Source organism: Chroicocephalus ridibundus, chromosome 2 (genome assembly GCF_963924245.1).
Source record: "Chroicocephalus ridibundus chromosome 2, bChrRid1.1, whole genome shotgun sequence".
In the NCBI taxonomy this organism is placed as follows: domain Eukaryota; kingdom Metazoa; phylum Chordata; class Aves; order Charadriiformes; family Laridae; genus Chroicocephalus; species Chroicocephalus ridibundus.
This window is the reverse complement of record NC_086285.1, coordinates 35955120-36027208: the sequence shown is the minus strand read 5'-3', so window position 1 is coordinate 36027208 and position 72089 is coordinate 35955120. Positions and strand designations below refer to the sequence as shown.

Genomic DNA, 72089 nt, shown 5'->3' with positions numbered 1-72089 from the left:
TGAGCTTGAGTTACCAAAAAAAGAAAGCAGTGAAATGGCTGTCAGGGCACATTCGCAGACCACGGTTACAAAGCAGGTAGGACAGGCGTGCTCATCCTGCAGGGAGGGGGAAAGGAGGGCCTTGATTGCAGTTTGGCTTTCAAAACAGAAATACCCATTCTAAATGCTAGTTCAGAAAGAGTCAGCGCATCAATCCCACCCCAGGGACTTCTCCAGGTGACATGGAATCCTAAGCAATTCCAGGTCCAAATATAGATTTGGGCTCAATTATTTTGTCTGGGTCCTAATTTTTTTTTTCCCCAAATCTTTGAAATCAACTAGACCCAAGAAAGCGTTACAAATGATGGTTCAGCTACAGCCGTGACCCAAAACTACACCACCCCTCTCAGACTCAGCAAGAGAGAACCAGGAAAACCTGAAACAAAGGCAAGGAAGGATGTTTACCTGCCATCTTGTATCCTATCTACTGCTCTCTCCTCTCTCTGCTGTCTGACTTCCATCTTGCCCCATTGCCTTGAGCATCCATCCCGTTTGTCCTTCACTTTCCAGCATCCTTAAGCAGCAGAGGCTGCAAAAGTGCACCAGAAAGAATGATCATGAAATGCATCCACCAGCAGAAAAGGAACAGGGCAAAAATCACTATCTGCAGCCCCTGCCAGGAGGAAGCAAAACCCTGGAGAGATGAGCCAAAGCCTCACAGAGAGAGACTTTTAAAGCTCAGCCTTCAGGGCGGCCTGGCCAAATGCTCTGGAAGGCAGATCTCTAAATATTACACCTGTGCATGAAGATAAGCGCTAGGGCCCACCCAGGCAAGCACTATTTCCACGGCAATGATGAGGCTGCTCACAGTCCTAAGGACTACAGTTATTCACACTGTGGCTGGCCACCTTCCCGTGCCTTCCCAGCTCCAAAGGGTGGAGCTATGGTCTCCTCCAGGTATTCATTCATCCCTGCTGCTCCGATTATGTCACTGTAAGGCATAAAAATCAGCACTATTTTTAACCATTGCAATACAAAAGGGATCTGCAAGTGAGCAGTACAGATACCACCTGCAGGACACGGCTACTTTAATGCAATACGCAAACTGCAGGAACAGCAACGTGCCTTCTGTCAGGAACGGAGCTGCTGCCACTGCCTGCGCTAGCACAGGGATGCAGGCCGGAGCACACATCCATTGGATACTGTTGATGCTTGTACGAGACAGACCCTGACTCTCTGCATTACGCACTGCTCTGGAGGACTCATCTTCTCCCGAGCGCTCCTCTTCTGTTTGTGCCCAACGACAGGCTGGTTCGCTCTGGCTCTAGTGACACACAAGACCCATTGCACGTGAACAGCCTCTGAAGCGGGAAGAGCATGATGCTGTCTGGGGTTAGGAAATTACGTACCAAAGCACTGTTGCTATGTAGGCTCCTGCCCTTGTGTGTACTTGTCTTCACAGGCCAACAAGAGAGAATATGAAAATCCATAAAACATCAGCAGAGAGCAATCGGAAAACATGAGATCATAAAACAGCAAAGTGCTGCAAAATCATTATATGCTTAACTTTGACACACAGACTGTATGGCTCCAGCTTTGGAAAACAAAACACAACTATTGCAGCACCCAATAAAAGTAAAACAAGCAGCAAAACTTCAGCTCTGTAACTATCCCATACAGCCCCACCCCCCTCAAAATCCTTTAATAAGCATTTATTAGTTTCTCACCCCAAATTCAGATTTACAAGAGTAGACTATTTTCTCTCAGGAGTCCTTTGCAGCACACTTCATTCACCCCCAACAGCTACCGGTCTGTAACAGCAGCTGCTCTGTACACCAGCCTGTTACGCAGGTAAGCTGAACAAAAACCATCTCCTGGAGTGTTGCAGATTTAATGAGCTGGGATCTCTTAACTGAAGTAAATTTACAAATTTTATATTTATTAGAGCTCTCAATACAAGCAACTGAAATGCACGGACCATTAGTTAAGCTGCTTTTCTCGTTGATTACTCTACGTTATCAGAACTCCCTATGGTGATCTGACTATGTATTACCCTATGTTCAATGGCAGTAGGTGTTGCTGTACCTGATCTGACAATCATAGAGCTTTACAGTTTCTCTTCTAAGAAAAAATATCTCCAGAAAAAGTGACCCTGTGGTCCTTTCAATGAATCGAAAGACAAACAGCACACCGAGCTCTTCTCAGCAGCACCAGTCTCCTCTGTTATTAACTTCCCACTCAGTCCACTTAATGCATGCCCCATTGACACTGGACCTAGCAGCTTGTTTCTTACAAGCGCTTTAACAAAGTCCTACCAATTCATCTCTGTTCCCATTGCTATTTTTTTTCCATTTCATTAACTGCTTAGGTCTGGTTTTTCCCCTCATTTATGTTATCACGGCGGTAGTTTTCATACACCTCAAGCCACCTCCTGTTCAATAATCACCAAGGTCTCAATGCTGTTACTGGCTCCATGTTGACTCACTCCTGCTGAGACAGTCCAGGATTGGGGCCTGCTCGCGCTACGGCCTGGACGTCTGCTGCCATCGACTTAGAATGGGAAAAGCATTTGTACAGCAGGTAAAAAACCTACCATCTCTACTTCGCACTTTTGAAATCAATAAGAGCTCTCGCTTAGATCTGACCTTTAATTAAGCAACACAGGACAACAACAACGAAAAAAAAAAAAGCCCAAGGCCCTAAGATTACTAACAAGCAGCGCTAGTAAATCTCAGAAGCCTAAGAGACACTCTTTGGAAAACAACAGAAAACGTGGAGGGTAGACCTTACCTAAGTATTTGGTACCACTGTAACACTGCGCTGCAAGCTTAGCAGAGCAGACTTTCTTATTTGTGGATGACATATCGTAAGTAAGTCTTCTGCCACTTAAGCTCTACCCACTTCAAGAAAGTGGTTGAAGCTGGAAACCTGAGATGAAAGGAAGAAGGCTCATGAGTTTTTCTTGGAAAATAAAAATTGTGTTTGATTCTACCTCATATTAGTCACTTCTTCAGCACCTGGGAACAAATCCTGTCCTTCCGAAGTCATGTCAAGGGTTTTACTGTCAAGCACCAGAAAGATGGCATTCACACGACTGTCTTCACACGCATGCCTTCCAGTTTGAAATTTCTCCTCTTCTCTCTATTCTGCATTCAGTTCAGCTTCACTTCGCATGGCAAAAGTGACCACAACACTTCAGACACACCAGTGGTCTTCCTGAAATCAATCTTTGCCCACAGCACGTGCCTCTGCTCCTGTTTTTCTGGTGCTTCACGTGATGTCCAGGACACTGCAGACCCTCAGCATTGTCTCTCTCTGCTGATTCTACCCATACATGACCAGTGCCCGCTGCCCCCTCTTTCAGAGCCTGGAGAAGTCATCCTTCTCAGAGATATTTCTTCAGCACCACTGTCTGTCTAAGCTTACCACCTCATGTTCAGCCATCTGAATTCCCTCCTCTATGCTGGTTTTTTTTTTTCTTACAGTCTGCCATAGATGTTTTTCTCCCGTTTTGTCCAGTTCCTTAGTTTTGCCTACATGGGGACCTGACCAGATCCACACTGCCCATAGAGTCTTTCTCACAATTTAACCCATTCTCACTGCACATTGTTCTTTCACAGCTCATTTATCCCGCTTCTATGTTTTTAATCTCTGGTTACAGCCATTATCAATCCAAATAATTTTTTTTTCCTCCTCCTTCTAAAGGTTTAAAATATTCTTTGTTGATTAATTACATGTTGTTTTCAGTTGGTTTTGGCCAAAGACTCAAACAACAGGTCAGAATCAGCACGTTGTAATACTGTAGCCTGCTCCCTCTTTCCTAGCTTGTTAACAGGACTTCTTGCCACTGCCCTTTCAGTGTACCAACCCCACTCCCCATGGCAATTAATGCCCATTTGTGAAGTACTCCTACTGCTTAAAGTCCGGGAGGAACATGTGTGCAGTCAGTGCAAAGGAATCCTTCAATCCAACTGCACACAAGCATGACAGAAGGTACACGGACACTGGTGTCAAACACCCTTACGAGTGAACAGTTTCAACCTCTCCTTGGAAATCCCACAGCTTCAGGAGAACAGGTACCAAGCAGTCCAATCACCTGAAAGCATTAAACGCATCACGGTGACGGGTAGCAGGAGGTACCTCAAGTACCAAGAGGGAGAAAACTGTGACAAAGGAAGAGGAACAGCACCAAAAATAGAAACCGCTTTATCTGAAAGACTCTTAATCGAAAGCAACCCTTAATAGCAATCTCCACAAATCCCAATGTTCCCTCAATATAACGTCCATGGTGACAATTAGACTGAAGGGGCATTCTTGATACAACATCAGAGTTGGGAATTGTAACAAACCTTTGTGTTTAGGTCTATGCTAAACCCAGATTGCCTGCGTTCACACAGAAAGAGCAATCAAGGAGTTACTTCTATTCATCTGTTTGGGTTATTCTTGCCTCACAGTGCTGGAACAGACACCGAATTCCCTTTGCATTTTTCCCCAACACCACCAAATGATTGCCAGTTTGTTTACGCACTCAAACCTGAAATAAAAACAAGGATGCCACACACTCCTTGTGCAGCCTCTATAAGTGACTCTTTTTCTCTGAACAAGCTACAGTAATACGGACCTTCTTAGGCAGAGACTCAGCAAACAAAAAATGCAAGGATTATCATCTCCTTTTCTATTTCATGTCACAGAAAGGCAGCCCAAAGTATTTATTTTCTTCACTGTAAGACTTCTCTTTGTTTAGCACTTTTGCCAACAAAATTTAGGGATGTCAGAAATGTCCCATCTTTTCTTTGAAACAACCCATTAATACCATGTAGGAAATAGGGTTTTCAATGTTAAGCATTAACAGCTTTTATTCCATTTGCCAGGATTTTAAGATAAATCTATTTTATAGACAACCTACAAAAGAGAACTGCAAACAGTCTTAAAGAATCACGCTGCCCCAGTTAAACAGGTTCATTTGCTTATAATGCATGATCCTACTTGCACTCTAGTCTTTCACAAAAAATGGGGTAGGCAAGATTGCTTTCATATTACAAAATTAACAGAAGCAAATTTCTAGATGACATTCTAATTCATCTTCAAAGAGTAACAAAAAGTCTGACTCTTTCCTTTTTGCAGATGATTACATCAGTCACTTCGGAGCTGCACAATCATTTCCAAATGCCTTCTCTACAACAGGAAGTTTCAACTAAATTAGTTACTAAACCAAATTAATTAAAGTTGCACAATTTCTATACAGATGCACTTGGTTTTGTTCAAGGGAGTCTTACTTGTGTTCAGTCCTCTTTGTAATCAACCTAAGCAAAATCAATATATGAGAGTTGATGCAGCCTTTTGGTAGTTGAAGGATGAATTCCAAGTCATTCAGTTACAGTTAATTTAGAAAAACTTTCTCTACTACACAAAGCCTACACAAATTGCCATTTGCTCTTATATGAGAATCGATCGTTTGACTTGATGATGGAGAGGGGTGGGGGGATACATCCCTTCACGCTACAGTATTAAATGACTAATTAATGTTTTCCAGATAACATTTTAAGTGAGGAAAAGGAGAACTTAGACCGTAACAACTTGCCAGAGCTTAAGGAAAACCTCCTGTCACACAAAACGGCCACAGCTGTTTAGCCAACACTATGAGCTCCCACAAGCCGCTCCACACAAGACCTAACACAAAAAGGTTTGCCGTAGTTTTGACTCACTCTCCCTCTCTTCCCACTCACATCCCACCAGCTTTTCTAAGTGTTTTTCATTGGTCCTTCCATTCAACAGTTCTTCCAGGTTTTCCTTGTGTCTCCTACATTCACTCCTTATCCCCTTCAAATCCTCTCTGGTCCTTCTCTCCCTTTTTCTCCTGCCTTCTCCCAGTTCCCTCCCCGTCTTTTCCCCTCCAAGTCCATTCCCAGGCACTTGTAAATGTGACTGCTCAGCAGTCAAGCAGAAAGGGAAAACCCAGGCATCAAGGGAACCTTACTGCTCAGGCCTAACCTGAAATAGACTCACACGGGAGCAATTAGAATGCAATTTTATGTAATAAGATGATTTATTCATTAGTACAAGGCAGGGATAAAAGCTCACAGCTGATGAGAGAAGCAGGTTTGTTACAGCTGTCAGTTCCACCAGTAAAATGTATTAGTCATTTAATTTCTTTTTTTTTTTTTTTTAAAACAGCAAAAGCATCCTATAATTACATGTATGTGCCCTTCCTTATAGAAGGAGGCTTTGCACAGAGTTCTTTATTTTCATAATGAAACAGCAACAATTAAAGTGTCATGAGATGATCGGTCTGTCAGTGAGTTTGATTGACCCACGTATTACCAAAAACCACATGTTTTTAAAAAAAATATAATAGTAAGATCTTGGACTCAAAATACCTATCTACTTCTCCACAGCAGGAAGGTTAATAAGCATCAGGTACTTCACGCACGCTCTTAGCCAAGAGACCTATACAAAAATTCAGACGGTTTCTTTTCAAAGACAGCTGCATTAACAGGAGTCACCTCTCATTTCTTTCCTGCTTTCAAAGCAATTTCAGCATAGAAGTCTGCACTTCCGAAGTTGGCTTTCCAACCAACACTGGTAAGTCCCAGGAAAGGATCACCATGAGTAACATCTGCACCACTGATGGCACGTGGACCAGAACGAGAACCTCAAGGCTTCGGTTCAACATCTCATACACTAGCCACAAGCTTTTCTGTAGAAAGTGAAGAGCACTCAGCTTTGTCTCCCAGTGATCACGACAGGAGGGCACGCTTCCTTCTTTGCAGTAGCTCCTATGTAGAATTCACATCAGATGGGAGCACTCAAAGCCTGCCGCATTCCTATCAGCTGGAGAACACTTGGACCTCAGCAAAACTATACCTGAAGACAGACTCACTCAGCACTCAGTGGGACTGAACCAGCAGGAAAAACGCGCAGAAAGGACCCTTGCCCAGTACGAAGTCTCCTGGGTCATTCCACCCTCTCTCTACTTTCCCATCTGCCCTTCAAGGTCTTTCAGTTCTTCAGAATACAAAATTATGGACTAAGCACTGAAGAAGGGTGCTTATCACAGCAGTGCTGGTGATGGTTCACTTTAAGGAAGGTTCTCAACCTGTATGAACCAGCCACTGTTCCTGATATTCACCACTCACAGCAGAAGAGTGGAGAGCAACAACACCATCATTTCATTGTTATGGGGGGTTTTGTTTGTTTTCACATGTCAAACTTCAGTAATTATATTAGAATGTGTGGCCCTGTTAATATTTCAGATAATGAGATTAAATCCCTAGGACCCAAGCTGCAATAGAAAGGAAGCCAACTGGTGGTTTGTGGAATCAACCAAGGCTGGTAGAAAGACATCATACACTGAAAAGAGTGAGGCCTCAGACCAAAAAAAAAAAAAAAAAAAAAAAGAAAAGTGAAGTGTGACAACAGGAAGGTCCCCTGGGAAGCAAGGGAAAACAAGGAAGACTACATTCCCTTCGTGGATTTCTCAGTGCAAGAAGGCCAAATCGGTAACTCCGTCTTGGATGGGTTTCAGACTTCTTTGATATCTGACCCAGGTTAAGCTGCTAGGAAAATAACAACATCTTCAAAAGAAGAATGGGAAGTTTAACTCAATAAGCAGAGCAGGTGCTGTGTTGGCAGAGAGCGCTGTGATAGCTGGGTTATATTAAAAAAAAAAAAAACAAACAACAACTGTAAAGAACTTAAATACCTTCTTAATTCTGTTTAAAACAACTCAGATTATTAAATTATGTCCTTTAAGGAGCTTTCTTGATGCTCCTTTTGTGAAAAGAAGGTGTCAGAAAAAGCAACCCTTTAAAAAAAAACTCACTAATATCTGCCTAGTATTACAAATCCCATTCATAGCACCCTGTTCTGCAAGGAGACCTCATCCCTCAAGGGAAGGAAATAATCCACAACTATAACATACTGACCTTGCGACACTATTCAAGCAGCAGGTGCACGCAATGGTGAAAGGGGTGTCTGCCTTTATTTAATCTGCAGAGGCAATACATAGAAAAAAATAATGAGGACTAGTTATGAAGCACACAGGACACTTTGTTCTGTACTTTATGAGAAAGCATCAATTACTGAAGGGAAGGCAGCAGTATACCGTGGGAACAGACTGATGCTTTGCACAGACCACAGTGAGGAATGCTAACAACAGCCCAGACGGGCTACAGGGAAGAGATTTTCCAGAAAAATTCCCACTTTCATTGCAGTTTGCATCTACCTTTCATCACAGCTGACTCTACACTCATCACTACGGACAGCACACCCAATGCATTCTTACAGTGCATTGTACTATTTAGAGATGGAGAAGTGTTCATTCACGTAGCTCACTATAGGCTTTGTCCTGAAACAGTTACACTACCTAGAGGTTCATCCAGGCACATCCTAAAACCTCTTGGATGGCTGACATTTCCCTTGCAGCAACTGTGTTAGGTGTCTTCCACTCTTCTGCACAGAATCTACACCAGCCTCCCAATCACAATGAAAACAGTGGCTCCTTCTCAGTCAATCTGTGATGAGATTTTAACTTTGAAATAACTGCAAGTCTGCCCTCAGTTTCAACGGCACAGCTACTTGCTTACACTCTATTAAATAGCTTTAATCTCTCTTTAATTTTTCCTCCCCATTGCTTGTTTTCAGCTTACATACCTTTCTAAACAATTGCCAGATACATTTTCTAGTTCCTACATTCTTCTCCAAAAACCTCTATTTGACACTAGGTCTCACAGTGTCAAAGACACAGGCCAGGACAGAATACTACCATCCAGAAGTGATTACACAAGACCCACGCACAAACATGTCCACATCCCTCAAATACTAAATGGCAGTTTTGTACCTTAATCTTGCTTTCAGATCCTCCTTAGCATGCACTCCTTGCCTTCTAGAGAGGAAAGCGCTAGGGATGTGCACAGGCTGGAAGAGTGGAAAGCCTGGGGCTCTTCACCTGAGAGCACCAGCTGATGGCTGCAAAAAATATACTACAGAAAATGTAAGTAGCAAGGATCTGCTCCACTGTCTCAGCACACAGTAAAGGGGATACTCAATGGATCCAAGAAGATTCAGAAGTTGTAAAAAGCAGGCACTTTTTTCCATCCAATTTCAGCTTTTACCCAAAATAACTGAAGACAGATACAGAATTAGACACAATTCCAGTGAGACGAAAACCAGGAATTAAGTGCCTGCAGCTACCACAACTCCTGAATAAGTTTGATTAGTGTTCTGGTTTGGGCTGGGATAGAGTTAACTGTCTTACTAGCTGCTGGTATAATGCTGTGGTTTGGATTTAGGATGAGAATAATGTTGATAACACACTAATGTTTTTAGTTACTGCTAAGCAGTCGAGGCCTTTCTGCTCCTCACACCACCCCACCAGCGAGCAGGCTGGGGGGCCACAAGAAGCTGGGAGGGGACACAGCCAGGACAGCTGACCCCAACTGACAAAAGGAATATTCCATGCCATATGACATCACGCTCAGCGTGTGAAGCCGGGGGAAGACGATGGAAGGGGGGGATGTTCAGAGTTACGGCATTTGTCTTCACAAGTAACTGTTATGTGTGACAGAGCCCTGCTCTCCTGGAGATGGCTGATCCCTACCGATGGGAAGCAGTGAATGAATTCCTTGTTTTGCTTTACTTATTAAACTGTCTTTCTCTCAACCCGTTAGTTTTCTCACTTTTCTGATCCTCTCCCCCATCCCACTGAGGGGGAGGGAGCGAGTGGCAGTGTGGTCCTGGTTGCTGGTTAGAGCTAAACCATGACAATTAAGGTGACACAGATTCTCATTCCATAAGCAGTTATGGCTTTGGGGTTTTTTTGCTTTCCTTTAAGACCAGGGCTCTAGATCCAAGATTTGACACCCAAGACTTGAATGTCTCAACCGGAAGCCAATGTGTTTCCATTGATTTGGTACAGAAATAAGATATGCCTTCAAAGCAGTCCCTTTGGCAAAAGCATCTGGCTTTCAAAATACTTCAGAAACGATCATCTGCTCTCCGAGGTGCAAAGCATCTGCCTTCTAAGTCAGCAGGTTCTGTGGCAATAAACTGACAAAACAAGTCATCTCCAGGGTCAGCAGTGCTGGTGCCTTTCTGCAGAGATTAGCTGTGCATGCCTGACAGTGCCATAACTAAGGACAATTAGTAAGTTTACAGCAGCCTTAAGCATGTTTGTCTGAAGATACAGATGCATGAGTCATAAACAGGCTCTTTTAGGAAAACATCAGTACAAACATTTCTGCTCTCTATATAAAAAGCACTACTATTTAAAGGTTTAAGCTGCTGATATGCACCTTAAGAAGTGATAAAATACTGCATTGAGGGTGTACTGTAAGAAATAGGAAAGATACTCCACAAACATTCAAACATTAAAAAAAAAAATCCAAAAAAAAGCAGGACCGTGTCATGATGGTTCCATAAACAAATTAGTAAAGAGAATTAAGAGGCATACACCTTTGGAGAGACTTGGTTTATTAGAAACCTTTGTTCTAGGTTAGTGATATGCCCTGAAAAATTTGTCTCCACTTCTCTCACTGGTGTTAGGATCCAGCATGAAAGCAAACACTGTTCTTGAAGCAAACAGGTAACACATTGAATTACAGGGAGAATAAATAGCCTCCTCCAGCTATCAGGCAAGCGTACTGTACAGTTACTGATTCAACCACACAGAGGTTTTCAGTACCCGTGCAGCAGGCGAGGCGCTGCCTGGACTCAGGCAGCACATAGAGGCTCTTCTCGGGCTCTGGGCTTTGTTATGCCACAGCAGAAGTTCACACACAAAAACTTTCTGCACCTATTTTTCTAAACCAGGTGAAATAAATGAGTAACAAACAATAAGAGGAGGGAGAAGAAAGACTGAAAACAAGAAATAGGTCATTGCAAGGTCTTACTGTGTGTAAGGCAATAGCAACTCCAGGCTGGACTTAAAACACACACATTGAGCCCATTATCTGTAGCTGCTGCTCAGTCTGGCCATGAGCCTAATTTCTCATGAAGAATCACAGAAAAACGTTACTGTACATCTCTGCATTCAGATTCATTACAAGCACCCAAACCTCCCACTGAAATGCCCACATCAGTGCCCATACATCATCCTTTGTCATTCAAGTGCCAAAAGATTTTCCTTTCAGTTTAATTACATCAAGTATTTTCAGACTCGTTATTGCCACTGCCATAGCCCACAGTTACCAAAATCACACCCTGGGCATGTGCCACGTACTTACACATCCACGCTGCTCTGCAGGTGCACAACAGTACATTCAAACACCTCATCCTAGGCATCTTGTCAGGCATCTTCCCTTAACTGGGGCGGGGGGAGAGGGACCTTCCTGCGCCAGCTGAAAGACCATTGCCAGCAGGTCGAGGGAGATGATTCCGCCCCTCTACTCAGCACCACTGAGTCCTCTGGAGCACTGGGTCCAGTTTTGGGCTCCCCAGTACAAAAGGGACATGGGCATACTGAAACGAGTGCAGCAAGAAGTCATGAAGATGGCTACATGGCCTGGGGCATTTGCCACACGAGCTCAGCCTGAAGACCAGAAGGCTTGGGGGTGATCTTATCAAAGTGTATAAATACCTGATGAGAGGGTATAAAGAAGATTGAACCAGACTCTTCTCAGTGGTGTCCAATGAAAGGACAAGAAACATAGGACACAAACTGACATACAGGAAATTCTATTTAAACATAAGAAAAAGCTTTTTTTTTTTATTGTAAAGGTGGTCCAAAACTGGAACAGATTACCTGGAGTGGTTTGCTGTCTCTATCAGTGGAGATATTCAACGCTCGATTGGGAATGGTCCTGAGCAACCTGCTTTGAGCAGGAGGTTGGACTAGACAATCTCCAGAGGCCCCTTCCAACCTCATCCACTCTGTGACACGCTGGTTCTAAGTGTCTGTCTAATATTTAAACAAGCAAGCGGTGCCTAAGTCAGGGAGAGTAAGCACATAAATAGATATGCAGGCTAAATCACTTTATCACAAACTTTTTTTTTTACATTTTTCTTTTCATAGCATGCGTACATCATATATTGTCTACCCACACACTTGTGACAGTTTTGAGTTCTGCTTTGGCATGCCCCGAGTTGTTCACATCGTCTTGGGGAACATTAAATTAAAATGTCAGCTTTCAGATTAGATACATTTGAGTGCCTTTCTGTATCTTTGTCAACAGCAGAGTTAGGAGACAAAGATTTGGATGCAAACAGGCTTTGCCCTAACATTTACTGACTCCTAGAGAAGAGTAACCGAGATGAGTCAACAGCACAAAAAAGAAGTGAATGCAAGCACGCGCGCAGGCGTGGTTTTTTTTATCATCACCCCCCAGATATTGCACTTATTTCACACAGCAACACTTTGAGAAGGTATGAGGATGCAAACCCCTCCTCCTGCATGAACATCAACAACTATAAATACAGTTACCAACAGGCACTTTACACACTTGTTATAGAAAAAGTTTTAAAGGTGTCAGCATCTGGAGAAACTCAATCCCTGACAAGTGGTGCAGGTGAACCATGGATCCCAGTAGCAAGCTAAAGGCCTGATGCGGTAACGAGAATGTTCTGCATCCTTTAACTGACCTGCTAAAGAAAGTAAGGTTGGAATAGACACCTGAACATGAACAGAGAAGCATTCTGTGCTGCTAGCTAGCATATGAAGCGATGCCTCCCTGTGAAGTTGCACTCAAAGGAGAAATACCCAAAAGACTCGCAGGGATTCAGTGCAGAGGAAGACAAGATTAAGCAAGACAAGATGCACAAAATTGCAGACTGAAAATCAGTCTGAAATAAATCATTACGTTAATGAAAGTGGAACAACTTCTTTTCCACCCAGCTCCTACACAGGGCAGAATGTTCCTTGGCATGGAAGAAACTGTGGAGTCGATATGAACTGATCCATTAACTATCTGAAGAGGACACTGAAACTTATCCAAAATACGTCCATGTCAGTGGTCCATCAAGTTCCACTTTCACAAAGAACCAAACTCCCAGAAATCTGCCCCAAATTAAACAGTAGCTTCATGTTTCCTTTTTCCCTTAGATTTTACATGCATTTCTTCAAATGCTTAGCTTATCGTAAAAGAGCTTTTTTCATGCTGTATAATATCGCAGACCTCCTCTCCGTGCCCGATGAAGGCTGTCCTATGTCAACATCTACCACATGGTAACAGTTAGATGAGTAGTAACTTCAGAAGAGACTTTCAGCCATTGGCTGAATTTTCCATTAAAGGCATTTAAATTTCCATGACCATTTAATTTTTTTTTTAAAAGACTACAAGAAGCTCTATAGGAATACCATTTCAGCTTTAGTTCCCATCAAGAAACCCTGGATGACTAACAAAAAGCCACCAAATTCACATCATACATTTCCCAGCTATGTCTATTCTAGACGTACATCTTTCCTATACATTCAGGAGAAACTGATTTTAATATTTTCCAGGAAATGACAAAATGTTTCTTGTGCATATGTAATTTGGGAATTATTACAGGAGCCATATGTTAATGCTGTAGCCTCAAAGGAAATGCACATGCTTTCATCCATACTGTTCCACTCCGGGTGAGCAATACAACATGCATACCATTCCTGTGCAGAATTCTTCCCAAAGCCTTTATCCGCAACCAAGCTTACATATCTTAGGTCAACACGTTGATTTAAAAAGCAGAACAGAAGCTAGCTAGGCATTAGGCCTCCTCATCACACAGGAGTTGCAAAGCTTTGAGTACACAGCAGGGAAAACAGTGACACTGGTCCAAGTTCACAAAACCACTAAAGACATCTGTTTCAATCCACCTCCACTGAACAAAGCCTTTAGTCACAGACTTCAGCACTTTCTTGATGCAAAGTCTTTCTGATGAGGTGGGAAAATACTGCACATTTACAAACAGAGAGCTGGGAGACATGGGAGGGATTAGTCTATATCTTGAGCTCAGTGCCTGTGGTAGACTGAGAGCAGCGGCACAGACTCTAAACTTAGAACTTAGGGTCACATCAGATGACTGAAAACTCTTCCAAGATAAACGCTCCCCCAATTGCATGGATGCAGTGAACGGAAGAACACTCATTGCCAAGACTGTCTCAACAAGTGAACTGTGAGAGAAGGGACATTTGGTTTCTATTTACCCAATTTAATCAGTGCAAAGAGTGAGGTGGGTTTCTTTACCTTCTCCTGGTTCAGGATTCCCCCTTGACCTTTGATTCCAAGCTTCCTGAGAAAAATTCAGCATGAGCTAATGACTAAACATTCTAAATGTCTAAAAGTCTAAAACATTCTACAAATTGAATCTATTCTGGAACGCTTGGCACATCATTCCCTTTGAAAAACAAGTCTGGTTGCATCATACTCTGTGTACTATTATTTTTTAATACTACTCCTACCAGGGACAGCTGAACAAAACCAGGAGGTGTATTTCTCAGAAGTTCACATCCTTCTGCTGCTTATTCCTCCACCTGAAGGCAACCGTGACTGTATCATCATAACTACTGCTGCTGCAGATACAACAAACAAGCACAGCAGATGGGGAATCAACAGCAGATGACAACCTGTATAGAAAGAGATCAGTTTTCATCATCAGGTACCGTTTGTAAAAAAAGAAGAGGTATAAAAACAGCAGATAGGATTCTGGTAACGCCTCTCAAGGGACAAAGTCAGCCCAGATTTGAAGCAGATTTTTTGGGAGGTGGGGGGGTCCCATACGAATACTGGTAAAATGCAGCATCTTGCCCAGCCCGATGACAATTTACCAGCAGGCAGTGTGTTATCTGGCAATTCTTCCCCCATGGCAGATTAGACATATAGGCAGTATACTCCAAATAGAACGTTTCCCAACAGGATGAGACATCCGTGGGTGTTTTCAGCCTTGTATCCAAACAAAGCTTGGTGTCTTACTAATCATATACCCATAACATTCTGGACACAAAAGACAGTTACTGCTTGCAGCAATGCATTTGACAACTAGCTAAGGACAACAGGCCTCTATCTAAAATAAATAAAAATACTTTAAAATGGATTTAGAGATGTACTGAACAAGACTTTACAACTGATAAAGCCTTTGCTGAAGTCATCCTTGCAGGCAGAACCTATTACTTTGAGTGCTGCAGGTCTCTGCAAGTGTCAAGCTGCCTTTGGTACAGAACAACTCATGTATGCAGCTTCCAATAAGGAGAAGAGGCCAGCCACTTTTTAAGCTTCCTTGGACTGGAACTGCAGACACGTCTCGACTGCATGCAGTTAACCTATGTCTCCTTTCCCTACCATCTGCAACAGAGGGATTCTGATCGAGGATTCTACCTTTTAATTTATCAAATTCAAGGTACTCTAAGTTCATACATTTTTTCTTGATGAAACCAACACACCTAATAGTGATGGCTTAAGGTAAAGTGATACATTAAAAAAAAAATTACAATACTTGTGTCATTCCTGACAGTCAGTTTGTCTTATCTCACTACAGGACTGGAGGCTTCAAGCCTCCCTAAGCCCTGCATTCCAGTGTTTAACTACCTGAATTTGAATGTTTCTTTCCCTAATGTCTCACCTTAACTTCCTTTGCTGTAAAAATCAACCCATTAATCCCCAAAGGGCAGAAGTAGCAATAACTCCATTTTGTTCATCTCTGTTCTAGGCTTTTATCTCTTTGAAGACTTAAAACACACCCTTTCTTTACCCAAGTCTTTTTTCTAGCTCATAGATCCTGGTTTGTAGACCTTCGACTTTCTCATACTCCTCCCAGAACTGTCTCTGTGGAGTTTTTATTCTTCCTTGATGCGTGATGTCCAAGTCTGGAAAAAGTACCTTGGCCAAGATAAAGGGTATCCCCATTATTTTGCTGAAAAGACAGATGATAGGTCACTGGAGATGTTTTAAGTCTCCAAACATCCTGTCTTCTCCAACTGATTTACTCTGAAGTTGCTTGATATTTAACTTGCTAAAGCTAACTTAACCTGTTTTTGAGGCTACTAGGATAATCAGTGCATGGTCAGAAGACATGATTTTGCACGTTCTTTAGAAAAGACCCAATCTTGCACAGCAACTTATGCAAATGAAAGCAAGTTACCATACTAAGATTTATCAAAACAATGGAAAAAGCAGAGATATTAAACAGCGGCTGACAATTCATGGATCATTTCAGAATTAATTCTAATGGCACAGCTGAACCACTTACTCACAGAGCCACTCTGTGGAAAGAGACAGGCGTGAATGAAATGAAAGCTGGGAAGCAGCAATCCTAGAGGAATCTAAACACAAACACCAGAATGCATACAGGTACGCACACGCGCACAGGATAGTTTCATCTGTCCTCAACACTGGACAGACATACGGCAGAAGGGGAACCTGCAAGCATTTTATAAAAACAAGGCTTGTTTCAGTGAAGTGCCACCTCTTAGTGGCACACTATGATTATATCCTTACTTTGTCAAGCCTGTGCCTACAGCCAATACCCCAGCACTTTAAGCTTGTATAACATTTACCTTAGCATAAGCTTGCAAGCTTAACAAGGACTGAGGATACTGATTTTATATAATGAACAATCATGGGCACAAAGATGCTGGTCATACATTTATATGCACATAACTTGTTTCTCCTCACCATGCTGGTTCCTGAAAAAGCAATAAACGTTACTAGAGCAAATCCATTCTCCTGATTAATGCAAGTTCTGATTTAGTAATGTATCGCTACCTACCTATCTATATAAAGACTAATCCTTTCTGCAGAGCTTTTCAAACTTCAAAACAAAGTTAGTAGGTGGCATGGCATGGCACCTAAAAAGAGGGGACATTGCAAAACAAATCACACCACTTGAAGATTTTAAACTGAAAGCAAACTCACAGAGAGTAATAAAAGATTACATTTTCTCTAACTAAATTAGAGACATCAAGCATTCGAGGGCCTGACAGTACTTCTGTAGTAGCACTGACTTAACACTAAGCAAATGCTGATTGCTTCCTCCTTAAGACTGCCCAGGATCGCTCTGCAAGTGTCTGTGCACTGATCTATGGTGGTAGGTCACCTTCAGCAAATGAACAAATGCATTTCGAAACAATTTGAACAAAGCATAAATTTTAGGTGAAGGTAGTGGTCATTTGATAATCTGAATGGCTTAAGCAGCAAATGCTCTGGTGAAGCACGGGAAGTTGTTTCGCAAATTTAAAAGGTTAGAGGGACAGATTTACTACGTACACGTAGGAACAATCAAATCTGCATTCTCTCCTACGACTCGGGTGAGACAAGACAATTCTGCCACCTTACTGTTGAGCTAGTTATCTGATGACACACTAAAAAAAGAAACGAAAAGACTTATGAATCATAAAATGCTACTAACTGCAGCGGATGATGAAATTCATGACTCAGGCTACTAAGATTACCATGTTCCAAATTATACTACTTGCATTTCTTTTATGTATTCCTTTCCAGCTAGTGTAATTTGTAGTTACCATCAATTAAATGACAGTCATAAATGGAACTTCTAAAAGATAAAAAACGAATCGTGATGTTGAGCCAAAAAGCAAATAAAAATGGCAAAAGATTAACTTCATAAATGCCCTGAAGCATAGTATTAAGACATTAACAAACATGCCGGTCTGTCAGTATGCTCTGACTAGAAAATGTTTTACATTTTCAATACACTGAATTTCAGCCTTTTGGCCCATCTAACAGCACTAACAGGTTGTTTTCATGCCACTGTGTTCTTCCAAAGGACTAAAGCGGTAACTTCTTGTAGAGTTAGGATGAGCGGGAAATAATACTGCCACCTATGCTTTGAAATAGCATATGGGTGATATGTATAGACACTATCAAGTACTCTTCAGATGTACTGTACGTTTCTTAAGCTTCCTATCAAAGCCTGTCTTTTTTTAGAGAGACTTTCACAGAAGTAGAAATACCTAGGAAGGAAAAAGTGCTGTTCAAAAACCAAGTCAGTGGTATCCAGAATCTCCCTGAGTTCCCCACACCACTTCTGTCTCCAGCAGCGGGAGCAGATGACTGTAAGTAAGAGTGAGGGTTTTGATCCTATCTTTAAAGATCAGCTGCTTCCCTAGTAAAACAGTGGGACAAGATGCAGCACACATCCAGACAAGGCTGGAAGCCTATTATTAAGTTGGAGGAAAAAAGGCTGCTCTGTGACAAATCACTACAGCGTACCCAAATGATCAGCCTCACAGTTTATGCCCATTAGCAGTCACGTTACTTGCAAATGGCACCAGTATAATAACTGGTGTTAAAACAACAGTGTCTCCAAAAGAACACCAGCACTAAACCATTCTCGACTTCTACAATAGTGACAATGTAAGGAATTAAGTACTGAAATACAAAGGCTGTTGAGTCATAGTGACTGAACCTATGAGGCCCTGACAGCAAAAGACGTCCCAAGAATTTAATGGCTTTGCAGACATAGGACCTTTTAAAGATCCCTTCCAACCCAAACCATTATATGATACTGTGATAGCTTGAAATGTATCCAGACGCTACTAAATTCAATATGCAAGTACAAGTTTGATCGTTTCACCAAAAAATTTTACACACAGGTGCAGAGCAAACAGGTAGCCACAGTAGCCAATCCTTGGGCCAATAGAGAAGTTAAGAACAGACAAACAAAAGGTTCCAACTAGGGAGGGGGGGAGGTAAGGGTGGACTTTACAGAGGAAAGGTGACAGCTGGAAGAACAAATGAACAACAGCTCCACCTCTTGCTGGTAAGACAGAGGATAAAAATTACAGGCAGATTGATGAGTTTATGACAACTGCACACCTGCAACATGATGAACATTGGCAACAACCAGCCTTGAAAAAGAAGCTGGCATTGCTTTTGTGGAATCATTTTGACAGTTATCTTAAATTAGGAGAAGGAAGAAAAGTTACTATGGAACAGATCCACATTTCCCAACAGCAGACTTCAACTTTAAACAAAGTCCTATGATGTAGAAAGGAAAAGAAATATGTTTTTTTCAAATAAAACCCCTTCCAATTCCAGCAGCCTCCACCTGCATCTCCTGATATCAAGGTCAGCAGGCTTTTGAGTATTCATCCAGCTGTCATCACAGCAGCCGGACCAAGGCATCTTCAATCTGTTTGCTCCAAAGGAATTCTCCTGGTTTCTCTCCTGAGGGAGACCAGATCTTCTGAGTTGTGCTGCTATATGCACTTAACGTTGTATGTGACTTCTACGCTGCACAATGCTTCTTGGGTGTTTGTTCTGTGTTTCAGCTGGCAGGACTTGCACAGCTTGCAATTTACCACAGCTCATGCAAACACAGCATAAAAATTTGAAGTGTGCTAATTACCACTTAAAATACTTCTCTTGAACCTCAAGACGCTTGAAAGACTGTCTACTGGGTATGTAACTCCTATATTCTCCTTCAAGAGCTGCCCCTGTGTCTAGTCTACTCCTACCTCGGCAGGGCAAGGCTGGGGAGCAGGCAACAACTTAACCCACCACAGGGTACATAAGACAACGCTATTAAGGACTTGCATTTCATAGATTTTTCAGATTCCAGTAACACCACAACAGACTGCCTTTGAGAACAACAGAGAAATCTCATTACCAGAGTGAGGAAAGCGAACAGGAGAAAAGTTCTGAAGCAGCTGGCTAGACAAAGAAGCTGCAGCAAGGCCTAGAGGACTCGGTAAGTGATGGAGAGGATGTTATAAACGTTCCCTCAGCCCCCGGAAATAACTACATGCAACCATGTACTGATTGCAATGCCATAACATGCACTTCAACAGCACAGGAATCCTAGGCCACATCTTGGAGAACAGAAAATCCAAGACATACCTGGTAAGGGCAAAACTTGCTGCTGAGTCACCTAGAGGAATAGCATCTTGTACCTCAAAGCCCCATGGCTCACATGCACCATCTTCTTCCACCTCAAACAAGGACTCTTTCTCCAGAGCTGTCAAGTCTGCCAGTAACCAGTATACTGATGCCAGGCGGTACAGCTCTTGGCTTTGCTGGAACACAAGGCCATAGAGTTGAAAAAGGAGATCACAAAGAAACTAGAGGGCTGCTAAACTGACAGATTAAACTCATAATACTCAGGAAACCGTAAACTTCTGGTCCACACTGGGACTGTCGAGATGAGACAGAACAGATTCAGTCTGCTTGACCACACTACCACTTATTAAGATTGCAGGAAAGTTCACAAGTGAAGAAATGAGTGTCAGGGAGTTTTGGCAAGCTTTCCCAGCTCTGCTGTACAGCAAGTCCTGTGGTGGTCCTGCCCACAGGCCTCAGGCAGCTAACTAGCTACTGGCATCGCAGGTGCCTAACAAATACAAACCAATATCACGTCTTCACACAGCAGGGCAAATCTTGTTTCTCCCCACCTACTGATAACATACCTTGCAGCTGTAACACACACACAGATCCCAGACAAAAGAGATAATAAAATATATTTTAAAAAAACATTCCAATTCAAATGGTTTTAACTTATCAAGATGCTTCTACACAGTGTGACCTTGATACATTGCAGCCCCTGACTCTAAAGCTGCCAAAACCCAATTCCAACACCCGAGCCCACGTGCCCCCACCACAATGCAGGTTGGTGCTAACGGAACAGAATTCCACATTGTAACAGCAGATCTGTCCACAACCCTAAAGGACAGGACAATTTGACAATTGTTTTCAGTCTATCTAGCCACAAGTGCGTCTGCTGTGAAAAACACATGTTTCAAGACAACCGCTGCAGCAGCCGGCATGGTGTATAATCTTAGTGCCTGTCAGCACAGACCCAGAAATCTAAGGAAAGTTTTCACCAGCATTTTAAATTACATGAATGAAGATCTGTCTCCGAAATATCCACCGTGATCTATAAAGACATCAACTTGCAAGCTAATAGACTCCTAATTTGAAATCAGGATGAATTCATACCAATTTCCTTGTAAGTTGGGGAAACGAAGTGACTGCAGATGAAATAAATCCTTGAGGCAGTTTCCTACGAAGGAGTACAATTTAACCTGCAGGCTATACAAACTTGCAGCCACCATCAGGAAAAAAAAAACTGTTAAAATACTATCAAGTGCTGATAAGGACTCTGTACTAGCAGAAAGCTATTTGGAATTACAAAGAAGCCCCACCCTTCTCTAAACCACACAGGCAGAAGCATTAAATACTCATGGAGTGAGCAGCAAACTACATGGAAAGACGTAGTAATGTTATTATGGATGTTAGGGTGGCCATGAAGATTAAGAGGCAGTGAACAAAGCAGCAGGAGTCTCCAGAAGTGACTCGAGGTGCAGCATTCAGAAAAGAGAAGTAGTTCCCACAGCTCCACCCAAACCACAGAGATAAGAAATGTTGATGTTCTCCCAATGTGATGAAAGAACACCTCTTCTCAAAGAAACTCATCCCTATCCCAGGTCTGCAGGCTAGGTTAGGTAGAGACAGAGAAAGCGTTTGTTTGCAGGTGCCTGAAGAAAGCATTTCCTCTTAGGTGACTATGTTACCAGATCTACAGCCTACAAGGTGACTGTAGTAGACGACTTGGGTATAATGTCCTGAGCAAAAGCCAAGACTGATACTGACACACAACTGGTGGACATCAAGGTAAGGAGTACAGAGAGAACACAAATCTGAACAATTAACAAAGGTTAATTGTCCTCACGAAAGGAAGGTGTCAGCACCAAGACCTCTAACTGCTGGCTTACCATTAGAGGCCATAAGATGATCTGAATGTCTCAGGGCCCATGACAGCAACTGAATTCCTTACTTCCCAGCGAAGCAATACTCAGCCCCTGAAGGTCCCCCACCAACCTGGTCTATGCAAAGCCACTGCTCAAAACTGCAGAACACTGATACCAAGGAAAAGTGAGATAAGTTTCCTTTGGGCTTCTTAGAAGCAGCAACAAGCGAGTAAGGAGACAGACTGTTCCTACAGGATCATCTCAGCCTCCCTTCTCTATCTTTCAAGTATCCATCTTCTAGCCAGAAGAGATGCTGTTGAAAAAAGGTGTGTCTCAAACTAAACAGCAGGCATTCCATTATCATGGATTAGTATTCACATTTGTCAGGATAGCTATGCTACGTGACCCTAAACCAACCTATTTTCTTAAGGCCTGCAGCAAGTAAGAAATGAGAAGAAAAGCCAGAGCTACAAAATTACCATAGAAAAGGTCAAAGTAGAAACAAACAGAACTGGTGACACTAAGTCTATAATCAACATTTTATTCAAATGGCAAGGCTGTCTCGTAGCCTGACACTCGTACGTACCAAAAGATTTCAAAAGTTTTATTGCAGCTTGAAAAAAAAAAAACAAACCCATCTCATGTGCTAGGTCCCACATGTAAAATCATATTACTTATAGCGGGTGAAGAGATTTTGAAGAGACCGCAATTTTTTTTAATCAAGAGACTTCTGTTTTCAGAAATCCAAAGAGGTTAGCAATTTGAGGATTTAAGAAGTACACTTCAGGTTGCATGGACTCTGGAGCAGGAAAACTGGGCAAAAATTTATTCTAATATACATGACACAGCATGACACAAACCATCAGGTTAGTCTTCTGAGCTCTATTGCATGTTTAACATTAATTCAAATTAAAGTTAACCTTTTATTAACAGTGAAAGACTGCAATCGGTATTTGGAAGCATCCCACAAAATTGCTAAACTGTTAATTTTCATTGACAAAAAAGAAGTTATTATTCTTCTGTGATTTCTGTAATGAAAATATTTATAACATTAACCAAAAATTCTGCATAAAAAAAACTATTTTTAACAAAGGTTTTTCTATCATTGGTTATACACACATTACATAAATTAAAAAATCATTATCATTTAACAAAAAAAGGATGAAGCACCTCACATGCTAAAAAACCATATACCATATAAAAAAACTAATTGGTTTAAGGACGGAAAACCAAGTCTACTATCAGAGGTGGATCTGCCAAGGTGGTATCTTCTATCCACCGTGGACTATATTGTTGTACCTGAAGGCTCACCAATTCCCCTGCTGCTGGCTTCTTGCCCATTACATACTGCATTTTTACATTCTTCATCCAGCTTCAATAATTCCTCTACAGAATACTAGTCTGCTGACAGCACTGTCCAAGAGCAACACCCAGAGGCTAAATATATTGCTACAGCAACTCTGCACACTTTGACCTGTTTCTTTATGAGAAGAAAGGAAAACCTTCATAAAGATAAGCAACGATTTCCTGTAAAAATAAAGAGCTGACAGATCTCTTTCACTGGTAACGTTAACAGCAATGTGTTGCAGGCAAACAAACCTGCTCAAGAAAATCACACCTTTATAGCTATTGTCAGCATTGTTTTAGAACAGATGATATACACACACACTTATGTAGAGTAAATAAGCAGTTTTTGCAAATGCGTGTGTATAGTATTATGGTTGGCAGCAGCACTGCAAAGGAGCACCTAGAAGGGTGCCCGCCCTCTAGAAAGCAAATAGCATTTTTCAAATGCAGAAAGACAGAAAAGAGGCAGGCTGCTCTCCACTTCCTTTACACCAGTTATCAAAGCAGTACGTACCTTTTTTTTTTCTCTTACATCTTGAAAGCAGTTGCTGTAGGAACAACTTGTCTATGCAGAAGCAAAAAACATCCAGCAAAAAGGTAATGCCCTAGAGCATCTTTAAGAGGAACATGTTATCTGGAATCCCAGCAAGAAGAGGGATAGAAAACTGAACACAAAAAGAAGTTACTAAAGCTTAATCTTAAAGGCCTCTGGCATGTAACAAGACTATTATCTGTAAATTTAAAGCCTACATAACGGACAAAGAAAAAAGGCTGACAAAGAACACAGTAACATCACACTTATACCCCCCAAACACTTATTTAGAATAAAATGTACTTAAACACAGTGAAGATCATGTAATCACAAAACATAACTGCACCTACCAAACCTCTTATATTTTGACATTTCAGATAAGGGCATTGATTTCAAAACCAAACAAAAACAGAAGTCTCAATCAAACACCTGATAGAAAAGTTCCTTGTCTATTGAGTAGGATTTGCTCAGTTCTCCTCAGTTAATGGCACTTTTTTTTCATCTGTCTCCTGAGAATCGTGTTCTTCTCGTGGCTCATGCTCTTCACCTGGTTGTGGTGAAACTGGAGTTGCATCAGTTGTGAGGAAGCAATCATCCCTCAGCACCTGCTCAGCTGTCAGTCTGTTACAGCAGAACAAATTCAGGAGAAGAGATTTAACTTTATCATCCTACAAACAGAGGGAGAAGGATTTCATCAGTAAGCAAAACAAATTCAATTACAAATAACAACCAACTATTTGATGAACACATCTGGTTAAGTCCTTAGGGCCCAAAGCTCTTAGAAAACGTTGTACCATAGCATTCGCAATGGTCAGCAACACTTGACAGTCATAATGCTCATTAACAACAAAATAAAAGCAAGCATTCAGCACCAGGTCTGTGACACTGGTGCCAGCAGATTTCACAAAAGAGTACGAGTTATTCTATTTTAAAATATCAATTCACTGAACTACTATAAATTAGAGAAATACTGAAGTTGATCTTTCTACTAAGAAGGAACAGAAAAAGTGCCATTCACCTTCTGCAACTTCATCTTTTAACTTTTGTCATACTGTTTTATTTCTCTACAAGAGCACAGGAAAAAAAAGAAAACCCAAGTAACGGGCTCTAAATCAACAGCAGCTATTTTGCTATTAACTCATCACTTACACTTAGGCTCTTTGGATTTATCAGAAGGGATTACGTGCCTAAACGCTTAGCACATTAACAGCGCTAGACTCCATACACAAAACATAAAAACACAGCTGCTACACATACACATAAACATCAGCTGTTGAGGGAGGAAAAGCACACAATGGATTTGGACAAGGGGCAAGAAAGACCATCTCAAATGCTGATCTAGAGATCTAGGTTACCAAAACTCAATGGGAAGAGAATTTTTCTGTAAGAAGGCTTGCTTGTTCACAGTCTCCTAGCCAGCAACACCTCTGACGAGGGTCAATAAAACAGCAAAGCACAAGACACCAGAACACCTCTCACCTACTCCCATTTCATCCAGACAGAAGAATCAATGTAATGCAGAGGAATGTACACAAGCAGTCAAAAACTTGGAAGACAGAAACAAGCGGACAATTTCCAACTCTTCCACTAATTACCAGAGTGACTCTTGAGAATTAGCCACTCCCCAGATAGTCTGAAATCTGGGTGAAGAGATGAGATCTGAAAACTGTTGCTCTTATAAGCATAAGGGATTGTTAAATATTTATAAAACATTTAAAATGCTAAAAGAAAATTCTCAGTTAAGAAGATCCAAACATGTGCAATGAAATGCAGGAGTGAACCATGACTATACACTTCCTCTGCAAAATTAAAAGTGAAGAAAGTCTGAGCATTTCAAGTGCTTGAGAAGCTTTGTACTTGTATATTCGCATTTCATGATACTATGAACTGTCTGTCAATAATAAATATCCCCTTCTCACCACCTTCTTGACCTAAGGAAACTGAAAATTGATTCCATGAGGAATACTGCTGTAGGACAATATTTCATTGTGTGTACTCCATTTCATTGTCTTTGCTCTTTTTTTTTTTTTTAATATGCAAAACTGGATGCTGCAACAAAATGAACACTGAACCCTGACATAGCTAAACAAGTGACTGAAGAGCTGATGTCTAAACTTAGCTTTTCCTCAACAGTTACCTAACATTAATATCCCTGTTTTAAAGCTTAACATTATTTTCCCATGACAATTTTACATTTTCTGAAAACAACAAAAATTTTACTAGTTGCAAGCGTGCAATTCCTCTGGGCAGAAGACTGAGATGGAAGGGAAATTACCAGTCTATCAAGAGCCTGCAGATGGGCATGGAGATTAATTCTGAATAAGCTGATTATAGATAAAGCACTTAAAAGCAAAATAGATTTTCCCCAAGAACTGGGACAAGGATTAACAGCCAGAGGTCTAAAAGATTCCCCAAGAAACAGATGAAAAATATTTATTAGTATTGCATTTCATAGTAAAACCCTCACGTGCACTGCAGGCAGCACAGATTGTTTTCCAGTGGACATTGGTGGTTGGTGCATGTGCATTGCACATGCATCCAGGATGAATCCTTAAAAACTGCCAACAATGATATATTGATTAGAATTGTATCACCTGACAAGGTCACAATCAAATGCTGCTTCTTTCATCAGGGAGAGAAAATTAAAGAAACTTGCTCTTATTAAAACCTATAAAAATGAGTTGTTAGCATCAATAATGACAATAACGGCTAAATTAATTAGCTGTCATTAATTGTCTTGAGATAAAGGCAGCTGTTTGCACTCCAGAAAATACCTGCTACAGAAGAACACAGAAGTATAATACCCTGAAAATGGCCATTTAAACTTTGAGCTGGATACTTCAGACCTTATTTGCAAAACACTATCACAGCAGGAATTTTATGGAAAACAGAAGTGAACCAACTCCTATTTTTAATGTCCCAAGAAATCTTTTCTATTTCCTTGAACTAAGTTTCCATTATGCATGAGAGAAAGTTAGCTTTTTCAGTATCTAAGGATTATTATGCATGATCCTGAATGACACACTGGGCAGATGGTTCTGTACAAGTTTTGTGGAATACATTTAAAAACCCCTAGTTAGCCTTAACAGTGGGTCATGAAGCACTGAATCTTCTTTCCTATAGTACTCTACATTTCATGCAATTCATTTAATTTTTCATAAGAAAGCAAGCAACTATAATGAGCAATAAGAAATACTATTTACAGGATCACCTCCCTGCTCAAGTGCCACATGCTTTATTCTTTTATTTTCCACGGTAGTGTCACACTGGAAATAATTTTGCAGATGAATTTGGTAGTCAGTGCTGTGCTTTATCAGCAATGCTTTCATCACTGGAGAACATTGTTGAAATTAAGTTATTAAGAGACATAATGTAGAGGATAGGAGTCATCTAATAAAACAAGATTATTTACAGTACACTGTTATGCACTGATACACAAGCTACCCTGCCTAGACACTGGAACCACCACAGCTATGTTAGTCTGGTACTGTATCATGACAATTTCTTAACCTAAACACAGTAAACAGGATACACTAAAGCTCATAATGAACACAACTCCAGTAATCTAGCCCGGTGCTTTAATAGTTATCTCCACAAAACAGGCAAATCATCAATACACAAGTATAACCAATAAAGAGGGATTTATTATTTGGGTTTCTTTTTTCTTTTGACAAAACAACCCAAATTTATCTGACCAACAGCAACTCCACTGCTTTGTTTTCTACTTTTCCATTTAAAGTATTTTCTACTTTTCTGGAAAACATGGGGATTAACCTCCAACTCTTCCCTACATTCCTTAGACAATTCTATCCATAACCTAAGATTTCACTTATAAGCTAAACAGTCACCTGCTTGCAGGTTTTTAAATAACAGCATAAGGCTTGATTTAAGGAGTTTCATGGCCTTCTCAAATCTAGATAAAGCAGTAAGATCTCACTTAAAGTAAGAGAACAGAATAAGCATGATATGAGAAGTAGTCTATACAGATTAAAAAGCACAAGGGCAATTCACTCAAGGGAGATGGGAAGTACACAGGACAAGAACAAAGCACTCAGTAATGAGACAGAAGTAAAGCAAAAAGTATGAAGCAGAAACTAGTCTGAAAAGGCTAATGATTTGAGAAAGGTCCATAAACCTCCCAGTGAATTTCTTTAAACTACATAGGGTGGCAAGTCTTTTGTTATTCCAACTTTTATAAGGAGGAAAAGAAATCGCCTGTAGCAAAGGTACCAGAGTTTGAGAGCAGGCAACAAAACAGGTCTTAACTCCTGTCCAGAAGGCTGAAAGCTCGTGGGAAAGAGAATTACACAAGAAAATATACCCAAGGTAAGACAAGTGCTCAGGTAACCAAGGCACACAGAGACAAGACCATAAAATGATCTGCTTATGATTAACATCCAAGAAATGGATAAGTTAGCAAAGAATCAACTTCAAAGTTGGAGACCTAAGTTGGGAAACACTGAAGGCACACAGGTCTACTTCTTATTCTCAAAGAGTCACTGAGACACTGGGCAAGGATAAGCTTCAAAAAAAGGACTGAAAATAGAGTTCAAGGTGACAACAGTCGCTGGCACAGAGCAGACACAGAACAACAGTTGAGAGCAGAAAGAATGAAAGCAGCAACACAAATTTGTATAATGCAGGGCCCACCTCTGTCTGTGTATTTGTTTCTGAGGCGTAGAAATGTTTGTTTCACACATACAAAAAACAACCCCAAAGAATAAAGGGCACCATACACTTTTACAACTGCATTTAAGTTATTAAAATGGAATTTTGCTGTGAAATCATTATGTAAGAAGACAGATTAATAAAGTCAACTTCCCCGACTTCAGAAAAGATGGATTCCTAACCCAAATACCTCCTTTGAAGCTGAATCTCCATGACTTATTCCCCAAGTTTGTAACTTGGTGTCACTCAATTAAGAGTTATCTAAAGAAGTTGCTCCTCCTGAGGTTGGAGTTAAATATTAAGGGAACTCTTGGGGTTTTCTACCTTCTCAAACATAATTTTATTTGTGCATGCTATTTAGAATCATCCAAATGATCAATTAAAAACATCTTCTCAACCCAGCACATACAATGAAATGTCTGAATTTAAAAAAAAAATAATAATCAATTAACCACCTCTAAACAAGAGCAGTCTAATCTTCATCATCTGACAACAGACATACCATGACAACTGCATCCACCTCAGGTGTTCCATCTTCTTTGATGCCAAACTCCTGGTTTTGAACGCAAAGCTGTAAATGAAAAGATACATAATGCATAACACTGGTGGATCTTTTTTTCCCCCCTTTATTTTAACAAAACGAAACATCAAGCAAGGATATTCCAGGTTTCAAGTGAAAATGGTCTGTTATGGGAAAATGGTAGGGAAGAGCTTTTTTCCTAGTTTCACAGTAGGGTAAAACATGCAAAGCATTCAAGTTCCCCTTAAACAGAAACAAGGAGAAAAAAAAATTAGCATCAGAAGAAACTTTCAGAGGTCAAAAGAAATAGACTTTTGAAAATATGACTCAAAGTCCGTGCCCAAGCTGTACATTTAATTATATAATCCTCTTTAAGAAATGCTGAGGGGCAAGTGCACTCTAACAGACAAATGTGAACCCTGTACCCATACACAAAGTAAAACTTCCCCAGTCTTTACTATTGCCTAAAAGCACGCCAGATTACAGCATTTTTCAAAACCCTGCCTGCACATTAAGCTGAAAATGCCTCTATCCTGAACAATTACATAGACAGCAAAAGGAAGCATGTGTTTAGTCAGTGCTGGGCTCTTGTGACACAGATCAGCTGAGAACTTGGAAAAACACTGTCTCAATTTTAGAAGCGGCACTGCTGTTTAATGAGGGAAAACATAATTTCAGATGCCAAACATGAAACCGGCAACTGTTGAACATAATACTAACACTTAATCTAGAATTTTCCATCAAATGATCAATACAACACCAAGTCCAAACTGAAGATTAGTTACATGTGGCTTAGTCTGAAATTCAGCTGGCAAATTTGGATGAGGTTTCAGAAGAATGCTGATCTTTGCTGCATCTTAGATATTCCCTTCAAACAGAGCCATTTGTAAAACTCTATTTATCTTTTTTTTCCCCCCACTTTTTTTTTTATTCACTTGTAAAAGTCTTTTTCTCTAGAACAGCTGTAGATCTGAATAGCAGTACTGAAAGTGTTCTAACTAAACCGTACCACATTAATGAATTATAAATACCTGTGATTACTTCTCCCAAGTAAATAATGACAGGACCAGAGGAAATGGTCTGAAGTTGCAGCAGGGGAGATTTAGATTAGATATTAGGAAGAATTACTTTACTGAAAGAGTGGTCAGGCACTGGAACAGCCTGCCCAGGGAGGTGGTTGAGTCACCATCCCTAGAGGTGTTTAAGAAACGTCTAGATGTGGCACTTCAGGGCATGCTCTAGTGGCAGAGATTGTAGGTTGTTTGGTTGGACTCAATGATCTCAAAGGTCCTTTCCAACCATGAAGATTCTATGATACTAAGCTACACTTTAGTTCATCTATTTCAGTAGAAAAATTGCTTATTTTTAAGCAACTGCTTCGTAAATCGGGAATAAAACATAATGAAGAGCGACTTTTATATGAACCTGCTTCATCTTCTCAGCACAGGTAACTGATAGTGGCTACCTATCAACTTGCAGATTAGTTCTCTTCTAAGAAGTGTTTTTAAGATGCTGCGGCACAGAAGGGATTACTGAAGCCATCACTGTGTAGCTGATGGAACTGCTTCCCAGGAAGATGCCCATGTACCTTGAGCTCCAAGTGGTACTCAGTGAACCAGTTCCAATATATCAAGCGCTCATGCAAAATCACTGCCTGGGAACATCAGCACTTGCTGGGTAGTTTGCTGTTTTTCAAGTTTGAGAGATTTGTAGTTTTCCCATTCAGAACACGACACTGACACCCAGAGTTCGGGAGGTAGCAATACAGTGCGAGAAGACAAAAAGGAGATGGAGGAGGAAATGCTGTGCAACATACCACCAAACACAGGGAAGTAGATTGCTTTCTCCTCCCTGGCATAACATGCACTACAAAACAAAACACTTATCTAAGCACTACTGCCAGCAACAAAACATATGACAGTCCCATCCTTGCCTTCATCTTCCCTCTCTTTTGATTTGGGTAATTCCTCAGGGGCAAGGTCACAAAAAAAGAAGAAAAAAAGGCTCAGAAGAAATTAACAGGAACTGCAGCAATAACTGAAAATCCACAGCATGAAGAAAAAAAATCTGTATTTTTTGTTCCTATTACTATAAAATTACATTGTCTATTTTACAGAAAAATGCACTGTCTTCTGCCCAAAATCGTAACTTCCATTTGTTCCACGCGTACCACTCAGTTGAAAACACCAATGCTTATTCCGCCAAAATAGTTCAAAGCAGGAGCTGGAGATAACAATTACTGCTCTTTATAAGCCTGCTACAGTTCCATAAGGTTACGAGAAACTCTCCCACAAGCCATAACGTACCCAGAACAGAAGGCAGCCGTAAGCATACATGTCAGAGGCTGGAGAAGCTGGCTGTCCCATTTTCAGTTCAGGAGAAACTAAGCTCAGGGTACTAACAACCATAGTGTTTGCAGCAGCACGTTGTTCCTACAGGGGAAAAAAAAGTATACCCATAATTTCAAGGAAGACCAACAGCACATTGAAACAGATATATCTCCCTCTCCCTTTTAATGGGCTAGACAACTTTACCATAGAGTTCTGTGCTGACCCCATCTGAAATGTAAAATCCTCCTTTACTGAGCAAAAAAAGTGGTGTGTAAAGCAAAAAAAAAAAGAGATAATGTCACCCATCTATCATCTGTAACTGTAACAGAAGAATAGGGATGGCAGATTTTACTCCATACTAGAACTATTAAAGCTCATAAGGTGGTAAAGAATACAAATTGCAAAACTTCTCAAACTAGAAAAAAAAATCACAAATATTAAAAGACATTTAGCACTATTTTGGACAACTTTAGTTCTAAAGTTCAGTTCTGACAGCTTTCCTGTTTTTTCTTCTCTGCCTTTCTGGTCTTTACCTGAAACTAGCTGCTTCCTCCCTCCTGTTTCCAGCATGTTTTAGGACACACTATGACAAAATAGAAGCTAGACCCTGAGTTTCTACCCCCTTCATGACAGCAGTCGGTCAGCATCAGCTATAGCCAGACTGGAGAAGACTAGTCTCCAGATTGCCAAGCATACTCAGTAACACATCAGTTACCAGCTCCGTTCATGCACTTGTGACTGCGCAGAAAGCACAAGCACTGCGCAGTACCAACACCCCTATAGAGAAGGCACAAACTGGACCCAGCGTGTGGAACGTGGGTGGAACCTTCCTGCTCGATCACACATGAGCTGCTCATTTGGGCACAGCCCACACCTGCAGGGAGGAGTAACAAGAGGGACAGTCCCCCTCAGCTCTTGTAGTTTTCACAGTGACACCATCTGTACTAAGTATTACCTTTCAGAAAATTCAGCTGTCAAAAATTTTAAAGCATCTCTCTTTAGCATGTTGAAAATTGAAATTTATTTCAAGAGAAGCACACCTTGCTGCCCAAGCATTTGACACTCTTCATGAGCTTAACAGATAATGCATTCCAAAACAAAAATAAGGGTTCTCAATAAAGTTTACTTTTATTTGTATTATGTTTATTATATTAACATAATGACATATTATTATAATAAATATTACTATTAAAAGATGTAAATAAGCATGAGGCAGACTTCTAGCACAAAAATGTTTTGGCTCAAACAACTTGAGTTTAGAAAGTCAAAACGTGACTACAGAAGAGATACTATCACTGGAGACTTCGCTATGTAAACACAATGAATAGTAAGAAAATAGGTTGTGTTCTTAAAGAATATTAGATTTTACCCTACTATAGGAACTTACATTACTATAGGAACTGAGGACTAAATCAGAAGCACGTATAAATGCAGGTATATGTAGGCAACCTGTAAAATCCTGTTAGTTTACCAAATACTGCGACAGACACATACTAGAACCCCATTTTGTATCACACAGAAAAGCAAAGACTTCCCATAAGCTTGACTAGCCCTTCTTCAAACATGAGTTCTTACTCTCACGTCTGATGATGGCGATTACCATCAAATATACAAGACAGCCAACAAACTACTGCAAATTCTCTTCTTTGTTCCACTGTTTTGCTTAACGAGCGCCCACACTGAGTAATTCTTTTTTCCCCATCCAAGATTAGACTGTGTTTAGAAAACTTTCAGTAAGACTCAAACTGCCCGACCCTATTCAGAATATGAAAACAGGAGTCTCACTGCTAAGTGCTATGTTTATCAATAAATCTTACTTTGTAAACACAGTTGTGCTTTGCTATATAATTCTGACTAAAAGTCACTAAAGGATTTTTTTTTTTACCTCTGATTTTGTGAAATCAAAATCTCCAACAATTCCTTGTTTTCGATTCACAGCAAAAACATTATTTCCATGTAGAGATCCATGTACTAGATTAGCTCCATGCAACGTTTGCAGACCTTGGGCCACTCCTTTCATCACTTGTAATGCCTCCTAATGATTTAATTTGTGCGTTTATTACAAAGATAGATATGGAAAATACAAAGCACAGTTTCAAGTAAGTTTCTATCCAGAACTAAGACTTCTTTTTTAAGGTTTGTACACATTCGAAGTTCATGCCAATTCCGTTTTATGAAGTATGGATTAATTCCCAGTAAGTAAGATTATTATGACTTGCACAGCCAGGCATAAAAAAACAAAATTAATGAAAAAAAAATTTAAAAAAAATTTAAAAAAAACCAGTCATCAATTAACAAATCACTAACATGAAAAGATATAGGGGGGAAAAAAAAAAAAAAACAACCCAAAAAACCATTCAACTTGGACTTTTACAAGTAGGTCCAAGTCAGCAAACAGAAGCTCTAAATCATTGAATAGAACCAGAGAAATGACTGCATTGTCTGCTAGCTACTGCCAGGGATGACAATCTGAACTGCCTATACACTGTGTGAGGATGAGGGAAAAGAAAAGGAGGGGGATGAGGAGGGGGAGGACAGAAAAAAGAAAAATTGCACAAGAGTCCTCTAAAACTTCAATACAGAAATGCCCGCCTCTGAACATCTAACATGTTCAACTCCAGTACTTTTAAAATGAACTAGTAATACAGCTGAGGCATTAATTTCAACAAAAGAAAAAAGTGTAACGAAGCAAAATCTCTTTTAAAAGTTGCAAACTACTGCCTGACCAGATGCTAAGAATGTCAGTCAAGCTATCCTGTGCAACTTTGTACAGTCAATGTCAGCCACCAAAGGGAGTACACTGGTGAAACACTATCAGCACTGTAACATACAGCAAAACAATAAGATTTCAGTTTAAAAACATACAAAATAGAACGCTGATAGTCTAAGTAGTTATACTTACTTCTAAAGTTAAAGGTGTAACAGCCTGCAAAGCCCTCAAACTTGCTTCTGGGTAGTACGGGACCATTAAATACACCAAAGGATCAGACTTCAACAACAAAAAAAAAAAAGAAAGAAAGGACAATTAGATTGTTTCAAATATCAGAAATATTGGGAAGTTTAACATGCACTGGATATGTGATAAATTGATTCATTATGTTTACTAAGTAGACAGTTTATCTAAACTCAGAAATGAAATATTTTTTTGATTCGGTGCTCCAACTTGGCATGTAAAGCTTTAAGGCACAACTGCAACTAAACCAGAAATCAAGATAATGAATTTGAATCTTGCCTTGCAGAAAAGAAGAAACAACAGTTGTAATAATCCAGATTTCTCCTTCTGCTGATCCCAAGCTCTGTGATATTTGGCAACTCTTTCTATCACTTTGGCTTCTGATCTTACATCTACGGAGTATCCCTTAAAAACAAAAGAGATACCCAAGCCATTACCCCTAATGCCTGTAACATTACTGCATTAATTTATTTTTTTTTTTAGATGAAAGAAATGCATATTGTTAGATGCCATCGAATAACTTCCTCTTCTACTTAACACAAAACTCAATTCCAACTGTCATAGATTGTTCCCATATTTTCTTATTAACTTTTAGAAAGCCTGTACCAACAAAACAGGGAGCGTGTCTCAAATTTGCTATTTAAATAAGCCAAGTCAAAAGCAAGAAGAGTATTTACAACTATGCCTCTCATAATAGTACATCCCCTGGTTTCCCAATTGCTAGCAGATTGGTAGAGAAGCAGAGCAGTTGTTCTTGAAATTTCTCAGTGAAATGATGAGGAAGACAAGCCAGCATCTGCAGAAAGAGACAGGAGTAATGAACAGGAAAAAAGGCCCACCAGATACCAGAAAGAACAGACAGTAAAGGGGAAGCACTGTTCACTACAGCAGTCCTCAAAAGAAGTGAAAAAACATCAATAAGCAGTATGGAAGCAATCCAGAAGTAAAACAATGCTTCATGTTCTACAGGCCCCCACAAAAAAATCTGTCATCAGAAAAGGGCTGTTAAACACAGGGATGTGAAAGGAACAGCAGAGTTCATTCAGAATCAGCACGTTAACGAGCCAAGGCCTCACCTGCAGCACTAACTCACAGCCAGTGCCAACATTACCTTTAAAAGAACCTTCTGGCCCTGAATTTCTGAACACACTAAAGGTCGCTTCGAGCTCAGTTCCTTCATGGGCTCTGCATCCAAAAGGTCTCGCTCCAGGCTGCGTGTCAGAAGTCCACCAGAGTTCTGAAGCACATGGACACACCAATATCCAGAGTAAGTGCACGGCATTTAAAAGCTGTTAAGATTCAGAGGCTCTGACTACCTCTCCTTCTTCCTCAATCAACTTAGCAAAGCAAAAAACCAGCTGGGACATGTTAAAAAGTTCCAGCATCTGTTACCAAGAGGCTGGCCATGATGAGGCACCTAATCAAACCCCTTCCTTGAATATTCCCCAGAAGAGGGCGAGAAGGAGGAAGACCACAACAAACAATGCTAAGGGTATATAACTCCCAAATGGACAGAGAGCGTGCAGAGCACTGTTGGTGTAGAGCCTTGATAGTGCCTGAAACAACAACTGACAGTGCATTCAGACACAATCTCTGCTTACCACATAGTTCAGAATTCCTGCTTCTGGATAAAGAAGTGGTAACTCAGGGAACCATTTCTGTACCAAATACGTCAGCTTCTCCTAAATGAAGGAAACAAGGCCCACAGCTTCAAGTCACTATTTTCTGACACATATAAATATACGCTGACATTTTCAATATATACCCAGGACATTCAAATGTACACTGACCACGACTGTACCTCCTTCAACAACACCATTCAAAGTAACACTGCCATTTGCTTTAACAAGGGGGAAGGGGGACCAACACACACACACTCGCACACAAAATGAATGCAGCAGATCAAAAGGGAAAGATTTTTGAAAGCTCTGAGGGTGGGTAGTGTTAAGGCCCCAAACAGCTCATGCAGTATCATGGAAAACATTCACCTTTTCTACAAGAGGCTTTAGTAGGACTAAACAAAGGAAAACAACTTCACTACGGGTAAGTGAAGGAAGGCAGAAATCAAGTAGTAACACAGACCAGGCCAGCATCTCATGCATCTCCAGACCCCACATAGCTGTAATGTAACTATTACACACAAATGCTACATCGGCAGAGGTAGGTGCATCACCACCACAAATCCTGGTGCCCTTCTACTCGCTCGCAAGGGAATGGTTCCGATTCTTCCCTCCATATAGAGGGCTTAGAGAAAGAGTGTTCTAAGATAACTTCGAGAAAGTCATCCGCCACTTCAGGATAAGAGCCTGTTTTAACCAAATCATAAGGAAACAGTTCCCCTTCTTGCAAGAACTACAGTCTTTTTTCCTGCAACTGAGCTTACACTTTCACCTGCAGCTCTTACGGGTTGAGAACTACAGCTCGGATTTTTTTCTCACGTCACCTCCTTATGGAGCAGTGAAGAGAGGGAAGATCTGAAGAAACTATGTTCCAATAGAGATAAAATTGATCAGCCTCCATGCTTTCTCCCATAGCTTTCACCAAAAAAGGGTGAACATTCAACACTATAAAAATCATATTTTTTTTATTTTACCCAGAGCACAAATTAAAGCAACTGAAATTCAGATGTACCTCATACAGGTTTTTTTAGTTGCCTAAGTAGTTTAATACTTACATATTCTTCTCGTTCCTTGGATATTTCCTGAAGAACCCTATTTCGCAGATGAGCAATTTCCTCTTTTATTCCCATCATTTCAAACTCACTGTAATCATCAGACTGCATTAAGAATAACAAAGTCAGTGTGCTATTCTCATTCTATTATATCAAACAACAGTAACCTACTGTATCAGGATTAAAAAACAGCTTCCATGTCACAGTTCTGGAGTTGAACATATTCTTAAATGCATATTTTACTCAGTCTCCTTCCTGGAAACCCAAAAGAATCTCTTAAAACCTAATCACCAAGAAAGGTGTTCCCTTTATTTATGTGACAGACCAAATGTTCCAGCCCTTTGCCTACTTGTTTCCTAAGTCAAAGAGCTTTTTTTTGTTTGTTTTTTAATTAGCTGATCACATATAATCATAACAGCACCATCATCCATCTACCAGCAATGCCAGGTTCCACAACTCATGCACTTTTTTTCTCCCATAAGAGGCATTTTCCTCATGTCACCTCATTATTCAAGAATCCTCTTCCCAATGGGTTTCATTAGTGTGTCTCATTTTAAATCCCTCTTGGAAGCTTACTGCCCCTTTACAATGCTTACAGAGACACATATGCAGGTTCTTTTTTTCCTTAAGCATCACCAGAATAATTAAATATGTGATCAAACAGCATTGAAGCTGGGGTAATATTTACATTCTTTGGACTCTTCTGAGGGGTAGTGGGGAACCCTGATAATTAGAAGAGACATTGGACTTCTGTCACCACAAGGGGAGGCACACACATTATTAACAAAGTAAAATCTTAAAGTAATCACACAATCAGCACAGTAAGAAGAGCTGGACAAAACTGTTCACGCTGTGAAAAGTGACCGTCACCAGAGGGACATAGTTAAAAGCCCAGTGCCATAGCTGGGAACCGAAACAGAAAAGTGGCTAAGTACCAACTTTTTTTTTTTTTCTTTAACCCACCCAAGATTATTCTCAGGCACCTGTAAAACTTCCACAGTTAAAGGCAAAATTCAGATCACAAGATCTGAAACTATTCTATACAGTTATCATTTACTCGGAATAGAAAAAATTAATATTTCTAAACCAATTTAAAAAACAGACAAAACCACCAATACTGTAACATTTCCATACTTCCTCAAAGTTGTTCTTTTCAACCAGCTTCCACCTTAACTGGGCCTTTAAACTTTTCACGGTTTTCTTAATTGATAATAAGTTGTTAATATCAGGTCTTCTATTCAGCCATTCCTCAGCCTGCTTTTTGAACTAGGAGGAAAAGGGGGAAAAAAAGGAAAAAAAATAATCAGAAAGCGTTCAAGCATTCTATTTTAATATGCTTCAGTCAATACATTAGAGAAACTGCCTGAAGCCTATCTGAATTCAGCTTTTCAGGGTCTTTCCCCAAAGAAGAGGGATTTTATTGTGTTTCATTTTAATTACATTAACAACTTTCTGGAAAACCAACATTCTACTTAAAAGCTCAATCCCCTTAAGTTACATGCTGCTTGTAATGAATCCAGAGATTCCAGCTTCCACTGCTTTATTTTTTAAAAAAGTATCTTTGTATCTAACTGAAATGAAGAATTGGCTGAGGTAATGCACAACTGCAGTTCTCAAGCTTTAACCCAACCGATGTCTCATCACTAATATACTCCTAGAATTTCCTTATAAAAAGATAAGAGGACATCTTTCAAAAAGAAGTTATGTCAGAAAGGGTTACTACTATAGATCAGTGTGGCAGAAATAAATAAGGCATAAACTCACCTCAACACTGGCCGAGTATCTGTTCTGTATGACATTGATCATACTTTGCTCCTGACAAATGTCATATATAACTTTATTGTAAGCACTCATAATTATTCCCTTCTCTGCTTCATCAGGCTCCTGGATTGAATTACACAGAGGGAGATTAAAGATTGAGAGTCGTTCCTCATTTATACACAGCAACATTTAAGATGTCAAACTTTTACTGAGAAATTCCATTGTTAATGGCAAAAATAATTTCTCAGACTTTTCCCTCTCTTCTTAAAGAGATTCTAAAAGGGAAGTTAGCAAGTCTAAGAGTTCATCCAATAGTTCCAATAGAATAAAACTGACTGGCACTCCTATGCCGAAGTCCAATTTCATATTGCACATCCTACGAAAGAATTTTTTTAGGGATAGCATGGTTAAATAGATCTGAAGCATTAAAGCATGCAACCTTTCTTCTAAAAGAGTCACTGGTTCTATCACAAAGAGCAGTCACAAGCAGACTAAACTACTGGTTTGTTGTTACTATGATGCTACATTGGAGGACAGGTTCAACTTTTGCTGATATGACCATTCTCTGGCACAACAGAAACTCATTGCAGAGACAATGCAAGTACCTCAAAGAATTGGCAGAAGAGAATGGAGGAAATGCTTATCAGAAAAGGTAAATAACTGATAAAAAGGCTAATGCAAGCACAGAAAAAGATTACCAGTAAGGCAAGAAGACTTGTCCCATGCAAAATTGAAGTGATGAAAAACTATTCATCTCTTAAGACTGCAAAAAGTAAATGTATCCATACACATGCACTTAGAGAGGCAATCCCATTATTTTAAACAGAAACTTAATTTTCATCACCTGTATTTTCAACACAAGCACCAAAACTCAGTACAGCTCAAAGAAAGCTTCTCTGCACATAGAGAGGGAAGAATCAGTTTCCCCAGTATTTCTTAGTTAAGCCAGTCATACACACAGCGAAACTCCTGTAACCTAAAGCTGTCCTCTGCCTGTTGCCTGGAAAACATTTTTTCTCTCTGAGGAGCAACCTGAGTGACTTTAACATATTTCCACAAAAAAAAAAGACGCTGCTTTGTAGCAAATAAAATCATCTGATACATTAAGAAAAGCTTTAAACTGAAATCAAAGATAAATAAAATATACAGAAGTCATGACACAGTAGGCATGATAACTTACATTTAAGTCAGTATCCAGTTCTTCACAAATAGCCAGCTCAGCCTTTTTGAGAATTTCATCTGCATTGCCAACCACTTCCTCTAAATCTGAAGATGCTTCTGACATCAGGTCAAAACACTTCAAAGAGGAAAAAAAAATAATCAGCCTTGGAACTGAAAGTAAGTAGTTAGCAAGCAGACAGCAAAAACAAACAAGAAATACAGAGTTATAGCACTACTGGAAATCTAATCAGGATTTGTGTCAGATCTCACCTTTAACTGCCTCCCCCTCAAGTGATATAGCGATTTCTGGAACTAACAGAGTTAAGATTCACCAGGCAAGATGAAAGTTGATTCTTGCCTTGATCAGGTTTTATTTTCCTAATCTCATTTTGATTTTTACCAAAAATGAATTTCACATCAAAAAAAATCAACATGTTTGCTGCCCACACAGTGATACACAAGATGCTCAATATGGCAGTTTCACTATCAAGTGGGCTTTCCATTCCTACGTAGCACTACCTGAGATAAAGACACATCCTGGCATCTATTTCACAGTTTATCAAGCATGAAATAAGGTTAAAGATTTCACCAGGAAACCCTAAGTGTTTTCATATAAGTCAGAAATAACTTAGCTTCAAGATGTAAGATACAGAAGATGCCAGAGAAAAATCAGTAAGATCAGCTTATTACAACGAATGTTGTTTTCAGCAAGGTTTTGTTACTCATATCTGCAGAAGAAGAGATATTACATTGGCAACCAAAACTAAAATGAAAATATGGTCCTGTATTAAACATGCAAGATACACACTCATAATAGAAACCTGCAAACTTCACCTCGTTCATTTACCTATCAAGCATGTGTATGCCACTGAAGATTGAAAATATTTTATTGCTTTAACCTTAAAGGAACTAAAAATAAAAACTTTAATAGTACAAGTTCAAACAGTATGTCGCTCCCCAAAGCCTGGGGTTGCATATCAGAAAGAAGCCGTCTAGTCTCTGAAATTTCCATGTCTGTCATTGACCCATTTCCTTACTGTAGATTCCAATCAATGATAATTTAGATTCAGAAAGAAAGGAAGAGGAGTATCTACTTAAATTAAGGGGAAGGGAAACACTTCGAAGAAGCATCTGCTTTACACAATTGCTCACAGGTTTTTTTTAAAAAAAGAGCTGTAAGTTAAATTGAAACAGAATAATTATATATCAAAACCTAAAATGTTTGAGATGGATAAATGACAATTTCTTCCTTGGTCTACCTACCAGTGCTTTACCAACTCATGCCAAAAGTCTACATTTTCTGTGTCTCTGAACTGTTTTTGGAAAAGTTCAGATTTGAAACAGGTAAATCAAAGTTCATCACTACACTAACAAACTTTAGTCACTTTTATACGTGCAGAATAGCACTCTGAATTGTGCCCAGCAATCACAGAAACCCACCTGCAGGTTTGTTTGCCCCCTCTAATAACTGACATGATTATAAACATCTGCAAGTAATTATATTAATTAACATTATACTGCACATGACACATGCCAAGCCTACACTGCTGCTGCATTTATTGTCAAGTCAAGGAACATTGTTATTCCTAACAGTGTCTGGCCACAGTAAATGCCCTGGGTACAATGAAACCCAAGGACAGAAAACCTATTCGTTATGAAAAGGCACAATCCTCATGGACTAGGTACAGTTCACATGGGCAGGAAGGTTATGCTAACACAAACTCAAAACATTTACACACAAGTGCAACAAGAAAGCGATCAAGGAAGCTGGGCCTGCAGGAATGGAGGGAGAGCAGCTTACAGTCTTCTCAGGAAGATTAAGAGTCCTAAAATGAGCGAGAACATAAATATTAAGCACAGAGACAGGAAAGCTGCAAAGCTTCCTCCCTACTTTGCGCTTTCTTTACAAGCGGAACTCAGTGTATGGTAACCCACTTCCACCACTGATTTCCTTTTAAGACAAGTCACATGCACTCAACTGCTATGCTCCAAATCTCCTACAACTCAGACTGAGAGACACAGCATGGTCAGAATGGTATTCCAGAAAATATTGCAGGACATGCAAATAGAAGTGGACAATTTATTTGCACAAATTCCCTACATTCAGCATTTCAGTGAGACGGGAAAAAAAAGTATCTATTATATATGTCTACAATCTCTACCTAGATCATGTCGAGTCAGATTGGCTTCTTCTTTGCAGTGATCTTTCATCATCTCTTTCAGCAGCATTTATGAACTGGAACCTTTTAAAATCTGAAGTCTTTCTATCCAAAGGCCACTTGAAAGATCTGATTAAACCATTTCAGTCACACCATGAACAGACAGAGCACACCCATACAAAAGTTATACTTGCATAACACTACTGATCTTTCTGCAAAAAATGTCCTTTCATAAGAAAGCATAAACTCTGTCTCATCATAAAAGTACACTAAGAATAAAGGTAAATTAACACTTTATTCCTCAACACATTACCTTTCCACCTGTATTGAGGCACTGTCATTTGTACCACTGCTCATATGCACAATCTCCCTGACATAGGTACTTTTTCCTACTAATGCCTAGTCCTCACAAGCTCAGTGAGACAGCGACATACTTCATCTTTTCCACCAACAGGAAAGACTGACTGTTCACCTTACCTTTAAGATGCCACTGAACCAGTCAGCAAGAATTTGCAAAGCTGTGTCCGTATTATCTCTGACACAAATTAATTTCTTCACTTTAACACTCTTCCACTTAAAGAAGTGTTGAAATGCCTCCTCAGAGTCATCTGCTTCAGAACCTTGACCGTACACCATCTCCAGAGAAGCAGACAGTTCCTGTGCATCAAGTGAACCAAACAAAAATAGGTTTGCAAACCAGAAGAATTTTGTGTGCAAGAAGACAGCGCACTATCTATAAAAATCAAGACATTCAACAGAAAAAGTTAGCACTAACTACTGGCATAAAACTATTTCCACTACAAAGGCCTCTTTCTATATCCAGTGAAATATATTTTATATTCCACTTTCCTCTCAGATCTCATGGCAGTATGTCTACCAGAAAAATGCAACGCAGAAAAGGACCTCACACAGAGATCATACAGTCTGATTTTTCCCTTCAAAACACGGAAGGAAAAGACACCACAAAAACCTTAACAGTTTATAAGAAGTCATGCGTATTCTAGTTTCTTCTTCCCTACGGATTGGGCTTTACAGTCCAACAGGACTTCAATGGGGTTCAATTTATAAATGCTCCTCATAGAACTACTCAAATTCAGAAAATTAAGTGAACTTGTACTAAGAAACAAGGTGAGCAGCCAGACACTCGAGGAATGCTTCTGGACTGATCCCTCCCTTCAAAAGTAACTGGTCAAATCTCTTCTGACACACCTTCATCATCACAGTGATACCTAGATGGAACAGCAACTACCTACATGTCTGACACCTGAAGGCCCTCTGAAATGAGTTTTACAGTCCGGACACTTCTATTTTCATCTAAAAGCCAAGTATTCTGCAAGTACATGAAGCACAGGGTCCATCTCCTTTTGACTTGTACTGGAAAACAAACTAAAGTGCTACAGGTAAGGGAAAGTATGAGGCTAAAGTTCAGGGCAAACAGAAAACACTTTTAAACAAAGAGCAGCCTGTCAAATGACCTAAAGAACAAGTGGGGTCAGGGAGGAATGTATCAGTCAATTACCAGTGGAGACAACATCCTGACAGAAAGCAGTCTTCCTTGCACCTGGGTGGAAAGTCCCATGCTGAAAAAGTACTTGAGAGCTACACTGGTGTTTGCAGGTAATTTGCTGTAGTTTGAAAAAGAAAATTCTCCCTGAACAGTGGAATTTGACTGAATGAACCTGTGTTTTTGTAATAAATAGCATCCTTCAGCTTTCAAAAATCAATCACTTTACTTATCCACATAATTCTCGACAAGATTACTACAGAAACCCAGTGAAATGCTGCTGACAGCTTACATACAGCGTTTCACTTTTTTTCTTCTCTCAGATCCCAGAACATTTGAGTTAAGTATCACAGGTCTTCCCAAAGAACACCTAGGTCATGTAGATACAGAACACCACCACAATACCTCTCTCTCGCCTCCTCTTCAGAGAGGTTTTCATCTTTGCCAGGAGCCTTTCAGACACTTGAAACAGGTCATATCAGCAACCAAACATAACTTTAAGTAAAACAGACTGTCTGACACTGACACCACAGGGCAGAACGTGGCAGCAATGAACTCCCCTTGCTGAGGACTGCAGGTACTTACTGCACAGGTGAGGAAGTGAGCTTGACCAATTTTATAGAACTACACACTATGTTACCACAACCAGGCCCCAACTTTAGAGACACAGTACAGCAAAAGTTCAAATGGGATCCACAAGCACAAGAATTTCCCCACATAACAACTAACTAAATACAGTGATCATAAAAAAAAACCCAAAACAAAAAAAAGAACCAACACCAAACAGTATTTTTTAAAATACTAAAACTAATTTCATAACAATAGTTACTATAATGAACAGCATTTACTTAGTATAACAGATTGTTTGAAACAGCAATTTTCCAACTCAGCCATGTGACATGAGCTTTGTACAAATATGCTTGTCTAAGCAAATGCAAAAAGGAAGTTTCTGCTACATTTATGGAGGCTATTTAAATCACTCAGGTGCACAATAGATTTTTCTCACACTCTCTTTTGAACAACTGGATTTTAACACATCAGGACACACACGGGTAGAAAATGGCACTGCAAGGGAGAAGCCGAGTTCAAATGGAACAGCGTGATAGGAGGGAGAAAAAAAAAAAATCAGGCTCTTTAACAGCAGCAAAAAATGGGTAATAGAACTAAGAAAAGTGGTCAGTAACAGCTTCATATCCAATACCACACCCTGTTTACAAAAATAGCAGCAATAGTTACAGCAGAAGAGTATCTGCATGCATTCCACCAGACCATCCTCAAGGAAAGAATCAATTAAGTTACATCCTGTGCCTACCCATTTATTTTTCATACTATAAGCACACTTCCCCAAAACATTAGCAACTTCACCTGTATATGGATACAGAAGAAGCCTCCAGAAGGATAACAAGTTATCATATGAAGACAGCTCCATGGTCTGCATGACTACTATGCACTATGCATGAGGCAGAGGAAACATGCTCACAGACAGCTAACAGAACAGCCGACAACTGTTAGGATCACACCCTAGCTTGCTTTAGAATCGTCTAGGTTGGAAGGGACATTTCAGATCATCTAATCCAACCATCAACTTAACACTGACAAAAACCACCACTAAACCACATCCCTCAGCACCATGTCTAGCCATCTTTTAAATACCTCCAGGGATGACAATTGCACCACTTCCCTGGGCAGCCTGTTACAACGCTTGATAATCCTTTTGGTGTAGAAATTTTTCCTAATATCCAATCTAAACCTCTCCTGGCACAACTTGAGGCCATTTCCTCTTGTCCTATCGTTTGTTACTTGGGAGAAGAGATCCCCACCTTGCTACAACCTCCTTTCAGGTAGTTGTAGAGAGTGATACAGTCTCCCCTCAGACTCCTTTTCTCCAGGCTAAACAACCCCAGCTCCCTCAGCTGCACCTCAGAAGACTTGCGCTCTAGATCCCTCATCAGCTTTGTTACCCTTCTCTGGACGCACTCCAGCACATCAATGTCTTTTCTGCAGCAAGGAGCCCAAAACTGAACACAGTATTCGAGGTGGGGCCCCACCAGTGCTGAGTGCAGGGGGATGATCACTTCCCTAGTCCTGCTCACCACACTAGTCCCGATACAGGCCAGGATGCTGTTGGCCTTCTTGGCCACCTGGGCACACTGCTGGCTCATATTCAGCCAGCTGCTGACCAACACTCCCAGGTCCTTTCCAGCCAGGCAGCTCTCCAGCCACTCTTCCCCAAGGCTGTCACGTTGTATGGGGTTGTTGTGACCCAAGTGCAGGACCCGACACTTGGCCTTGTTGAACCCCATACCACTGGCCTTGGCCCATCGATCCAGCCTGTCCACATCCCTCTGCAAAGCCTTTCTACCCTCAAAAGTAACTTATGTGTGTGCCCACACTCTCAGCCCTCCTTTTAACCGATGCAGTGTTAGCACTTGGAAAGCATGGAGCTGACCAACTGTTTCAGTCCTAGCCAGTTGGACCGAGCTGTGGCTGAAGCTGCTTGAATTTGTCTGTAGCTCAGACCAACAACAGTTCTTACTGGACGGTATGAAACTTAAGTCAGAAGAGATGTGTGATGCAGAACAGAGGTTTGCAATACACAGCCTCAGTGAGAGGGGCATTAGCTCGCAAGCTCCTGTTCTTCTGAGACACATTGGAAAAATACTTGTTTCTCTAGAAAAGCACAGAATGACCTCCTTCAGCTCTATGAAACTGCAGCCAAGGTTCTCCCTGTTATTTGGTAAAAACTTATTTCTGTTTTCCTACTTGGGAAAACTATTTTGATCTTCTAGCTCCTAATACAAGAGAGGACCATCAACACACTTAAGCTAAAGCACAGAATTCACTTAACACACCTAGGAGCATTCAGTACCCCTTCAAATGTTTTCAAAAAACTATTAAAATTTCACTGCAGTACAACCATCTAGAAGATGCTTAATGCCTACCACCTAGTGGATTAACACAGCATAACCTTAAAACATACACCAAAAAAAAACCCCACAAAATGTAAATGCCCTGTACAACTACACACCACAACTTCCCTCTGTCTGAAGAAGCAGGAACCACACAGGGCCTCCAGTAACAGAAAGCCATGAAATGCTACCCATCCAATATCTTTTCTACTTAGACACCAATCCGCATGTCAGACTAGAATCAAAAAATAAGTGTATCAAAACATTTTTTTGAATGGCATTGAAAAATAATTCCACTAGAAAGTGAGTAATTAATTCCATGAAAATGTGAATGCTTCAATTTATTAATGCTGTTCCAATCTTAGACAAACTTACATGCAGCCTGTAATCATGACAAGCTGTCAAACTATTGCCAACCTTTTTCCCTTCTCCATAAACACTTTCACAGTCAAAACAAAAAAAATTTAATATTTCTGAAGAAGAAAAGACACTGTTTCTAACAGCAAAGGCCAGAAGCACCAGCTTGGTGTTTCTACTGGTAAAGTCCTCTTCAAAAGTTCTTACTGCCTCTGCAGTAAGGCTATTTCGCCATCTAGTTCACCACTTTCTGTTGTTAGGCTGGCTGGGAGGGAGAGAGACTCTTGGTATAAACACGTGCTTCTGTAGCATTTCACTCTCACCTTAAAAAAAAAAAAGCTTAAAACATTTTAGACTTTGCTACACTGGTCCAAACTATACAGCCACCTTAACGGAAAAGGCTAGGAAAGTGTCTAATCCAACCATAAAATTCAATGCAGTTATCCTGCAAATTGCAGTGACTTTTTAATTGTAGGTTCTCTCATTAACACCTGCCTCCTAATAAATATTCTGTGCTTTATGAAGTCTTGTTAGTCACCAAACACAGTACCATAAGAGAAAAGCTGTTGCTCAAATCCAGGATCTAGGTAATTTGCCTCTAGAAACAAAACATCAAGGAGACCTAAGTAACACTGAGAACTACAGGTGTCAAATGTACAACTTAACTCAGAAGTGTTATCTAAAGCTTCATCTGCTGCTGTCGAGGTCTCCAACTATATAACATTTAACATTAAGAAACACAGGTTTCTCCACAGGTTCTCAGTGTTTCGGAATCAATACCAATTAAAGCAGCCTCCTTACCTGTAATGTTCTTGAGCGCTCAGAGAGGGGCAGTTGATCCACTTCCAAAATTAATTCTTCCACTGATGAATACAAGTTCTGCTGCACCTCATCTCTCTTGGCAATCAATTCATCTATTTCATCCTACGCAGAAGAAAAAGCAAGTCACCCAAATGCCACACATGCAGGAAGTGATACAAAAAAGCATTAATCCCTCAAAGTATGATTAGTACAATACATGCCTGACTAGGAATGAGTGAAAAAGCAAATTTTGTTTTTAACCTCTACTCCTACGACATGACCACCTTGCACAAATACAACATTCTTTACAGTGCAAAAATATGACTACATTATCAGACAACTAAAGAAACAGTTTCTGCATGACTGTTGATAACAGTAGGAATTCCTAATTGCTACTGTAAACATAAAATGTCCTCATTGCCCTGCAGAAATAGGAAAACATATATGAACATGGAAGACCAAACTGCAGCTTTACAGACTTGCTGTAAAGATTTGGAAAATCTAGTGTGGAAAGCAATGAATAAAGAAACAGAAACCAATAGAAGAGTTAACCATGACACTAATCCCAGTTTCACACGGAGCCAAAGAACAGTTAAATGAACACTTCCTACTAACAAGTAATATATAATATGAATATATCTGTAATATAAATATGTCTACACAAACACAGGTTCTCAGTGTTTTTAAATTTGATTTACCAAGTGAAAGCTTAGAAATTGACTTAATTAGGAGTTTGTATCCACAGAAGATAGACTAGAAACCTTTTCCCTGTAACAAGCAAGGGCAGAATGAGATCCGGTGGCTGGAAATTGAAAGATGGACAACTCGAACTAAAAATAAAATCCCAAACTGCAGCATACACTGCTTTGGAACATCGATTAGCAATTGAACAGATGTTGTAATTTAGCCAGACATTAGTGGGCTGGATAATAAAAATCAGTGGATTAAGTTCTACTATAGGTGAACACAACATATTGCTTCAGCACTTAAAAACATGAAACAACAACAACAGAAAGATTTAATAGGCACTTCTGCACTTCTTAGGCATCTCTGGTGACCAAAAACACATCCAATTTTTACAGACTTCCTGCTGTTTTTCCTGCATAAGACAGGAGCTAGTTTGTAAAAGAATACTGTAACACACTGCATGAAAAGTGTTCTTTATGACAAGGGGTCTTTATTCCTTTTTAAGACAAGATTTCTGCGGAATATTACTTCAAAAACTAGAGCAGTAGAGACTTAATGTAGCAGAAAATTCAACCAGGCAACCAAACTCCAATTAATAACCGTTCAAGCACTAGAGTAAATTTAACAGTCTACACATGACAAAATGATAATCCAGGAACTCAACAGACAGCTCAGGACCCACGAGACAAGTCTCCTTCCAATGTCTGCCATTTAATTGCATACATTCAACAGTTCATGGATCAGATAATGCCTGTGAAATAACAATAAATTCAGAGCGCATTAAGTACACAGGCAGTATCTTAATAGTCTGCTTTACAAAGATGTAAGTATATGGGATAGCTAAAACTTATCTCTGGCACCAGCACCGTCATTAAGCTTCTCTATTTATGCCACCCTTACCCACTTTTTTTAATGAGCAATGAGTTCCCCTTTTTTAAACACTGGTGTGATTATTTTTCCATCATTCCCACTAAAAATGCTGAATATGTACACTACAGTCTCTAATAAGTTTCTAACTCAAAATCATAAATTAAGCAACACATCCTTACAACACTAGCTACAATGTCTGAAAAGCCAGAGTTTGTATTACACCCTATTGCTATGAGTATCTGCCTACATTGCAATCACAGTAACTTGTAATTATCCCTCTTTTTTCATCTGTAAAGCTGCCATCCTCTCAGTCACATTTCATAGGAGAGCTAGTTAAGCGACCAGCACCACTACCTTCCTATTTGGACACAGAATTTACATCAAATTCTACAATTAGTTTTGAATATATTTTTAAGCATTACCATTACAAAAGAATCACCTTTGTTATTTTCATACACACCATGCCCCAGTACTACTTCAGTTCACTGCTTATCTTCTTATGTTTCCAAGATATACGTTACATAAATACCTTATTAAGAAGAAATGCTCCAGTGGCCCACCTTCATTTTTGGGACAGTATCCAGGACAGACCCAGTTAAACCAGCATATACCAACTATGGAAGCTTAAAATTAAATAATGCCATTTACTTTGCACTCAAACTTATTGGGTTTACTCACACCTGTGATATCTCTTTAAGATGCATTAAGTTTCCCCAAAGCAAGACAAGATGTTCACTCCCAAGGGCGTACAAACAAATGAGGCTTGTGACAGTGAGAGAGGGCACCAGCACTCTAGGGAGGTTAAAGGAAGAGCACATTGCTTAAGCAACTGAATAGCAAGATTTAACTTAGTAAATCCAATTTTGACAGATAGTGTAATAAATAAAATCATGTTTGTTAATCAAATCAGGCTTTCTTAAAGGCTGGTGAAAAATTACAATGTTTCGACTCTTCACATACTTAAATCGCAGGCATCCGGTGTGCTACCTGGTGCCTTTGACACCTCAAGGCCTAAATCATAGGCATCCAGTGTGCTATCTGGTGCGCTTTGACACCTCAATGCCTAAATCACAGACATCTGGTGTGCTTTAACACTTCAAAGGGAAGAGCTAAGTTGTGCGATAAGCTGAAAAGAGTCACCCCAAGGACACCGATAAAGATGAGGAGCCTTCAGCCTCACGACCACCAGGAGGCGGGACAAGACCGACCCCCTAGCAACACGTCGCTCAGACACAGAATATACCAGGATTGACACATATACGGGAACCAGAATAGTATATAATCAGCTACTTTCGGGAAGTGGGTGTGCGCCATTGGCGGAGCAAAGACTCCCCGGCCGCCCAGCGCTGTTTTGCTTGCTGCCGCTTGCTTAATAAACTAATTTGATTAATTGGACTGGTTCCTGTCAATTATTGGGCCACAATCTATAACACTAGGTTGACAGATTAAGCAAACAGAGTTAAACAGTCTGTTACAGTTTAATAGCCAGCTATTTCATCCATCTGTTTGGGATCACTGGGCATCCTGCACACTGGATTTACACGTACCTCATATTAACCGAGCAAGAAAAGTTTGTGACATCAACATACTCAGTTGCACTATTAAAAATATTTGTTAGCCTATCTACAGCCAGTATCATTTAAGTAGGGATGACAGGCAGAATAACAAGCACACCGTTTCACTGTGTGCATCCTGGACACTTCCTGTATTTGAAAATACAGTAGACAAGATCCTGTGGCACATTACAGCACATAAAATAGGTATTTAAAAATCAAAATGATTCTCAGGGGAGAAAAAAAGATAAGGCACTACACTGCGCATTAAAACAGGACAACCTTTTGGTACCATAGCTCTAGCATGATGCAACCAAAACTTTTGTTCTTTACCTTTCACCTACCAAAGTCTTCAAAATACTTAAGACAAATTCCAGAAGAGTCATGAGATGTCCTGCTTCCAGCTGCTACCACTTCATCTTGAAAAGTAAATTAATTCTTCAGGGAGCTCTACAATTCCACACACATTCCCACTTGCATACCCTTTGCAGCACTCATGCACTCTAGAGGATACCTGACATCTACACATTGTCTTTATTTTTCCCTGTTTAAAATATCAGTGACACTACCATTACAACTTCCCCTCTTCAGATAGCAGGATTTTTTTATATATATATTTTTTTTTTTACAACCGCGCACTCTTGAGAAGTCATAAGATTTCACTTCACCATTCATTTACACCTAAGCTTAAGCAACCAGGAACAATGTCAGAATGGGCAGGGGGGGACAGGAGGTGGTGTTGATTTTGGAAGAAAAATAGTTTTCAGGCCACATGTCAACACAAAACAGAGGGCTACACAAACACGTGGAGCTGCCAGAAGCAGCATAGTGCTGCAAGCTCATTTCAACAGTATTTCAAATATTTTGGCAGTGTAACACACTACAATGCATCATGCAGGCATGACTTCATTGTTAGCCATTCACAACTGAAACAGGTGTCAACATCCAGACTGTCTAACGTACTCCAATAAATTAGTACATCAGAAAAACCTCAAGGACTCTTCAAGAATGGAACCTTTTTTCATGATGTTTCTCATGGAAGAATGCTGCTTGCTGGGGTTTGCAGCTCAGAAAAAACCCAACAGCGCAAAAACCCAACAGCGCAAAAACCCAACAGCGCAAAAACCCAACAGCGCAAAAACCCAACAGCGCAAAAACCCAACAGCGCAAAAACCCAACAGCGCAAAAACCCAACAGCGCAAAAACCCAACAGCGCAAAAACCCAACAGCGCAAAAACCCAACAGCGCACACACACTACTACATGAATGAAACCAAAGCAATCACCACCTCTATTAAAAAAAACACTTTGAGATTCCCCAGTCACGCCACCATATGTGCATCTGTCCCAACTCTTCTCCACGTTAAGGGTCTTCTTTCCCTCTATACCTGGCCGTACTGAGTTAATGCAAAACTAGACAAGGGGGGCAAAAACAAATTCTAAGATGGCTTTGCAGCAAATGGAGAACAACTTGTCTGCTGTTATTCAAGAAGGCTTACAGGCCCACCTGAGCTCAGCCATCCTATGTAATGTCCAGAAAATTGCAACTGCTACTATTTCACATGTGATCGGGAATTCACTCAAGGAAAGTTAAAGCTTATGCAAGTGAATCCCTAAGCAGCCCTGGCTCCTGGGTACCTCTCAGTCTAGCTATTCTTCTACACACTGCTCCCCTATACAAGATGCAACACTAAAATGTCATCTGCTTATTAATGTTTATCTTAATGTTGTAAAGTTTAAACATTTGATTGTCTTTTATTTATTAAAAACTATTTATTTTCACCTACAGCAATCAAATGTATGCCATGCCATAGATATTTTAATACTTTTTTAAATATTTTCCCTGCACAAGCAGCAACAGAGCTTACTTGGGTTCTCCTCATGGCTCGTTATTTTCTAGTCCGTTTCATAAGCTGCTAAATTCAGTGTAACACAGCAACACTTCTTAAGTAAACACATTAAAAATGTTATACTTGAAAATGGTCACAACACATGTGCTGTCATTCTCCCAGATGCACAACTACCATCCCTTCCCTCCTGTACCACAATGCCTGCCACAGACCAGGGAACCTTCCCGTTCCCAAAAGCAGTATCGCTGCACACGAGGTCGCAGTAGACAACCATCCTTACCAACACTGCCATGCCTCTGTCCCCAGGCAGGCTTTTTCAGATCTGTGGTTGCAGAGAAGTTACACTAGGTGGCAGCTTTCCTCTATACAAGTCCATCTTTCTATAGAGGCGTACTTGCATACCCCTCTACCTACACCTCCCCAACAACAAGAGAAGCACATACCAAGTAGTGGCATGCTGCTTTAACAAAAGGTTTTAAATACAGATACTGCAGCTGCACAGCTGAAACGGTTTCTAACTCTTACAGAACAGAAACATTTTAGCTATCATGTTCTAACTTCCTTATGCTTCTTTACAAAATCAAGGGCATCAAAAAGTCTAACACAAAAAATAACGCTTCACAATAATAAAATTCACAAAAAAAATAAACATCAGTTGTGGCAAAGGCAGCAAAGCCTCCAACATTATCTAGTAAAGGACAGATGTTTCCACGCTGCGCTCATGCTATTCAGCTACGCTTATAAGACTAAATACTCTGTCAATAACTGTTAAAGTATAGCTCTTGAGAAAAAAAATAATTCCAACCTACCACATTTCTGCATAGCCGAATTCTCTCTTGAGCCAAGTCATACTCCGTCCAAACCTTCTGCAATTTCTCCAATGAACACGGAACAGTGAGACATCCTTCTGTAACTACTATTATGGATTCCGAGAGCTGCTCCCTAAAACGACTGTTCTTATTTGTCTGTCTAAGTTGTAAGGAGGAAATAACATTTTACCAGTTGTTTTTCTTTTCCCCCAGAACTTAAACAGTTTAAAAATCAATGTTATTCAGACCCCTTAGAACATACAAATTTTGAGATAGCACCTGCCGCGTTAATGACCTACTTTCTTTCAAAACATAGCAGCAGCAATTTTTCTCATTCAGCTGTTAAATCTTTTTTTGACGAAGGACCAAGAATACATTCATTACATCTAAGTATTGATGAGGTTGTACATGGAAATTCACTCCTGCTTTTAATTTCCCTTTTGTCCTATTTTCTCTCTTGGTATTTTTTTTTTACTCATCTTTCATGAACACAAACATCAATATATATATTCCTTCTTAAAGGAGCTGATGGTCATTTCTATTTCAAGTCTTCTTCCCACTGAAGTTTTGTCCCGTCTTTTTTAAAAGTTTTAAACGAGACTTTAAAACTTCTAGTTTTAAACTAGAAGGGAAATTTGGGCTAAAAAGAAATACGCCTCTCTCAGCAATACGGACACCCAAAGAACTCCAACTGCCCAGGTGCTTTTAACAACTAGCTGCATTTACTAATTAGCATCCTCCTTGAAGATGGAATTGAAAGCTCTTCTTGCAAAAGCTATGGTAAGGGAACAGAAGTGAATCAAAGTAATCTAATAAACACTGAGAAGCAGGCAAAGCAAATTCCAATGTAAGCTTCCAAAAAGCTCAGGTTTCAGCCTTGCTTTTGGGAAGTACTCCCCTCTGTATACAACACTACATTTTTCTTAAAAAAATAACAAAACAAAACTTTTGGGAAATAAAAAAGCATACATGACTTCAAGAGATAAACAGGGCAATGATAAGTGGTACTATTTTAGAAAAAAAATACATACCTAACTTCTTTCAATGCCTTCACCTTAGCAGCCAAATTTCTCATTTTTGTTCCAATGTAATTATGCAGAGTTTCCTCAAAATTTCTAGCAGTTTTCATGGATGCTTCCTTCTCGCTCTGAATTATTTATCATTTTCGGAGCAGTGTTTCAACAAAGAGAGGCAAAGATAGATCAATATTCACAACAGACAGAGTTACTAACATGCAGACCATAATTTAGACTTTTGAAAACTAGAGACCAACACACACATACACAGAGCTGGCCCTCCTCTAAACACTTAAAGAAAATAAAACTATTCTCATTGGTTTGTATGTCTTTCTAGGCATTTTGTTAATAGCTTCTTAAAGGTTAATGGTTCACTTCCTTCCCCTCATTTCAGTAGTGATGTATTCAATTGTATTTCTTCAATTACTCCCCATTTGCTAACAAGTCTTCAGACAACGTGGTATTTTTTTCTTTCCTTGCTGAAAAATTCAGGGAAATGTAAGTCCAGGACCTCATTAAACTCCTTTCTCTTATCACTACCACAACTCAAAGGGGTGCAGCAAGACAAGAGCTCTTGCGGTACGTACAACCATCCTGACCTTCCTACAAGGAATATTTTCAAGACAAAATAAACAAGGAATATCTTCAAGACAAAACAAGGAATATTCTTGACCCAAAACAAGCCTGTACACCACATCAGGCTATATTCCTCAAGGGGCAACCTAAATTTAAAAGCTCTTGCTCTCATACAACAGAGATGCTTTTATAAATTCCACTTCAAGTAATGAAACACAGTCTTTAAAAGTTGTGAGCCTTTCAGACTCGCTACGTATTGTGTTTAAAAAAAAATAAAAATCAAACACAGAACGGTTTAAATAGTTTTGTATTTGCAGATGGGCATGATGTCTCATGACTGCAGGGTGTTTAAGTACCCCTCAAAGCCACCACCACGCATCACCCTTCTAAAACAGGTCATTGCCTACCACAGTGGTTTTAGCAGGGAGCAAATTATTTTCTTACTTAAAAGGAACACCCCCAACCCTTTCTTTTAAAGCAGTTTACTTGCATTCAACACAAAAAGTAATTAAAACTTGCAGAAAACAGGTTTTTTTTAAAGAAATCATCAGACTATAGATAAGAAATGCTTCTAAGAATTCCTTGCATTCAAGTATTTTTTCTTAGCTGCAGACAGGTATTCAGTTGCTTGTTAATTCAGTTTGCATAGAAGTGTACAAACATTGTATCTTCAGTTGATGGAGAATCTGTGCACTGACAGGTTTGTACATGTAGAAACACAGGTGTTCTAGGTAGAGGTAACTGAATAGCACAGCTGGTTATGAGTAGTTTTATTCCACAAGAAAGAAAAAGGAAACAGCTGTGCACAAGTTCAAGTTTGGAGGTGTCAAAGGGATTTACACAACAGTAGCTTTTCCTTTTGTATATGTAGAGATAAGAGTTTGCACAACGTTTTTCTGAATTCATGCAAATATAACATTTTTTCACACAATCTCTTCTTACCACTGCTGTTTATCACACTTAAAACCATTTGCAGCATTTTTAAGCCTATCAGTAACTATTACTAAGTACTGTGCTTCTCAGATAGCGCTAGGAACTTCCCCTGGAAAGACATATAAGCATCATTTCTATTAAGCAGCAATTGAGGAACTAATTTTTATCCAGTTCTAATATCCCACAGCTGCTGTGATTCTGTGATGCTTAGGAATTTTCAGCCCCACACACAGAAAGCTGTTTTTCCCCTTAAGTGAGCGGAAAAAAAGGCAAAGATTACATCCTTATACACAAAGCACATTTTTAATCACAAAGTGCAACGTTCATACTGAACACCTACATCCAAACCAGCAGCTGCATCATCAAGCGCGGTGGCAAGCCAGTACACACACCAAGGGGAGCTAGGGTCCAACCTGGACTGCAAAATGTCTGCTGACGCACACTGACAGCACCTCCCTGCACCAGGGCAAGACAAGTCGTCACTCAACCAGTTTAATCCTTCTGTATTCCAAACAACAGCACACAGCTGAACCACAGTATGATGAAACAGTAAGACGGAAGCATTGTCAGGAACACTTGCAATGAGGAGAGATGCATCCTCTTCGTATTTCCACATACCTGAAGTTCACGCTTCAGCTGCTGAACCTTCAGTTCTAGTTCCTTCTGCGTCTGCAAGAGATTTATGTTCTCCCTTCTGAGAACTTCATTATCTTCAGACAGTTTCTGATCTGGTCTTATTTGTGCGAACCTGCTGTCTGGCACTGAGGTAGAAGCTAGCATTTTTTCCCTTTTAAAATTAATGAAGAGGAATTAATTAAAAAAAAAGAAACCCAACAAAACACAATGTGCATTCTTTCATGCTATTGTAATTTCAGTAATGACCACAGAACACCACATCAAAAAGTCTACAGAAGCACCTGCACAATCATGCTTTACTTCTTCAATCTGTATCCCTCTCCACACCACTCTTTACAAAGACTGTTGCACAACATGGAGGAAAAAAATACATCATTTGAAGAAAAACTTGATATGTTTTCACTGTCACTAACTCAAAAGTCTTTCACGTCCAAAAAACATCTTACGATACCACAGTGCAGACCCAGAAAAGCCAAAGACCACTGTAATTCAGATCTTCTACCTACTAAATAAGACAAAGCACTTCCAGGTTAGTGTTTTGGAACTACACCCTAATAGTTATTTTTATAACGAAGAGTGATGTGAAGCCATCTGTCTCAGAGTACTGTGACAGTACTGTACGGTATTAAAGCTCCACTAGACCTCACATCAACTTCATCCTCACCTGCATGGCTTTGGTTACATCTTAGCTTCTTTCTTTCTCAATTTCCTTCGCAGGCATACCACCCCAAAAATGCCTGTGATGTGCAAGAAGTTAAAGGACACCAGAACACACAGAAATGAAACAGACGATCCACTAGCTGCCAGCTACTCAGGCCAGTCAGGAGAGCTTTGTACAAAAAAGTATCTCAACCACATGCCACACACAAAAAAAAAGCTATTTCTTTTTTAAAATCAGATTCACAGCATATCTCCAACTCAGAAAACAGGGCAGATCAGAGTATCAAAATAATTCAGGATGAGGCACTTTACTATAAATTTAGACTTTTTTGAAGAGCACCTCTCATATTAGTATTTGTTAACAGCATAGACTTGCCTAAATGATCTAATTGTAAAACAGATTTGGATACCATGCTAGTATGTGGAAGGGCGCGCCTTCAGGTGATTCATTAAAATGTTCTAGAAGCTCAAATTATGGAACATTAGCAAATTCTAAACAAGTTTTTTTGGAGAACATTCCTTCTTACACCATCTCAACTTTCTGAATGCCAAGTACCATCTTTCCCACCCACAAACATTTTTCTCAGCAGCCTGTTGCCATGGCAATCCTAGCAACTGTAGGAAAAGTCTCTTTAAAAAGATTTCTGACAACAACTGTAAATGCCAACTTACCACTACCTCTTGTCTATGTAATTATAAGTTGCAGAGACACCGTTGTCCCCTAAAGTTTTCCCTCTAAAACTATGATTGCTGGCTTTATTTCTTATAAGCACACATTGTTACATTCCTAGACAAATAAATCATCAAAATATGTTTGTCCTGATACATAAGGGTACTTTTACACTCTACATTTGTGCCCAGTGAGTTTTTAATGGAGGTAAATAAATAGGGGATAGATACAAAAAGTCTTAAGGACAAGCCAATGGAAATTACAGAGATGCTAAAACAAACATTATTGCATTGCCTATCACTGCAAAATGTGCTACAGGCCTGATGTCCTGCAACCTCTGCTTTCAACTAAGCCTTATGGTATCTCCTCCTCTGCTTACTAGCTGCTACCTCTTGCTGCTTTTTCAAAATCTTGCAGGAGGAAGAACAAGCTATCCAACCAGCAACACCACTAGCGAACAGGTTTTTTAGAGATTTATGTCCCAATTCCCCTCACCACAGCCTGCACAAATACACACACACAGATTCACATATACTTCCCCTCCACGGAGTACCAGTATTACTTGATGCAGGACAGACAGAAACTGAACTTTGTATTTTAGACACTCGCTTCCCCCTCCATCTTCTCATATACCCACATCCCAGCAAGTAAGCTAATTAGATCATACAATACATCACACACAAAGTTTTCTGTGACATCCCCGCTGCCTTACTTTGGGGCAAACACAGAGTTTCCGGTAAAATTCTGAGTCCTTGTGCTGGCAGCTACTTGGTCACAGCGCCTTCTTGGGATGCTGTACAGTGCATGTGCAGACCTGTTTACCCCCAGTGGAACTGAAACTTTTATCTTCCTATGCTGATTTTGCATTTCATCTGCTTTTCTTTCTTCTGCATCTTTAGTATTTCCTGGAGATGTGCATTTTTCAGCAAATCCTGCCTTGACCACCTCTTTTCCAATATCTATTTTTTCATATTCTGCCTGGGCAATAATGGTACCATCTTCATGCTTGCCTTTGTGACGTATTTTTATTTCTTTTTCAAAAACTAGGCTGCTCAAGAACTTCTTCCCCTGTAAAATAAAAATACACTTAAGTTGCATACTGTACACTCTAAATACTTTTAGCTGAAATCAGCCACCTTTCTTCTAAGAAAAAGAGGACATGTTTAAGACCAAAACCCAAAGAGCTGCACAGGCAAAGCTTATACTTAACACATTTATTCTGAAACAATGCTGTGTCTATACAACTCTAACTGTACTTGATCTAATCACTGTCAATGCCAGACTAGACTTCAACACCAATAGTTCTCCCTCGATGTTCAGCTTTGCAGAATTCAGTATCATTTATAAGCAGAAGTCCAAAGTCTCATCAACTCTCAACAGAAGTTGGCAACTGGGTTATACAAGTCTTTTAGAGGATACTAGACCAACTATTTAACAGTATTATATAAAATAATATTAAAAAATACTTGAATTATTACCTTGTTTAACAGCCTTTCAGTAAGTGGTCCAGAAGTTGAAACAGAACATAGCGACAAATGAATTACGATGTGTATCTACCTTATGGAAATCTACCTTACTAAAACTACTCATTTAGAAATCAGGAAATGCGAGAATTGTCAGCTATCAGTTTCATCAGTAACATCAAAGAAAAACAGCTCTGGAAGACTGGGGAATGCACTCAAGACATCTGGGAGAAAGTTATCTTTTATTAACAGGATCTTTTTTTCTTTTTGCACCACCACTTCTGAAAACAAGCTGGTTTTGCTGAAAGTTAAGAACGGAAGGGGTGGGCGCAGAAAAGCTACACAGAGCAAGCAAATAAAGCTTTACCTCAAGAAACAAGAGCTGTTTTTAAAAAACAAATACACACCAAAAAACCCCCACAACCACCCCACACAAACAAAACAAAACCCCAGACAATTGAGAATGGAGATTTTCACCTGTCTTAAGTAATTAATCACATTAAGAATGCCAGTAGGACCACAGAGACGAGACCATACACAAGGGGTCTCCATATCTCCCCTAAATGATAAAGGCATAGACAAGGCAAGCAGGACAGCCGCTTCCTGCCTCCTCCCCCAGCAACTGCTGCTCCCAAGCCACCAGCTGGTGAAGCACAGGCAGTGCCAGTGACAAGCCTTGAAGAAGCATGCCATTAAGACTGCAAAACAAATGGTGTCCCTGAAAGGGAGACTGCCACTAGTAAAACTCGATGAACAGTCACCAGTGCCACTCAAGAGGGCTCAAAGCTTTTACCAGTCCTGTTGGCATCAGCTCCTGAGCCTTTAACAGTCATGGCCAGCCAGGGATGACAGGGTTCCTACTACCACTCACATTCACCTGCCACTCCCTCTCTTGATCAAAAGTTTGTACAGTATCTAGGCACATGACATTTGAGGAGCTTACAGACAGAAGTGAATTTATGGCAAGTTCTGTGACTTAAGGGGGGTATTTTTCTCTCTGAAGGGAAAGAAACAGAGGTACTTTGTTTCCTCAGTGATGGAAATAACTCGGGTCAGTCAGAAATAGACCTGAGGCTCTGAAGATGGCAAAAGTATACTCCAAAAATCACCTCCCAGCACAATCTGAACCATTTTTGACAAAACCATTTTAGTTTCTAGAGTACGTTCAGGCCAACAGATCACACAGTCCTTCCCAGCATGCCCAGCCTTCACAGTTAAACATCCAGTTCTTAGAAGACTCCTCCTGGTGACATTGTGCTGATATTTGGCAGCATCTGTTACAGATCCTAACATCTAAATGCTTGAAAATCTGTTACTCACCTCATCAAACATGTTTAAGTTCTGATCAGTTGGTATCTGCAGTCCCCAGAGCCTGTACTTCTTGGCAACGCTTGGACATTGCAAGTTTGGTGGAATTTCAACTATGTCTGATCTATTCAGAACCTCAGAATTTCCATAGTCAATGTACAGTACCTGACACTGCAACAATAATATAAAACACAAATCAACAGAAGTTACACAAACCTTCTACAGAAATATGCACTGATGACTATTAGAATATAAGTATTTTAACGCACATGCACGTTGCAGAGACCAGAATCGTCCGTACTGAGACTAGACACCCTTCAGAGGAAGGAGCAGAGTTAGAGAAGTCTCTTACATTGGCACCTGTGTAAAAGCTTAGCAGCAAACTTTAAGTAACAAAACAGATCTTTGCTGGCATATTTTTCCCCCCGTCTAACGGCTACAATTAAGAAGCAATATAGAAGACTTTCTTCAATGGACAGATATGCAACCTAATGTTTCCATGCCAACCATCCTGTCTAGAAATTATAATTTTAAACAGGAACTACTAGCCTCCTGTACCAGTCACCTAATGATGATTAACAACTCTTTCAGGTCATTTGCATCACTGCTAACACGTCACACAAGGCTGCCATTTCCACGACTCAGAAGTGAAATTAAATTGCTTAACAACATTAACTACCACTTGTGAATCTCTTGATAAAGAGATACGATGCTTTGCATTTTGCAAGCATGTCATGTTTTGCTAGTCTTTTCATCAGCATTTTTCAAAATTTCATGTCACCTGAATTTGTGTCCCATGTGCCTATTCACTCTTTTTAAATACAATCACACAGCAAGTTTCAAAAAGAGAGAGTTGCATTTTTTCCTATCATCCTGCATGTAGAACTGCTACACAATTAAAGACTTTAAAAAAAATTGTTCCTGCCTTTTCACTGCTGATCACTTGCTGTACCATACATCTGTACCAACATCCATCTTCAGAAAAACACCCACCATAAATCTGGAAATTAGGAAAAAAAGATCAAGAATAGCATTCTGAAAATATAAGCGTATCTCAAAATGGTGTATGTAATACGTTACAAATCTTATTTTCACACTATCCTATAATTATCACAACAGCATGAAAACAAAATAATGCATTTGACATCCTATCTCTCATAACAATCTATGCTAATGCTTCAAAAACGTAATACTCTTACTCCAAAACCAAAATTTTGCAACTAGAAAAGCACCAGCATTTTACGCAGCACACTCTCATGCCTTTGCTGTTAATGTGTTGCTACAACATTTTATTGACACTGACAGCTTAGTAAGCTTGACAAAGGAACAGGCCAGTCCCACCACAAACATGCTGCGCTGGCTGTTGTTGCATTTTCTTCCTTTTCAAGGGGAACATAGGTCATTTACCTGTACACACGAACAGTTCAGACAAATCATTTTATTTACACCTTACTTTGTGGTAATCCATCAGTAGTTCACACACAAAAACAGAAGTTGCCATCACTCTTCGTATGCTTGTCATAGAACGGCTATTAAATATGTCCTTGTTAATTCCTTAAGAGTACTTTGTTCAGTGCATTTAACATTACAGGTTTTTGCTCCATCTCAAGAAGTACGGAAAATCTTACAAAGAATCGCTTCTCTGAGAAAGCGTTGCTCTCTTGTTAAAGATAACCCATAATGTATACTGGACAACAAAAGAGAATTCAGCGTTCTGTATATTACCTTCTTGTAGTTTTCCCTGAGCGTTAGAAAAAAAACTATGGTTCCATAATTTAGTTGAAGTCTGAAGTGCAGAAAGATTTAAACTTGCTTACACAAAAAAATTGTTTTCTTTAGGAAAGCTAGTGGTTCTTAAAGAGATCTGAAGAGAATATAACTCACAGCATAATGAAAGATCAAGAAAACACCTAAGAAAATGGTTGCACAGGTTGCATTCAGGTGAAAAACAAACTCCACATATACACAACCTACTTACCTTACTAAAATCAGGTTTGCCAAAAACTGCATTAGCCTGAGGACAAGCTTCTGCCAGCGCACAACTTAATTTCAAGAGGTCATTACATCTACTGACATTCTAGGAATTGTGAAGAGAGGGTACGAGTTATTAACTGTCACTTTTAATAGATGGTTGATGGGTTATAACAGCCAAAAATTAAATCAAAACAGTTGCACTGCTGTTGAGACAAGTAATGCCCCACCTTAAGCTTTCAATCTTCATTATTTTAGTTGCACTCGTAAGCCTGCTCTCATTTTCTTCCAAGAATTAATGACACAGATCAGGGGCAGGCAACGTACCCCAGAGAAATAGTTTGCAATGAACATTTTTAACAGTTTAATTACCAGGTTCTGTAAGCAGTATGCAGATCTTACTTACTAATCCTTCTTCACAAATTTTATTATGTATTTGGTGTTCTTTTTTCTTTCTCTCCTTAATACAAGGCGACAACAGCACTGGCATACCCCTTGTTCTCTTTACATGCAAGACTTGGGTTTTGGTTCAGCTGAGAGAAGCAGAGCCTTTCCAGTTACAATTTGGTATCTGAATCACTGTAAGAGTGGGTCAATTCCAGTAACACAGCATTTATTAGACAACATTCTACTCATAATTCAAAGGAAATGATCCAGAGCTCAGAGCAGGAAAGAAAACACTAGTGCAACTAAACATTTTGCTAACCTTATAAGTACACTCCTAACTTCTGTACCTTACAACATTAAATAAAACACTGAGTCTCAGAATGCCAGGTTAAGAACCTAAAGCAGAACTACCTATGACTATTACATCTAAAAATCCCTTTATTAGAAGTGATTCCATAAAGAGAATGAGTAAAGCTTGGTCCCCCTCCACAAGTTCCTTTCCTACTGGGGTCTTGGCAAAGCAGCTCCTACAACTGGCTCAAAGCTACACAGGTGCTGACTAATGTGCACACACCAGTTAGCCAGCAGACCAAACAGAAAAGGCAAGCTTTGGTACTCCTAGATTTCCCCCTTTCCCTGCTGCACCCCCCACATTAATGAAAACAACTCACTGTTTGGGGTTTTTTAATTTTCCTCACTCCTCTTGCCCATCTACACAAAACCTGAAAGGACCTAGCATCTTTGAACCACCCCCACGCCAAGCTTCATTGAAACTGCCCCAGACACTCAGCTGTTCGAGAGCAGGGGATTCACCCCCAGGAGAGCTCCAGCTGCCTCCTACAGTATTCTTCAGTCAACAGCAAGTATTTTAACCCTCTATTATTAATTTTTTTGCCTACAAAATATTCAAGAAAACCCCACTACAATTCAAATGATGATGAACAATTCTTTTTGCCATTTCAGAAAGAATACCTGATTTCAGTTAAAAAGGGTACCATAATATTTGCAATTCTGGAATCTAAATTAACTTTTTTTTTCCCCCAACATCAAATGCTATTAATTACTCTCAATTCCATAGAAACTCGCCGGGGGAGGGGGAAGAGAAGATAAGATTAAACACCTCAGTCAAAATCAAATAGTTCTTTGAATTCACCTGCGCCCAAAACGTTACAGCATCTTCAACGTGGCAGCCCACAGCATCTTCAACTTGAGGGAGGGGAAAGAAAAAGAATTACTCTCAAATGTGACTTAATTTAAGATGATGGGTTGCGTGGTGACTTATTTTTTTAAAAGACCGCCTCACATTACCTGTGTCATGCTCTGTGTCTCCATCCATGACAACAGATTCTAAAACGTTACAAGATATCTATAGTTAAATAGAGACGCTAAGGTATTTTTCGGGTGGCGAGTTTACACACATGCACACCCACCTGCCTCACAGGCCCACACGACCCGTCCCTGCCTTAAACCCTTCACGGGCTCCTGCTCCCCATCACCTCACCCCCACGCTTCTCCTCAGCCCTCCACCCTGCCGAGGCAGACACACCCATTCCTTTAGTGAAAAACACTATTTTTAGGCCAGGACGCGGGCCATAAGACTGGCAACCCCGCTGCCCGGAGACTCCAGCCGGCTGCCGGCCTCCCCGCGAACAGCGCGGCGCGGCCCGGCGCTACCTCAGGCGGCTTGGGCCGGCTCCGGGCGAGGGGCCCCGCCGCAGCCGCACGTGCTCCCGCCGCCGGCTCTGCGCGTGCGCCCGACGGGTCCCTCAGCGCTGCCGCCGCGCGGGCGGGGCTTCAGCCCTCTCCTCTCCCTCAGCGGGGGACGCGGGGCGGCGACGGTCGAGCCGCGCCCCCTTGTCTGGGCAACCTGTTCCAGCGTCTCAGCATCCTCGCAGTAAAGAATTTCTGCCTAATATCTCATCTCGACCTACCCTCTTCCAGTTTGAAGCCATTACCCCTCCCTCCTCCTATTGCTACATGCCCTTGTAAAAAGTCCCTCCTCAGCTTTCTTGTAGGGCCCCTTCACACACTGGGAAGCTGCTATAAGGTCTGCCTGGAGCCTTCTCTTCTCCAGGCTGAACAACCCCAACTCTCTCAGCCTGTCTTCATAGCAGATGTGCTCCAGCCCTCTGATCATGGCCCTCCTCTGGACCCATTCCAACAGGTCCATGCCCTTCTTATGTTGGGGGCTCCAGAGCTGGATGCAGTACTCCAGGTGGGGTCTCACCGGAGCGGAGTAGAGGGGCAGGATCACCTCCCTCGACCTGCTGGCCACGCTGCTTTTGATGCAGCCCAGGATGTGGTTGGCTTTCTGGGCTGTGAGCACACGTTGCCGGCTCATGTTGAGCTTCTCATCCACCAACACCCCAAGTCCTTCTCCTCAGGGCTGCTCTCCATCCATTCTCCGCCCAGCCTGTATTGGTGCTTGGGATTGCCCCGACCCAGGTGCAGGATCTTGCACTTGGCCTTGTTGAATGCTCTGAAAGCTCATAGGCACCAGGCTTTTCCTACAAATCCGTAATTGCGTGCCCAGATGTGCCCTTTACCACACAAGAGGGTGTCAATCAGTGCATGTGGATCCTGGTTTTGAAGCATAAGTGAAGCAGCATCAGGGAGGCTCCTGCACTGATGACATCCTCGCTGCTGGCCTCCACACACCCTCTGAACATGCTCATCCCATTCCCCTCATGCAATGTGTCAGTGCTCATCTTTTGGTTTCACACACAGCAATTTGCAATTTTCCTGTCTTGTCTAATACGAGAAGAAAAACTGACGAAGCCATTAGCAAGGCAGAGGTGCCAGTGTTGCACAGGCAACGTGTTATGGTTGAGTCTGGGACTTTCCCTCAGCAGGTGACTGAAGGAGCATGTGGGCTCCGTGACCAGCCAGGGCCGACCACACGAGTCCAGTGAACGTAAAATTAGAGCTAAAACTGGTGTAAAGCAAATAACGAGTTACTCTGCCAGAAGACAAATGCTAAGGGCTCCAAAGCAAAGGTAGGATTCTAGACAAAAGTAGTATCTTTTGTTACGGGGAAAAAAAAAAAACCAAACAGGTACACCTGTGCAAGGTCTTTTAGACTGGAAAACCTCTGTTGTTGCTATCTATTGTATTTGTGCTAAGAAAAAACACTATCACTACCTGCAAAGGTGTCTCTTTCCTTAAGGTACATGGCTACAACAAAACAACCGCCAGAGACTCCAGGGACATACAGACACGAGACCTGCGAACTGTTTAACATGCACAACATGCTGTAAAGACACTGACAACTTCACAAAATAATTCTGCACGGATGCCGTTACTGGCTGTGAATTCACACATCCCATTCCCCTTCCTCCCAAACCCAAGACAGAGATATGCGATTTATATTTAGTATCAGAGCAGCACGGAATGGGAAAGAGCCCCTTCCCCTCTACTTAGGATCCCTGACCAGCCTCTACTGTCATAAATAGCCAAGGTACATCTAAGCCTTTTCATAGGATGATTAAAGCTAGTGAGAAAATGCTGTTCTGCACTCTAGGAGTGTTATAATAATGGCAAAATAATGATTTGAAAGCCAGCTATTTAAAAAATGAGAAGTGCTTAAACATTGCCCAAGACCTACACAATTAGTGTTTACCAGCTCAGAGCACTCTGGGTATGACAACAAACCATGTCTCCCGTGCCAGATTCCTTGGATTAGAGTCAGAAACGGTTAACAGGTATAGCTGAACAACAGATATACGCCCACAAATAAATCATACAGATGAACCAATAACTTATCTGTCCCATGATATTATGTTCAAAGTTCACAACGGCTCCCAGGAAGAACAAGCATCAACCTCTTTGTTTATAATGACCACTCTTAATGGCAAACATACCAGCATTTGGTCTCTGCTTTTACCTTTACAAAAACTTTCTTAATGAAAGTATAAAGAGATTTTTTCAATAGAATTGGAGGTTGCAATTTTGATCCTACAAAATAATGATTTTATTTTTTTTTTTAAGATAAAAATAAGAGTAATTCCAGTTAAGTGTCAATTTCACTTAAGATGTGACATCAGTGTTCGGTTTTCACAGCCAGCAACATTATGAGATATATTGTACCTAGTTTTTCATGTATAGATATGAATAAAAATTCTGCAAAAAAGTACTACATGAGTACCAAGAAGTCAAAAGTACGCCTTCTAGTAAGGAAAGTGAGTTTCTTTTACTTGGACATCATGAACATGGGTGAAAAGTGGTCACAACTCCTAAGCAATATTTAATGCAGTTGGTATTTTTATGATCCCACCTGTTTTCCAACTAAAACCAAATATTAGGAAATAAATGTAATAACTTTTTAGTATCATTTAAGTGGAAATTTTAAATAAGTTTAAGCACGGAATAATTTTTTTTTAAATTAACTATGAGAAAACCAGTTCATGATTATCACAGTAGTTTAGTAAGGCTGAATTTGGCAAATATTTAAAACTGACAGGTATTTTCATCTCAAAATGTCAAAAAATACATTATTTCCTAAAAGTAAAAACTTATGTTATCAGTATAAAAAGAAACACAAAATACAAGCATTTTGTAACTATTAAAACCTCTGTCTTTAACAATATTTTGCTGTGAGAAACCTCATCTCTGAAATATACACGTAAATTTCTGGAACTGTATTCCCTAATGGGTATAGCCATGGGATAAATATGGAAGTAGAATAAATTTCCACTATCAAGCTTGTAACAATCTCTCTGAAGACTGAAATATTTTTTCTATCATTTTATTAACCATTTTTTACAGATGTTATTTACATTTGTTTGTTTCTTGTAATTCTATTGTGAAATCCCCATTTACTTATGAGACTTGAGCATCTGTAGAAATGATTGCTTATAAGGACCAGAAGAGGGAGCTCAAATTAATATTTTTATTTTTTAAGTTAAAGCAGTATGTTACAGTGTAGAATTTAAAGCTAAATGTACTTTTAAAATATTCATTAGACACTTTGATATATTATGCATTTAAATTAAACTAACAGATTGACCTCTCTGATTGGCATCTGTAGTAATGGCAGTATAGCTCAGAGTTAAGGTAAATGGCCTTTTTTAATCTTTGAATTTAGGCAATTGAGCCTTTCATTCCCTTCTCACTTGGATTCCACTGCCTCCATCAGTCACTGTACGACCTGCATGCCTTCCCAAGAACTCTCCTTCCCTCCCACAGCTGATATCTGAACGAAAATGCAAGTTGCCCGGCACCAAACGCCTTCAACCTCACCTCTTTCCCTCTGCCAGTCAGCCACATGAAGGCGCACAGAGGCATTGTCTCTGGTGGGAATCACAGTTTTGTCAGCTTCTCCCAACTCTTGCTATGAAGTCTCAGTACATACATACTACCTGAAGTCTTCCGTCCAAGAGACACCTTCAAGTATTTTTAAGGACAAACTGACATACACCTCTCTGTTTTCAAAGGACACTAACACAAAGTTAGGTCAGGCTCTGCTTTTGCCTCCCAAACTGCAGCCTCTGACAGCTATTCTGTACCAAGTTCTTGCTGTGCTGCTTGGCAGATTTAAACCACCACAAAAAGTTAAGAAATTTTAAATTTTCCTGTCCCCTACCTTTAGCACAATATATGCTGCCACAGCTGTGAATATGGACATACAATACAAAAGCACATCTCCCTTCTTGAGGGACTCAGTCTGTGTTGGATTACACGTGATGAAAGAGTATCTGTTGAATAAATAAGCCTATATCAAACACTATATAAATATTTGTTTACATGCAATAAATAGCATAACCATTTCCACTTAATGTTTTCAGAAGTTTAATGTAATAGAATCATTATGGACCATATCAAACAAACAGAATCAGGAGGATTCTCCTCTGCTAGAGAAATCTGTCATAACGTATACAAGCAGGATACCTTCAAGTAGCTACTGCGTATGTGTGGACATGGGCTTACAGAACCTCACATGTAAAAAAGTATTTATACATTGCCAAGAATAGAGCCTAGAGAAGTGTGAGAGAAGGAGGGTATGTTTGAATCTTAGGTAAAGGCGGTGAAACCAACAGAAAGAAAAAAAGAAGATTTAAAGAAAAGATTAAAATATCAATATTAGCAGAATAAATTCCGCCAAGTAAAAATCCATGAACAAGATGAGTTCCAAGGACTCTACAAATAAAGAAAGTGTGTCATAAAAGTCTAAGAATGGGACACAGATTTTCTTTGCCCTACTACAATGTAATACTTAAATACATGCTTATTCTCTCAGATCTTGAATAACAGCACTGTAAATCTCTAAATATCATTTTCCATTCTCAAAGGAATATCTATGTAACAATTCTGGAGATTAGAAACGCATTGATTAAAGTACCAATTTTATTACAACAAGATAATTAAAAATTAATTTCAGCAACAGACCAAAACAGCAGAATAAAGAAATGAAGAAATACAAGTATGCGGGTATTCACAGCAAAAAATACTCTCTAATACAATGATTAACACTGTGCCATATACTAACTATTTCTTTATTAATTTCATGGCTTCTTTGATGGTACTGGACTTTTCTCTTTCCGTTTAGCAGCCTTCTCCTTTTTCAGCTGTAACAAAGAAAGACACCAACAGTGGTTCAAGCATTAATTTGCAAGTCAGCCAGTAATGCAATATTAAATTGCTTCATCCAGTCATAAATTTATCAGAGTGATATATGCAATGGAGAGAGCTATAGATCATTATTAGCCCAATCTAGCATTGCTTACTTTTGCATCACAGGACAAGTAAGCATTTCCATAGCTCTGTAGCTCCTCCCCTATTCAAACCAGGGATTCCTTTATCTCTGATAATGGCAATCTAGGTATTTACATATCCCTCCAGGCCAAAGTGCCTCACGAATGTTCACAGTTTTATCTTTATGTCAATGAAAGAAGTTTTATTACAGACATCTAACAGACACAGACTAACCAGCATGCACAAAATCACACAGCAAGTTTGTTGCTGAGGTAGATGCTAAACCTCCATCTCAATGTCTCCTCACTGACCCACAAGGTCGTGTCTTCCTCTCGTAAGATTTTTCTACACAGTAGGCTCTTATAGCATGGTATGATTTACCAACATGCATACATTTAACTCTGCCATTTTGTAGTAAGACTATTAATCCAAACAAATACATCTGTTGTTTTTAGAAGCAAAAGTTGTTCTCGAGTATTGTTACATTAGTGAATGAAATTCTATTTAGAGCAATTATATAAAAGGGATGCATGGATTTTTGCACCTCATCTAACATAAGATAGCATGTTGCTATCAAAAATGCAAGGAAAAAGAAAATAATATTTTTAACACGCTTTTTTTCTTCCCCATAAAATAGTGTCAAAAGGAAGCAAGGCCCCAGTCCTGATCTGGATGTCTACAAATGAACTCACTGCTAAGCAATTCTGTTGTTAGTCTACACAGAAACTCATTTTAAAACATTTTTCCACATCTGGAGGCTTGAGGTTTGTATCTGAAATTCCTGCTACCTTTTGCAAAGAAAATAAAATCTTAAGGGGAAAAAGAAATGTAGCAATTTGGATTTGACAGTAACATGTTTTCTCCTATAAACTGATAATGTATTTGTAACATCTTATCCTATTTTGAGATGATTTCCAAAATAAAGAAAATTATTTAAAATTTCACAAAGCTACAACAGCTTTCTCATTAACAAACACCTTGTTGCAAGCAGCGAGCATAACAGCAATTAAGATTTTAAAAGATAATTATCTAACACTGCCTTACAAAAGAATTGATAAATAGTCAAGACATACTTCCAGCTGAGACAGTGGAGCTAAGGAGCTAATGTAGGGAAAGTGTTCTTTAAGAACACCTCAAGATGTATTTAAGCATCTAAGTAACCTACACCACAGGGCATTTAAATTTAAGATAGACAGTGGGGTGGAGGAGGCACCTCAAAGGGGGTGATTCAGATCATCTAAGACACATCAGATTTAGCCCAACTGCACAGACATTCGCGTTAAGGAAAACATCATAAATGGTTTTATAAATGAGGTAGCAAAACACACAATCCTAAATGTCACCGGGGACTTTCTGCGAGTCTGCTTTGTTGGGGGTGGTTTTGTCACATAGGAAAATATTTTATTTTTCTGTAATGGAGAGTTACCTCACTAAAAATCTGCCCTGTTAAGGTAAACACCATCCCAGACATGACTGGCCTCTGAAATCCTGCAATAGCTCATAATTGTACTTAAAACTTTATTTTAGGAAGCTAGTGTCTTCTCAGGAAGCGAACAAATGATATAATGCATTTATATGCCACTTAAATCATACATGTATCTTTTTTAGACATCCTCTTGTGAAAATACATTTGAATTAAGCAATAAATGCAGTAACTTGCCCGTTCTTGAAAACGTTTTTCAAAGTAAGCCATGTCATCATCTTCTGAATGCCTTCCATGAGAAACTTGCCTTGTAGCACTAGAACCACCTGGCAAAAAAAAACAAAAAAAAAACAAAACACCATCCATAGTTATGTTTTATGTTTAGCAAAACACATTTAAAATGAGAACTCACTTTACAGGCAAGTAACAAAACCCAGCAATTGGGACCAAAGAGTAACATTTTTAGTCTAGGCTAGTGGCTATTATAAATACTCTTGGAGGAGTTCAACAGTTACATTAATTGCTAAATACTTATACTAAATAAGGGACATAAAATAAGCATAACCGATCCATAATTCCATGCAGAAAATACTTTCTGGCAGAAGGCAGTTTCACAGGATTGCACTGAATATGTATGACCCATTCGGATACAATGAGCTTCTAGTAGGAACTAAAAATTTAAAAAACTGACCAAATGAATAAATGACACCATTAATGGGGAAGATACCAAATGCTACAAAAAATCATTAAAGTTAAAAAGCATATCATGAGCAAAAATAACAAGCAGTGACAAACCAGTTATTCTAAGCACTTCAAGTACATGAATGTTGCACTAACTTTTCATATAATAAGGCTTCAATATGCATTTTAATTTTTAACTTTTATTTTAGCCCAAGCATCCTTCAACTCATAAATAAAATAAACTAATTTTATATTAAATACTTTTTGTAAAACAGCATTATCCTACTAATATAGCACCTGCTATCTGTGAGATGGTTTGAGCAGAACTAGAAGGTGCCTGAAACGCTTTTAGAAATGGATGATCCATGCTGCTAACAGGGGATTCTAAAAGTTCATCAGAAGGAGCCCCTGTTAGAAAATAAGTTGAATTAAAACAAAAATTAACGTCATGAGATATATTAAGAACATACATGATGGGGTCAAAACAAGGCTACAGATTCATACCTACAACACCCACTGCAGACCCCATAAACTCGAGTTAACAAAAGCATTACAGAAGATGGCTTCAAAGGAAATGAAAAGTTTTGGTTTTTTAATTGTTATGGCTATGCTATAGTTTCTAAACTTCAGACAAAGACAGGAAAC

The 72089-nt window shown here is 39.9% G+C and overlaps 2 protein-coding genes across 8 annotated transcripts in view; both read right to left on the bottom strand.

The window, feature by feature from the left end:
• Positions 1-22795: 22795 nt before the first annotated feature.
• Positions 22796-63986, bottom strand: STK31 (serine/threonine kinase 31). The gene is made up of 23 exons (XM_063323902.1): positions 63959-63986; positions 63804-63856; positions 62271-62369; positions 61218-61292; positions 60305-60463; positions 58234-58589; positions 56174-56342; positions 54062-54177; positions 53031-53190; positions 47263-47385; positions 42169-42348; positions 39552-39668; positions 38375-38494; positions 37745-37876; positions 36614-36715; positions 35541-35621; positions 35051-35176; positions 34219-34344; positions 33889-33975; positions 32872-33021; positions 30963-31088; positions 28639-28707; positions 22796-24136 (listed from the first exon to the last, which is right to left on the bottom strand). Exons 1-23 carry the CDS (start codon positions 63984-63986, stop codon positions 23936-23938), a joined length of 2955 nt encoding a protein of 984 aa, XP_063179972.1. The 3' UTR covers positions 22796-23935.
• A 3434-nt stretch (positions 63987-67420) lies between these two features.
• The window catches only part of FAM221A (family with sequence similarity 221 member A), a 34518-nt gene continuing 29849 nt past the window's right edge, over positions 67421-72089 (bottom strand). For 5 of the 7 annotated variants that reach the window (XM_063325017.1, XM_063325018.1, XM_063325014.1 and 2 more), the window contains 3 exons: positions 71742-71852; positions 71001-71089; positions 67421-69213 (listed from right to left, as the gene is read on the bottom strand). In XM_063325017.1, the coding sequence (XP_063181087.1) occupies positions 69151-69213; positions 71001-71089; positions 71742-71852 (263 nt within the window). In that variant the 3' untranslated portion in view covers positions 67421-69150. The remainder of the gene's footprint in view (positions 69214-71000; positions 71090-71741; positions 71853-72089) is intronic. The other 2 variants (XM_063325016.1, XM_063325013.1) reach the window with 1 other exon arrangement.

Bases quoted from the DNA above. Each gene is read 5' to 3' on its own strand.
- STK31 (XM_063323902.1), bottom strand. From the start codon at position 63,986: ATGGATGGAGACACAGAGCATGACACAG. The intron at 56,343-58,233 runs GTAAGGCAGCGG...TAATTTTAAAAG, and splicing joins AACTCTGTGTTTGCCCCAAA to GGAAAAAATGCTAGCTTCTA. The intron at 28,708-30,962 runs GTACGTTATGGC...TTTCATTTACAG, and splicing joins ACGGCTGCCTTCTGTTCTGG to CTTTGCGTTCAAAACCAGGA.